Source organism: Apteryx rowi, unplaced genomic scaffold (assembly GCF_003343035.1).
Source record: "Apteryx rowi isolate R43461 unplaced genomic scaffold, aptRow1 scaffold_466, whole genome shotgun sequence".
Classification (NCBI taxonomy): Eukaryota; Metazoa; Chordata; class Aves; order Apterygiformes; family Apterygidae; genus Apteryx; species Apteryx rowi.
Window position 1 is genome coordinate 375,216 of NW_020450723.1, and position 72,089 is coordinate 447,304.

A 72,089-nucleotide genomic window follows, 5' to 3' on the forward strand; every position below is an offset into this window, starting at 1 on the left:
TACACAACATGCAAGACTGCCCTCATGGGAAATTCCCCTATAGCTTTAGAGACAAGTACTGACCATGCCTAATAACTGCTAACACGTCCTTCTAAAAATAAGGCAGCCCTTGAGACTGAGCTGTTTTCCTGCGTGCTCCCAAGGCAGTTTCCCAGAAACTCAGTCTGCAAGCATCTAAATCCAATATTTAGGCCACAGTTGGACCATAAAGCTCTAACCAAATCCCATATGTACCTAAAATAGTGTTACTCTTCAGAAGTGTCTATAAAATTGTTTGCTCTTGTAATTCATCAGTCACACTAAAGAATTGTCTTCCATGTGAGCAGCGGAGCAAAGCTGTGTACAGCTAAATGCATCTGAACAAGGGAGACAGGTAAACTGTTAATTCAGATGATGGGATATTTACTGTACTAGCTTTTAAAAGGCAGATAATACCTTAAGGTAGCAGATATAATCAAAATGAGACAATGAAGGGAGATGGCTAAGGAAGAAATGCAGATTGATTGGATTCCAATATCATTTTCATAATCATAGTTCCATTATTCAGCGTTGTAACTATGTATATGCTTGTAATAAAGGCAATTATTTCATTGCCTGAAACGAACCATGGGGTATGAAACATAGAATATTCCTGGGAGAAAGATATAGACAAATTACATAAAATATACAATTGTCCAAAATTTCATAGCACTCTTTAGAATTACCACATGTGAAAGACTCTTACTGTTAAGGGGCTAAAGTGGAAAGAAAAAGAGAAGTCATTGCAGATTCTCTTAAAACATAAGAAAAATGGTATTGACTGTGACCACACACTCCATACAGGGCACTGTCGGCAAGGTCCTTAACAAACAGTGATTTGTTCTTTAGGGAAAATTCACCAAAGCAAAGTCTAGAGCTTCTCTTCAGAATATTCACTCCACTTCCACAGTGGAAATGGATTCATTTCCTTCATATGATGTATTACAAAAAGCTTTTCCAAGTAAGCCATTCTCTTGTTTGCATTTGCACAGAACTTAGCGCTTTGTGAACACAATATCTATTCATTACAGTCATCGGGCTATTAATAAAGACAATTCATCTGACTCCCTAAATGAAATATATACTCATCATTTGCTGGACAAAAGCCAGTTATTTCAATCTGCTTCTGCAACACCACCCAAAGCAGCAGAACAGAGCTGTCTACTGCTCTCTTACGGATGCCTTTCCCTCCAAGGGCACAGCCAGCCAGGAACTGTGCTCAGGGAAGCACTGACAGCCTAAAACCTTGGCTCTGCACCTACTGGTAGTCTGAAAAGCTGAGCTGATTTTTTAAGAGAAATCTTCTGGGTTTAATACATACTGGGTTACTTTTTTTGGAGTCTGAAGAAAACGGTGTACTGTTAATCTATTGCACAGCTATGTGTCATCAGTGTGCAGGACACTGCAGTTCATAATTTTTCTCTCATCAGACTAAGTCCATTCATCATTATCCAGCAGTAATAAGGAACCATTTATCAGTACAACCACCTGACTGGCAGCTGGAATTGCACAGGGTGGTATGATATCTTCTAAAGACGCTAAGGTCTTATTTCATCACCATGTATAGTAATAAGTTAATCTCACTCTTTTGACAGAATATGTGGCAGAAATAATAGCAGTATCTTTCCTGTGCTACAGCTGCATAAGGGCCTGTGCAAGTCACGGGGTAGGTTATAGCATAACTAATTTCTAATTACAAAACTTGCTATACCAGTGAATATTATGGCTGGCCACACTCCAAACAATTTCACTGGATTTCACATCATGCTTGTATACGGCTGTGCAATTACTGATTTAGACTTATACACACAAGCAGTAGGTTTCTTTCTGGGTCTTTAGTCTTTAGCAATGTTCAACCTTTCATTCTCATCACACCTCCACTGAATTACTACAATGAATATCAGCTCAGTCCTACCTCTCCCTGAGCAATAAGATCCCACACACATGCTCTTTCCACTGTTTCCTTCTACTAGAAACCTGGAAGTAGAGGTGAGGTTTGTAACCTGTCACATTTTGAAGCTACTTCAATAAAATGGGAGGAGAGGAGTCCTTCAGAGAAAAGACCCTTCTGCCATCAACCTCCTTCCTTTTTCCTCCTCTGAGAAAAAAGTTATCATGCCCTCTCTTCAGAGGAGAAAAACAAAAATCAAAGATGGCATTGTGCCACTCTAAGACACTCTATTTACCTGTATAATTCTGTGCTGACCATTTTTAGTTTTCTTTCTGCTGTTCTTTCCTAGAAAGCTTCAGCTTGGCTTTGAGGTTCTGCTTTCAGCTGCTTCATTTCCCATTCCTCTTTCCCCTTTTCCCTCTCCCGTACTGCACAGCTGTCACCAAGAGAACAATTTAATCCAAAATGAGAGTGAATACCTTAGTGCTTGGTACCTCAGCAGAAGTTTTACAACCAGGATACTCCAGTAGTAGGAAAAAATCAGACTTTGATTCATGCCACCTGCCTTTAGAAATCTTCTGTGCAGATGACTACATCTCAGCTAATTATGCAGGATTCCCTTCATAATCAGTGAAAAGAAATAAGCATTTTTTCAAATACCTACTTCAGGATGAGATGGAATACACCCTGCAGTTATTTCTCTTCACTGAATATAAAGTGAATCTGTGGTGACTAGCTCTGACAGAGAAGTATTCACTGTAGATAGCTACATTTCATCAGACGAATCAGTGACTTACGGGGAAAGATATTGATGTAAGATTTCAATGAGTCTTGCTTCTTTTTAATAACATGCATAAAATATTCCAGAAATATAAAATGTTCCTTAGTAATATAAGATATATATTAATTTCAGTACAAATTCCATTTATATTATTTTTATTATTTTATCAGTTCCATCTTACAGTAAGGCTCTGTTGTGCTAATTTCTATGCAGAAAAATGGTAGAAGAACATCTCCCCTCCAAAGTGTTTGTAGTCCAAATGAGAAAGATGGACAAAGAGCAGTGAAGTGACTTCTGCTGACTTTCAGGGAAGTGAGCTTTGCAAGTTCCCACAGTAATAATAGTGAAAAGAGAGAATCTGCTGTTCTTCATTCCCAGCCTAAGCTCTAGTCACTATGCTCTAACCTAACTAAAAGTCTTATGGAAGGGAGATAAATAAACCTCATCAGTTCAACTCATCTGTTTCCCTGCAAGATGATTCTACAAATAAACTCCACTTCCATCCCTTCAAACAGGTTTGTTTATTTGAAATAGGAAAGCAGTGCAGTAATTGTCTACACGCTGCTAATCGCTCAACAAACTAGAACGAAATTATTGCTTAGATCTCCTTCTCCCTCGCCCAAATTCTACTTGCCTTAGAGAAAACTCCTGTAAATCAAATGAGAAGCTGGTCAAAACCTCAAAATTTGATTTCATAGGAAACTCCAAAATTTCAATTTCTTTTTTCTTTTTTTTTCTTGGTTCTGAACTGAACCAAAAAGTGAAAACATTATGAATGCCATATAATGAAAATAAAATATAATCACATCTTATTAGGCATGTCTACATTTTTCATTGTGATATTTCCATTAGGAGAAAAATATTTCCAAATTTCTGCAGAGTGTGGCTAAGTTAAGCAATAATTTTAAATCTTCTTGCCAGCTGGGAGATGGAGACTGAATGCAACATAACATGTCTCTTTTCTGCTCTAAGAATGAGGCCTCCTGGCTGAAGCACATCTCCCAGGATGCAGCATGCAAGGCGGCCACCATCACACAGGTACCAGGTAAGACAGAGACAGGAAAGCAGGGACACATTAAAATGACTGAATGATTTGACACACCACAAATTTCACTTCAGCTGAAAACAATGTATTCCAATGGAAATTGAAATAGGTCAGCAGCATAAATGTTGCCCTTCATTTTCCATCAGTTTGATAGGATGATTAAAGGAGTTTGTAGCATATCTGAAAGGAAGGAAGTGTTTATATGTCTTTCCCCAAAGAAAGTATTTCTAGATTTTAAGGGAAAGGGGAGGATTAGTGATACAAGCTAAATCCTGTATGATGAAATTTGGTCTATGGCAAGGGGTTTTAAAGAGAGTATTGATGCTTTTAATCCAGGGCTTAATTTTAGCATAACAACCTATACTCTCTTTGTGCCGATAGGTCTGCTTTCATTGCCAGACTTTTCTATTAACCATATGTTCAGCTGTTATTTTTTTATCAGCATTTCATACAATATAAAATGTGAAATTAAGCCATTTATGTTAATTAATATATTGACATGTCATCAATATTTGATTGGATTTTTCTGGGTTTTTACGAGTACCTTGACAAATATTATCCACAGAGGCAGCAGGCTGAGAAGACGGCAATGGCTCACCTGTGACAAGGAAGCTTAGAGACATGCAGGCATCCTTAGACCTCCAGGCTACCAGGAAACTAGACTCCAGCACGGTGAAGGTAATTCAGAGACCATGATGCAAAATGCTACCTCTTTCCAGGAGAGCCCAAATAGAAAAAGGATACCTTAACATGCAAGTAATGAGTTCTGGGATTTCTGGCTTTGGAAGTCAATAGAGATTGCTTGGATAATTTAAATGGACCATTAGCATTTTTAATTTTTTATCAATATTCTCTCCTGTTTGTATTTAAATCTCTTATCTCCATTATGAATTCAGCACAAAGACTTCATAGTGAGTCTGTATGATTATTCCAGAAGGTACTATACTTGGAATTAAGAGAAGTCTGTGTTATAAAAGGACGTGTCACAGATTTAAATAAAGAATTCTTCATCTGTTTTCAGTGAGAAGCAAAGACTTGTTACTACACTATTAAGTACATTCTGTTATTATACTATTAAGTACACTGCATTACGTTAAGAAAACTACATTTTAAAAAAAGTATGTTGGATCACAAAATGATGATATGCTAATGGCTAAAATTTTTCCATGATATAACATTTCTGACCTCTGACTTCAGGTTTTTTCACCCAGTTGCTATTACAGAGTACTGCCACTAGATGTCACATTATAAAAAGACTCCATTGTTTCCCACAAATGCTTGACTGGTTAAATGAAGAATGAGGCAAGTATTGCACAGGGTATTATAAGTGAAATGTCTGAAAAGAGGTAACATTATTGATCCTTAGATCTTGGCAGTATGAAATGATGGGTCTTTTATGAAGAATCTACAGTTGTGACCCAAGAATACAGGAAAGATCATGAAACCACCTTCTTTTGTTTTTTTTTACAGTGTTTTTAAAGCATCTTTCAAAATGGATCCTGATTCATAATGGGAGCTCCTAGGCATTACCACAATTATAAATACCACTAAATAAAGATGGAAAATAGAAATGCTGAAAAACCCAATGCAAATTAAAATCACATACAGAAAAAATAAAGGATCAAATCTGGTTCCTTCGATCGTCATAGACTTACCAATATTTTCAATTCCACTGGCTCAATGGCCTTGCCATTCAGCCCTGTGCTCACAGTTAAATTATAGTAACAACAGGGTCTGGTGATGAAATATCATGTTACGATTACATCCGAGCAAGATGGCAAACTGGATACTATAAAGGAAAGAGGACTGGGTATACCCTCTATGCCACCTCAAGGAGTTGGTGAATACTCTGCATAGCAGCTTAAGGGGTCTGGTGCAAAGATCAAGCTCCTGGGTTGGATCCTGGGACCCAGCAGAAGAACCAAGCCTTGGATCCTGAATCCTGCTCCTCTGTCATGGGGTTAACGACTTTCCAGGGCCAGAGCTAGAGAGGGGGAGAGATGGGGAAAAGACAATATTCTGAATAGAAGTACAAAACAAAAAATGTCCCACTTTCATCAGGATACAGGGACAAGCTCTGTATTCTGTGATTTAGCCAATCAAATCTGGTTGTTCTATCTATTTGTTAAATATAATAATATTTAAATTAAAAATGTGTGCTTCAAAGAGTTTCATTCTCCTCTATTACTTTGTGTAAACTGAAATGATGCAAATGAATTTTGACCAGTAAATGAAACTAAAGTACTGTTAAGTCTTTTAATATGAAGAACATAGTGAATGGAGCAAAATTTACAAAAAAAACACTGAAATACATGGTCAGCTCCTGTTCCCCTACCCCCAATTTTCCCTGCTCCCTCATAGCATGTAGTGGCTATGTTTTATTTGCAACTTTTTCGCTTCCCTTCACACTGATTTTTCTCTTACAGCTTAAGAGGATCCAAGCAGCACATATAAATGTGGATGTCCATGCAAGCTCTCTCAACAGCATTTCAACATAACTGGCATCCTAGACATAGAGACTGTGCAATTATACCCAAAAGCGAAAGGGATTCATTATGCAGTGGTAAATTCTTAGTGGATATCTCATGAGCATGCTCAGAAGGCTTCTTTTTCCTTTTGCTTTTGCTTGTATCTTTGTCCCCAGTCTGTATGCTGCATAAACACTGAAATTCAGTGCAGACTGTGTCTGAGAATTTTGTTCCAGTATTGTCAAAAAATTGAGGCTATATTTCCTTTAACAACTGGAAAAAAATATTCTTTCTTCCCGCTCTACATCCTGAGTTGCCAGATGACATCCCCCCCCCCAAAAAAAAAAAAAAAAGAACAGGACATCTCTCATTGACAGACATAGTGAACAAGAAACCCTGCAGAATCCTTTTTTTCTGGGGCCTAATACATTTGGGAAGAGTCTTAAAAATCAGTCCTAAACCCCAAGACTTTCACTATTGTATCAGGAGGTTGAAATAAATCAATGAGGACTGCATTGATTTTATGGGAACACTTGACATTGCCGCGTAGCACTCAGAAATGACTAGAAGTTGCCAATCATGGAAAAAGTAACTGAAATTGCTGAGAAACACCATCAGATTCCGATTGCTTTTGAAAAACAAATCAGTTACAGAACCTTATACTAATTACAAGTAGAAGGCCATCACTTTTATAAAACTGTTTTACTCTATTTTTTGAATGCTTAGCCTTGAAGAACTACACAAAACCATAGAAGCCACACTAACATATTTCTTATCATTATAGGATAGCAAAGCACACTTCCAACCTGAGTCATGAAGAGGTGGGCATGGCAGTAGAGATAGGAGTAATCTGGCCCTGTTGAACTTCATCAGAACAAGCACGGGAGAAGCAGATATTATGATATTGTTTAAGATTGGAGGTAACTATCTAAGCCATAAGAAACCACAGGTGATATCAGACTTATCCCTTCCTAGCTCTAGAAGGAAAGCCCTGGGACAGAATGCATAAAACACTGAAATCATGAGTCAATTACTGAGAATGACAAAGGGGCTTCAAATTGCATTAGAACCACACTGCAACGTTATTTTATGACACTGCACAGCCTTATACCTTCAGCTTGTAAGTGAACATGAATCATTGTGTTTGTGCTACTGGGGATATGACCTATTTTTCTAAAGGTGGTGTTGCCTGAAAGGGAGGGAAGGAAGGCCCTTCCTTATCTTGGTAATTTAGGTTTGCCTGCCAGAGCCCCCTGTTTGAGGACTTTCACTGAGTCAGTTTCACAAAGCAAAAAGAATAAGATTTTATTAAAGCAACAGATACAACAGGTTTGGAATTGCCACTGATAAATGCACTTGCTGCTACAAATTTTCTTTCTGTGAGCTCAAACTAACAATTAAGCGCTTTCAATAATAATATATTTCCCCAGGTAACGTCCGACGTTGCCGGAGGTGCAAAACTTGCCAAAGAGGTGTCCTTGTTTGGGGGAGGAAAGAAGGAGCCTTGCTCGTCAGCAATCTCCAGTGAACAGTTCGGGGGTTCAGTTTTCTTCCCTTCCAAAAACTTTAGTGGGCTGTCCTCTCTTTTATAGTTGCTGAAGGTGGGATGTGGAAGCGTGGCAGTCATACTTCATGGCTAGATTGCCATTTGTGTGGTTGTTGTGGGGTACGCCCCCCCCCCATTTACATATTCTTATGCAGTGAAGGGCATGTTTTTTAATATGATAATCAGGGATAGTGAGGCTGGGGGCACTACAGGTCAACATTTAGTCTGTGATCAGCAAATTTTTTGGTATGCAACCCTATGCAATCAGGGGCGGACCGTGATACCTTCATATTGCTCCCTCCTCTGCCATGCAACCGGATAAAACTTTCTGGCCTTCACCAGCTAGTTTGTTACTCATGTTGCAAAAGGGTGGTATGTTTTGTCTGCCAGGTACTGTTTCTCCTTTGTGCCCCCTTACCTTTCTCCCTGAATTCTCTCCTGGTTCCACATCAGGTGGTGTTCAGTCCCCTTCTGAAAAGTATCTAAGTAAGCCCTTTGTCATGGGGTCCTTCAGTCCCTGTTCACAGCCACAGTTCTGAAAAGGAACTTTCTCACACCAGTCTGCTTCCGAGGTTGATGCTATCCCTGCTTTCCTTCCCAGAAAGAATATCCTTGGTATTTGTATGGGCTATGGTTTCTGAAACCTAATTTTTTTTTCTTTCTTCTGCTTTTATTTGCTATATCATGGTGACATCCCTTTAACAGCCCATGTGGGACTGTGGCACACACTTTTGCCCCGGTGAAGGATTAGGAGGGGACACTCATTTTGACAATGCAGAGAAGTGGACCATGGGAACACATGGTACATGGAAATAGCGTATAAATTCTGAAGATTCAAGGATTGCCTGTGAAACAATCCTTGAAATCAACATCCAGAAATCAGCCCTTTCCTGAGGTGCATGGGGAGAAACAGCATAACAATGAGGGATATCAGAACAGTTTAAAACATGGAAGTGTGAAATGTGAAATCCTCCATTAGGGGGTAAATTTGAGTTTAATTTGGAAAGTACATACTACATAAACAGACTGATAAGCCATAAACCCAAGCAAACTCATTGAAACAAATATGAAAAACAAAGGATCTACTTTTGCTCTTTCAAAATTGGACTAACTCAGCAGCTTCTGAAAGTGCTACTTCTGACCTATCCTTGTATAATGAGAGGTGGAAGTATACAGTTTGGTCTATAGTATTGTCTATGACAATAACTTAATAAAATAGCACAGGTTTTTTTACTGGCCACTAAGGATCACCACATATGTACAACCTCTTTGCATTGCTTATTTTTGTGCCTTTGCTAAGGAGACACTGGATACAATAACAATTTCCCTGTTGTGTGATATGAGGCTGTATGATGATAATGTGACTGATGGCTGGTTTCATGCTAAGCCTGTGCTAAGAGCTTTGCTGGATCACAGCTAGAATGCTTATCAGCTTGTAGTGTTGAGGAGAAAAATCCTGAAATATCTGTGGGACTTACTGGCTCTTTATCTGTACTAGTAAACTAAGCAGTGTCAGAGAACTGATAATCTGTACCGTTAAATTATTAACTTGGTCCCTGGCATAGTTTTGTCCCATACAAACTAGCATTTGGATATGACTCAGGAGTCAGCACAGTTCAGGGACCATTCTCAAGGAGCAGTCAGCATGTGGCTGCCTTGTTTGGAAAGATAAGACAGTGTAAGAGCTTGGATGCTGGCTATCCCAGGCCACTTGGCCTCAGTGCCAGAGAATGGTTCCAGGCCTATTTACTTTACTGGTACAGAGACAGTGTTTGCTCTTCACACTTTGATGTCTTGCCACGCTCTTGTGGGTAAATGTGACATGCCTGGCCCTGTTTTCTTGTTTATACCATCAGCTTTAGTTCCCACCTGATAGGTCTTACATAATCTTTTCCCCTTCAGGTTGGCATGTGGTAGCATGTCCAGTTTTCAGTAACCCTTCTTCTTAGGACTTGCAGGGAAAACAAATGTGACCCTTAGTTAGAAGTCAGAGGTCCAACCTACAGACCCCAATACAAAAGCCTTTTTTCCTGGTATTCCCTTGCTTCATACCTAGCTTTTTTGAAAGCATACCCTCACATTAATTTCAGTCACATTTGACTGGATTAACTGAACAGTGTCACTGAAACCTATTGCCATGGGAGGCCCTGTTCAGTGGCTGCTAGCCACCCCCTCTTTATAAACCCCTTCTCTGTAAGGTAGATTTAAGACTAACGTCTTCTATCACTGTGTCACTTCTAACTCTTGGACTTTAGTCAAAACAACAACCCATCAAAGCTGTCCAAGACATTTGACAAGCCTCTGTCTATAAACCTGTCTGACAAGTCTCATGTTCTTTGAAGCCCTAGACTATCTTTTTCCTAGTCTAGCCCAGAGACTCAGCTTTCACCTGTCTAATTCCAGCATCCATATAGATTGTTCCATCTATAGGCTCCATTTAGGAGACTAGTCCCATTTTATTTCTCCAGGCGTTCAGTTTACCAGATAGATCCAAATGCAGTCATAGATAACTGACTCAAGTGAAAGCGCTCCCAAGACCACAAACATCACCACTTGCACAAGTTGCCACTCTCTCCTCTACGTTTCTGGAAATGTTCACTGAATTGGGTTTTCTGAGATAGTTTGTCACTGGGGAAAATTTTCCAAAAATCTATGTTAACTTACAATCCTGACCCATGAATTCGGTCATGTTCTGGGCCTTGGCCACTCCACCGATCCATCTGCTTTTATGTATCCTGCTTACAAATACCGGTCTCCATCTGGATTTCATCTACCAAAGGGCAATGTGAAAAGGACCCAGGCACTGTATGGTATTGTCTATATATCTCTTAATGAACAAGCTATGAATGAAATGAAAAGAATTGCAGGCAGTTTCTGACCTGGTTAGATTAACAGTTATTAATCTAACAGGTGTTAACCTAACAGGGAGTTAACAGATGTCATGTTTGACGTACATCATTTTTTACTAATATAGTAATGAATACATCAGCCTTCTCCTTTTAGATATTAATAGAAAAACCTACTACTAAAAACTGTTGAAAAAATTTTCTTCTCTGGATATGGCATCCCAGGGTTCCTTTTCTTCCAGGACACTAAAAAAGAACTATCTGATAAGAGGGTCAGGTGAATACATGCAATTCCAACACTGCTAATTTCATTTAAGAACCAAATGGTAAGCAGTAGCAGACCTTTCCATTTCTCTAAATACCATTTCTGTGGCTGAGAAACTGATATATGGCTTCTATCTGTTCTTGTATTCACTGCCCTGGTGTACACACCAGGAACAATGTCTTCCTAGTGCTTAGGAACACATATGCACACTTCTACTTCTTTCATAGCTTAACTTTTTCATTCTTTGACCACCTTACACAGACAACGCTCTATGCTCTGTTCAGACAGGGCATAAAGAAAAGTCAGCGAAAGATGATGTGAATGAGGAACAGAAGAGAAAATGGCAAACATATTTTGGCCAGAGCATGCACTGAGGGAAACATGGCTAGGGGCACAGAAGCAGAGAGAACTTGACAGTCAGTATTCATGCACAGACAGAAACACTGTAACATTTCGCCTTAGAAAAGGAAATATATTTTACTGTTTGCTGGACAAGAATGAAGAATGATGCCATCTTCATCATGCCTTAACTCACTGAAGCAGATGAAGCTATGACTCTGTTTAAAAAGGCCAAAATTACTTGTCCTAGAAGTACAATAGCACTAGGTAGCTACTGCAGCTATGAAGTTGCAGTAGCACCCTGACACTCTATTAATTTGGTTTGGGGTGGAGAGGAAGGGAGGGAAACTACCAAGAATGAGTAAATAAGCTGAAAACTTTAGAAATTTAAACAAAAGGCAGAAGGCATAAAGTGTAAGGTGTAAGGCACAAGGTCTAGTCTACCAATCTAAGCTTCAATGGAGAAACAGATACCTCTTCAGGGCATTTCATTCCACACACTTTATATACCTACTTGCCCTCTGCCTGTCTCCCTCCAGAGTCTGTAGAACAAACCCTGACAAATAGCTCAGATAGATGTTTGACTGTTAGGTAGCTGAAATTAGGTGAGATGAACCTGGTCTTGCTCATATATAGTAGTTTTCAGCCTTGCAATAAAAAAAATGTGGTGTTCCAGGTCATAGGAAATCAGGACTGGGGAAACCCCAATTGCTGCAGCACCCTACCAAGCCATCAAACCCAGGCTGCTGTGATCCTAGCACCTCTTTCAGTGCTGTTACTGTGCTGGGAAAAGAAATTATCTTCTTCAGAGACAGGTAAGGTTTACACTCTGCCATCCAGTGTTAATATCTGTGACAGTCCTGACTCAAGAAAAGTTTCTAAAAGAGAGTTTCACCTTGGGATAGTTGAACTCTGAGTTTCTTTGTTGTCAACAAGCTTTTTGTAGAGACAAAAGCTGTGTGTTTTCTTAAGACCTTGTTATCCAGCTGTGATAGAGGAGATGAACACTTTTTTCACCAAAACAGGTATAAATCATGACTTTGCTAAAGTCAGTCATAAATTCCTTTAGATCAGGGAAGAGACTTTGCTTGCACACGGTTACTATGTCTTGACTAAAAATTGTATCTATCTGAGCCTATGGCATATGAACCATGAGACAGGTGAGCATTCCTCATTATAAGGAGTCCTTTGAAAGCAAGCCCACAGTTTCACTTGGTCTAGTTATCTGCACAGCAGACACTTCACAGGCTACGGAGGATGAGGACCAATGCACTCCCTTTCTGCCTGAAGTAAGTTATCACTTAGAAGAAAGGTGCTGCAAATTATTGCTTGGATCTATTTCAGCCCAAGTTTACAGTGGAGTTGGTCAAACCCCAGTTCCTCTTCTGAGCTGTGACTTTTCCCTCTCTGCTGCCCTGACACTTTGGCTAGTGCAAAACCAGGGACTGAATGGAACCAGGAATCTGTTCTGCGAAAAATTCTCAAGTTCCTTCAGATAACAGTAGAACAGAAGTCTGCTCAAAGTGTGGTTATCACTGTGCCCCTTGGGCTTTCCATACTTAAAGCAGTCAGTATATTAGTACCATTTTAGAGCAACAGCCCACTGAAATCCTAGATACTTCAGGTTCTGAGCAATTTAGACAGCGTGACACAGAGCCATGAACTGTGCAAGGCACAATTCACCACAGCCTATCGTGAGTCGGCAGGGAGTTAGGCAGGATTTCATTGGACTTGTGCCTTAACAGCAGCTTGCCAAAAGTAATGGTTGTCAGCACAATGTTCTTGTTTTGAGGAATTGTCATGTTGCCATGAAATCCTATTTTGGAAAACAAGGAAACTTCATAAAATAAAATGTGATTTAATATTACTTTTCATTTCATCTTTTTATAAAGGAACTGAAAAATGTCCCAGATTTCATAAAATGTTTTCTGTATCGTTTGTGGCCTGTGAGTCATCTCCTAGAACTGTGGCAGGAAGACTTTGAAAAAATAATTCTGGTTGTTGCTATCACCCAGTTTCTCATACCGGGGCTAATAGAGGAGTTACTTCCTGTGAAAAGTGCCTGACAAACCAGAAGTAACATGACTGTTGCTAGACTAATGCATTAATCACTGCTGGGAATAATCTCCTGATATAGGTATAACTGATACGACCAGATCAAACAAAAATAATAGGACTGATATATTGAGGTTGCTGGTTTGTGGTACATAAGATAGCATTTCAAATGGAGCCTGAAACCTAAGGTAACATCTACAGCAGCAAATAAAATATTCTGGAGACCATTTTCTGACACTGAGGCCAACATGCACGTAGCAGTTCGTGCTTACACTGCTAACCTGTCTTATCCTCCAAAACAGGGTTGCTACAGCCACCTGGTTATTGGGAATGATCCCTGATCCATGACAAGTACTGAATAGGGCCTGGGAATTATTTGGAGGGTTGGCCCAAAACAAAACCTTCAATCTAACAGTACCCAGGATTGAGTTCTGTTCTTGGCATCACAACATTTACTAATACTAGATATAGCTTGAGCATCCATCTGTCTCTCTCAAACTCCTTTGAACACCAAAACCACAGTTGCCAGTTTAGTAGCTTCCACTGAGGCTCACAAGGCAAAGTACCTTCTCCTGTTTTCTTTCTTCTCACCTAGCCTTCTTTCTTTTAGCATGTTCTTATTTAATTTTATGCATGGAAGTCACACAAGAGAATTTAGATGACTTCAACAAGAATCTGAATCAGAGCGGCAGCTGCTGCAATCATTTCACAAGAGGCAAAATAACAGTTGCTCACATGAAGCCACAAGACCACAAAAAAAGGGAAGAACTTATAAAGGGGGATATCTTTTGGAGAATGCTACTGCTTACTCAAACAGAAGTGAAACACATACATCTAGTGGTAGGATGAACAGACACAAGATTACTCTGAAGATCTGGCCCAGAAAGATTGCACAGGATCTTTTTATACACACACATGAACATATGCATGTATGTATGTGTACATATACACACACACACACACACACATACATTTTTTTATATATGCATATTTTTATGTATATATGCTTTTACATATAAATGCAAATAGGGGTGTGTGTGTATATATATATATATATATATATATGCCTGCAAACAAGTGCTGGACACAATGTGTTACTAGAACCACAACAATATGTTTAAGGGTGACCCAGCTGTATTGCCGAGGTGCTCTGTGTGTGGTAGCTGCACACTGGCAAGCTACATACTAGGCAAATCTGTAGCTGATTGATAGGTGCCACACAGGCAAGCATGGGACTCAGGATGGTGCAGCCCATGGAAGAGGGGTTTGCTCTGGGGTGCTCCCCAAGAGTTAAGGAACCCCGGGTACACCACGGCCAGAGTCACCCCACCGTGGGGTTACTGTAGCCTTCCAATGACCCCGCGATTGCTGAGCGAACCTAGTCAGCAAAGGAGAAGTGACACCGCAGACTCACACCGTAACCACCTCTGCACTGTGGAATTTTACAGGGGGTTATCTGTTGAACATCCATACTGTTATCTGTTGACTATGCATACTGTTATCTGGTAACCATACCGTTGAGCATCCTGGTGAGCATCCTGTTGGGATCCATACCGTTATCAACTGAGGCCATCTGTTCTATAGTATAACTGTGGTCTGACACTGATCGACTGGATAATGAACTAAGCCCGGGAAGGATAAAAGAAAGTAAGCCACATACCTCTGTGTGCACTTGGACTCACCGTCAGCTGGCCTGCAGACCCGACAACCCACCCATCAGCGGGGAGGCCCCTGATGCCAACAGCCAGGGAGAACAAGAACCATCTTGATGCAGCTCAAGTGTGATGAAAATAATCCGGGGAAAACTACACCGGAGGCATGGCCAATAAGGACAAGGAGAGGTCAAGAGTGGTCGTTGTACCGTGCATCCGTGGCTTAACCATAGAGCTCTGATATGTGTATTCTATTTTTAGTTCTGTTAGATTTCTAGTTCTTTACTATCCCTTTTAGCTTTGTTATACTGGTAGATTGTCTGGTGTTAATTGTTTAGTGTTGTCCAGTGTCCATCATATGTGTAGAACGGCTTAGTTCTAATAAATTCTTATGTTTGACAAATGATGATCTCTTGAGTTCAGTGCAACTAACCCCAGAATCCGAAAGGCTCCCGGACGCCCCTCTAGTGGCGCGTCACATATTTGGCGTCGGAATTGGGATTCCGAGACGTTAGTCATGCTGTCCTCCCAAGATCATAATGCACAAGAAGCCTGGGAACAGCTTGCTGAGCACTCCCAGAGAGAGGGGTGGAAAAAACAGAAGTGGGACTCGCAGTGGGTAGAGAACCATTGCAGGGATCCAGATGCAATTTGGAATGAGTACGATAAGTGGAGAAATATAAATAAATTAAAGAAAGGAAGAGGCAAATATGCCATATACTGGCTACTAGGTAGCTGCCTTAGAGCAGCCTTGGAAAAATTAGAGGAGGCTAAAAACATCCTAGAAGAAGCCCACAGTGGCAGGAGGGAAGCCAAAATGGAGAAAATGTTTTGGGAAAAAAAGTTGGCCAAGCAGGGCCACCACATTAAGCATTTAGAAAAGAAATTACAGCCTTTAATCATCACACAGGCGGAAAACAAATATGAGACATTAAAAAAGACTAATAAAACCTGAAAAGAACTAGTGCGGGTGTCCCAGCACCAGGAAACGCTGTCAAAGGACCCCGCTGTTGGCCATGCCATCTGGGGGCAGGGTAGGCAGTGTGTGGCTCATGGGCAGCAAGTACAAGGCAAAGCCTGGGATCCTGGACCATGGGACCATCAGTCATGAACAAAGCAAAGGGGTCCCCTGGGCAGCCTCAGCGCAGGATGTCTGTGTGAGATTGCACCCAAGGAGAACTGCAAACCATTGCTGAAGCTTACTGGCAAAAACTAGGGCAATGGCTAATGTGGGAAAGTGAGTGTGTGAAAAAAATCAAATAGGGCAAAAGCCCTAATCCTATTAAGTAGTCCCCCCAGCAGGAGAGTGTGTGAGTGTGTGTGTCAGGCGCTGCATTGTAACACTGATAACCATTACACCTTTGGGCAGCAAGCACACGAGTCTACCAACTAGTCGGGGTCCATCAGAGCCTCACCAGAATTCTTGTGTGTGCATGAACGTAACCATTACGCTTGAACCTCACATTACAACTGGGTCCGACCCCTAGCCAACCTGTAAACCAGCTTGAACCTAACCAAGGTGTTTAAATGAAAGGGCAGCAGTGGGCTGCAAGGGGAAGGGGATTCCCTGGGTCCTGCAGTCTGTCCCACTTGCCGCTCCCTGACAGCGCAGCTGAGAGCGTCCCTGAGACTGCGGGGACAGAGCTCAGTGTGAGAGCATGAGGGAGTCATGCTTTTGCAAATGTACCTAAAATGTTACAACAGATGAGCAAACTGTATAACTCGCTTAAGGAATATATTCGGGAACACCCCAACTATTGAACCAGCCAACTGTATTGGCCACAGAGCAAGCAAAGGCCCAAAAAAATAGGCTAAGGCCAAACCCCCTGTACTCTGCTCACTAGAAATTGGATAAACAGTTACATAAGAAATAAAAATTGCAGAAGGAATGCCTTGTCCCATATAGGTTAACTTTTCCTTCTAATTGAGGAAATCAAAACTCCCAGTTGTGTTGAAAACCATGCCTTTGGGAGGAAAAAGGTACAAAGCTTAATTCTATAACCCTATGAAAGAAGGTAGCATGAGTGCAGAAAAAAAATGCAATGATAAAGAGTTGCTTACTGGAATGGAGAGCAGAGATGGAAGAGTTAAATGTTTGAGGGTAGAGTCAAAGCTCCTGGAGAGGTGACAGCTGTTGCATGCCGTGCTGCTGCAGAGGCTAATCACAAGGATGTGAGAAACAGATAAAAGCCCTAGGAGCACAGTTACGAAACAAAAAAAGACCTATAAGGTGAAAGCCAGCATTTTTAATTACACAAGAAACCAGAAGAGGCTGGAAAATGCCCCAAGATGTAGCAAAAGTTTCTGATCACAAAGAAAAGTCAATGCAAAGAAACTGTTAATAGATGGATGTAACTGAGTAATCTTAAGATAAATGGTTTCAACAGTCACAGTTGAAGCCAAACTATAACAATTTTATGGCCTTGGTAGGCCTTTTGTTTGTTTGTTTGTTTGGGTTTTACAGAGTGATCCTCTGAGGAACAACAACTTGAAAAGAAACAGCCAGAAGTAGTGATAGAATTGTTGGGCTGAGTAATGGGGGGGGGGGGGGGGGGGGGGTTCTTACCTGTGTAAGTAACACAATGAATCTAGGAACCAGAACAGAAATAATATCAAAGGAAGATGGCATATGTAAGTATGAGAGGATACTCATACAAGGCTGATAACCAAACTTAACGACTATATTCTAGTGTTTACAAAAATTCATGATCCTAAGTAAGGTGCTAACACCTTCCCTCAATAAAAGGAAAAGAAAGAAAAAGAAGATGGTAAAATCTATGCATATGTGTAACAATTGCTGATTACAGTTAAAGTTGACTGTTTATTATAGAGAAGACAGGGAGATATGGAAGAATTGAAAAAAAAAAAAAGGTGACCAACTATACCAACTATATTTGAAGTTTCTATGAAGGGAAATATTTCAGCCTGGAGAAGAAAGATAACTATTAATAACAATCTTTTATCTCTTATCTTCAATAAGTAACACAGGAAACTGAGTATCACATTCTAATCTTATAGATAACTGATATATGTATGTTATGTCCATGCATATCTGTGTACTTATAAGTATCACTATGTATTTTACAAAAGAAGCTGAACAATGTTAAGAGAGAGAAATTACTGACAAACTCACATAACCTCTCTCCCCTCCCCCTCTCTAAAATCTAAGCCTAACTACAAGGGCTGAATAACCCTAAAACTCAACTGCAAGGGTTATATAAACCCAGAAACAAAGTTTGGATTATCAGGGAGGTGGATCCTCTCATGGTCATTAAACTGATATGCCACTAACCTTTTTGGCTTGAACACCTGTCCAACACCTGTGTTCTTTCTTTTTTTTCCCCCTTCTAGACTCATGAATCGCATGTGGACTGAGCCTCAGGACTACACCGAACTGGAGTAGACACAAGGAGTGATTATTTCTTATCACTGTGGTTTCATTGTTCTTTCTTTTTATGATTGTTTGCAAACCAAGGTTTTAAGGTCACTAGGAGGTGACACCTAACAAGATCAATAGTGTTCCAAAATTCATTTTTGGGATGCTGTGTTCCCTGTTATCTCTATGTCAGTATAATCTTTGTACTCCAATTGAAAATAGCATATGGGTTGTGGTCCCATAATGCTGCTATACAAACCATGCAAGCAGCTGCCAAACAGTTCAGTCATTCTGATTGCTGGATCTGTGTCCAAGGCCCTAACTATCTCTCACAAGGACTTCCTTGGTTGGGGATTCCCCTGCCTTATAACACCTCTTGGGTAGGCCTGTGGACAAATACCATCTTTAATTTGACTTTCCATACTTCCTCTAACCCCTTGCCTTGCCCCATCGTGACACCTAAAGGAGGAGAGTACACCAAGCGTGTATCCCAAAGCAGGAAAGGCAGCAATCCCAGTAAGAATTACACAGTCTTTGTTGGAAATTATACCAAATGCAATACCACCATGAATGGGGTCTCCAGGACCATATTCTAGTTCCCCATGGCCCGTTCCTCAGGGCCAAGGTTGGTTCTGGTTGTGTAATACCACTGCATATAAGGCACTCCCTGAGGGATGGTGGGGCACCTGCACCCTGGGGGCCATAATACCTGCTGTCACTGTCTAATCCAGGATGGGCAGGGACAATCCACTGATTGCAACCCTTATGCATAATCACTATCCGCTCCGACATAAACGTTCTTCGAAGCCACTCGTGGAACGACCTACTACCTTTCACACATTTACGCGAGCCTTCATTCCCTGGCAGAGAGTAGCTGAACTAGAAAAAGCAATTGTGAATCTCTCTGTAACCACAGAAGCAACAGAACACAGAACCATCGCTGCCTTAACACTTTTAAATCGAGATGTACATAATATTGGTCAAATTGCTGTACAAAATCGTTTCGCACTCAATTATTTGCTAGCCTTTCAAGGAGGAGTGTGTGCCTTAAGTCATGAAAGTTGCTGTTTTTATGTGGATCATTCCCAACAAACCACTACTGATATATACCGTATAGCCAACCTCACTAAAGTTTTGCATACCATGGGGGAGGAACATCCTCTACCTTCCCTGACATTGCTTCAGGATTTCATGATGCATGGAACTGGCTGACATCCTTGACACCGAATTTCAAAGGACTAAATGAATCTTGTTGCTATTAGGATTAGGATTATTAATTTTAACAGTTGTTTACATGTTACTACAAATAAGGATGCTTTGCTTTCAACGTCCATTGACAACAGTGCGCGGTCCCCAGTACACTGTGCTTACAAGAAAGCCTTCTGCTGCACATCAAGCGCAAGTCACTGGCTCTGAAAATAAAAATGTGTGTGTCTGACCATGTCAAGGGGTGAAGTGATAGGTGCCACACAGGCAAGCATGGGACTCAGGATGGTGCAGCCCATGGAAGAGGGGTTTGCTCTGGGGTGCTCCCCAAGAGTTAAGGAACCCCGGGTACACCACGGCCAGAGTCACCCCACCGTGGGGTTACTGTAGCCTTCCAATGACCCCGCGATTGCTGAGCGAACCTAGTCAGCAAAGGAGAAGTGACACCGCAGACTCACACCGTAACCACCTCTGCACTGTGGAATTTTACAGGGGGTTATCTGTTGAACATCCATACTGTTATCTGTTGACTATGCATACTGTTATCTGGTAACCATACCGTTGAGCATCCTGGTGAGCATCCTGTTGGGATCCATACCGTTATCAACTGAGGCCATCTGTTCTATAGTATAACTGTGGTCTGACACTGATCGACTGGATAATGAACTAAGCCCGGGAAGGATAAAAGAAAGTAAGCCACATACCTCTGTGTGCACTTGGACTCACCGTCAGCTGGCCTGCAGACCCGACAACCCACCCATCAGCGGGGAGGCCCCTGATGCCAACAGCCAGGGAGAACAAGAACCATCTTGATGCAGCTCAAGTGTGATGAAAATAATCCGGGGAAAACTACACCGGAGGCATGGCCAATAAGGACAAGGAGAGGTCAAGAGTGGTCGTTGTACCGTGCATCCGTGGCTTAACCATAGAGCTCTGATATGTGTATTCTATTTTTAGTTCTGTTAGATTTCTAGTTCTTTACTATCCCTTTTAGCTTTGTTATACTGGTAGATTGTCTGGTGTTAATTGTTTAGTGTTGTCCAGTGTCCATCATATGTGTAGAACGGCTTAGTTCTAATAAATTCTTATGTTTGACAAATGATGATCTCTTGAGTTCAGTGCAACTAACCCCAGAATCCGAAAGGCTCCCGGACGCCCCTCTAGTGGTGTGTCGCGGTAGCCCTCTTCTGTTCCTTCTCCTCCCACTCCACCCAGACTTCATCTTGGTGTGCATGGGTTTGCTATGACCAAGGCTACAGTCTTGGTAGTGACAAATATACTGAGGATTCTCTGTGGAATCCTCTCTATGGATTCTCTATAGGGTAAATCCTGTTTTCTGTCATCAGGAAGGCCTTACAAAATCAGTCCTTCACATATGACTCCATGAATCTACTTGCATCACATGTTCAGATTCAAGCATGGAAGAGGATGCTTTCTGGACCTGAACCTTGTGCTGCCCCAGGTTATCTATGATTAAGAGCCTTGGCCTAGACTGTTCTAGCAGCAGATGGTGTAGAACAGAGAGGACATTAGAAGGTGACATCCATTTCACCTAACCATTAGATATGTATTATATACGCGATTACATGAAAGTTAATCATCTACACCTTAATGCCAGCACTTTTGGGGAGTCAGTCATTTCTTTCTAAAGCAGATAGTTAAAATTAGGACAGATGAAGCCATCCTTGATGTCAAAACTTCCTTATGACAGTATGACAAAAAGATAATCTACATTAGTGTCTGCCTTATTGCTAGTCCAGTGGTGCAACTCTGACAGGCTTCTTGAACAAGGCCATTACAAACAAGCCTCTAGCAGGCAGAACTACAGAGCAACCTAGATACAAGCTACCAACCTTCCCAAACCTCCCTTGGCTAAAATAAACTTAAGAAATACAAGGGACTAAGCTCATGTAAAGGTTGATGCTGCTTATGAAGTTGTTGAGAGGAGTGTGGCTTATTTTTTCAAAGATCAGTCGTTTCTGAAAAAACTGAGTAAAATTGTATAGGAGCAAAAAAGCTTTCAAGCCTACCAGCCTCTTGAAAGATGAGCACAATTGTCCATAGCTTAGATCATGCGTTTGGGTTGCTAGAATACCTGAAGAACAGATCCAGCACTGAAAGTAGGAATCTCTAGAGCTAAACTGTCAATTCAATGTCTTCTTGTGTGTATCAGCTAGAGATGGAGAAAGATCTGACAGTAAAGGTTATATTTAGCAATCACAACAGGAAATTAAAGCAAATCCTTCCTTATTTTAGGTTACTGTTTATCCATATTAGCTAAGAACTTTTGTCCACRCTTAGCTAATTTATAGCAATATACTAAAGTTTCCTAAACTGTTACTGGAAGAGTTATATTTGAGCTAGAACTTTGTGTCTTGCACAGAAGCTTTGTCTCTCTCTAGCAACATTATTCCTGCAGAGGAGAACTTACTGCAGATGAGAGGATTACTGAAGAATGGCTTTTTAAGGAAGAAATCATTTGTGAGAGTATTTACATATAAAAGGGACTATTCTGTCATTTCATTTAGCCTGGGGAATTCCTCCACAAAATTCCTATATAGAATTCCTCCAGTAGTTTCTATTTTCAACCCAAGAAGCTTTACCACTGAGTATATGTTTTATATATGGGTTCAATGGGTCCAATGGATCCAAGGGGTCCAATCTTTATCTAAAGACATCAAGTGACAGAGAATTTCCTAATTCTTTATATTAGATGCTTTAGTATTTGAACTATTCTCTATTAATTTTCATAGAAAAGTAAAACTTCTTTAATCAAATCCAAGGCCATTTGGGGCTTTAGATATTATCAGTCAGATCCTAGGGCTATATAAGAGCACCAGTGCAGACTGCACTGGTCACACAAGATATCATTCCACCAGTTGGATCATATAGCAGTTTTATTTTCACTTCTGCTGAACCGTAGCAGTCATGCCATTTTTCTTCAAGTTCAGATTCAAGAATTGTATATGTAACTCCATTTCTGGGAAAGTGACAATTTTTGTATAATGCCTTTCCCTTTTTTCAGGTCTTCATTAGTGAGTGACTCAAATGCAGGACCCACCTTGCACCATGTCTGACTTCGGGTTTTCAAGAAAAATGCAGTTCATTGATGCAATAGTCTACCTAAAGGATGAAAAAGAGACACTCTTCTTTGTGGGAGATGAATATTACAGGTGCATTCACTACTGTCTGACACTTTTGGACTCTGGGTTCTATGGGAAAACAAATATCTTATTCTCCACTACAGAAACACAGACAAAATAAAAAACGCTAGAAGAGTAGGATACATCTGACAAAATGTAGATGTCTGCAATGTATATGTCCACATCTGAATTGTTCATGCAAGGCTCCCATTATAATCAGTCTTGATCTGTGACTTCCTCTGACTTCAGAATAATAATGATGTGAAGTGTGCCTCCACTGAGCAGAGCTAAAGCCAAATAGAGATTGTTCTGCCATCTGCCAGGCTTCCCCAGGGCTACCAATTTCAGAAGCAGAGTGAGATACACTCAGATGTCACAGCTAAACACAAAGCAAAGGACAGATGGGAGCTACCTGATTCATCAGATCTTGGTTCCTCCAGTTTCAGGCAACTATGGGTTGATGTTAAGAAGAATCCACAAAATACTTATTCCACACACCTCCAAGTAGTTCAAGGCACCAAACAGTGCTGTAATAAACTATTCAGGTTAAGATCTTTCATAAAAATCAAACTGCAACAGAGGAAGATGGCAAGAGACTTCATAAGGATCTCCTAAGTCCTAGGTCCTAAACAGCTAAGAATTTGTTAGATTCATACAGTAGATTCCTTAACATGAGCTTCTCTTCCTCCCTCATACTGCTTGTTCTCTCTCTAGGAAGATGCTGGGGAGTAATGTGAACAGCCTAGAAGCCAGTCTGATCAAACCTGAGCTTAACATAGTATCAATCATCCTTAAAATTGTCTGGCCTTGTTTTAGTAGAAATGAATTTGAAATGCTCATAGTTAAGGAAATGAATAATAAAAATGTCTTAAAACTGGTAAAATGATAAGAGAATCCCAGTAGGAAGACAATGAAATATTTTCAGATGTCATTGCCTTTCTAAACAATTTTTATTATTTATTTCTTTTATCTAATGAATCGAGATCTTTCTCATCTGTCTAAATAATTTAATTTGTTTTCTCTTCCTGTTTCCTAATATAATGGTGGGGAAATGGTAACTGAAAACTGAATAAAGAGGTAGATACTCAAAAAAAGTCAATAAAAAATCCACAACATTTCCAAGACAAGTTTCCTGGAAAATTCTGACCCATCTATCTTAAAATCAGTTCACACTTAGTAAGCATATAAAATAAGGAGACAGAGTGAATGCAATATTGTTACAGCTGCTCAAACCACTAAGCAAACACATTGATTCATTCTAAAGAAACCACATATGGAAAAGCTGTAAAATCCTCATAGGAGGTATTAAAGTCATTTGACTTGACAAATAAAGAGCATATGTATTTTCCGGCACAGACATGGGTAATAAAATAAATAAGGATGGAACCAAATCAAATGTCTATGCTACTGCAGCTAGTACTTACTAAACTTATTCATTCTGTGAAGTGCATTTGACTTTCCATGAAGACTAATATTAAAAGTAACACTAAAGCTTTTAACCTGATTTTCTATTTTATTGACTTGACATCTGTTTTATTGACTTGACGTCAACTCAGTGTCCATTTCCTTAAGATTAGTGGATACTAGTCCACCGATCTTGGAGAAATGGACACTGAGTTGATTTTGATGAGTCTTTTCTACCTGTCCTTGAAATTTCCATTGTCCTAAAGCTAATGATGTTTCTTACTTAAGATTTCTACAACTCTTTTGATCAAGCAGTTTCTTATGACTTCCTGTAGATTTTCTACTCACCGTGTAACCTAAATCTTCAAATATTTCCTCTTCTGGCCTATGCAGTCCGTTTGTGTAAGGTACTAGAATGTCTCACTGCATTCATACAGACTATATGGATACATACAACCCAATCCAAGTAAGACTCTCTTAATCCAGTTGCATGGATGAGGAGTAAAGGCTCCCATATGTTAGTCAGGCAACCATATTAGGCCTACAGGGAGTGCATAAGTGTGAGGGTTGCATGCTATCCTGGGGGCAAGTCAGCAAGCAGAGGCCGGAGGAGGTTATTTAGCAGCCCTATTCCTCCTCATTCACCAGCAAAAGACAGAAAAGAGCTGCTCATGCCCACTTGCTGATATCCCATATCCAAAGCTCTGTATCAAAAGCACTGTTTAGATCTCATTTAACAGTTGTCTCTTCTTCCAAAGCTATAATGACACAAGAAAGATGGGAAAAGACTGTCCAAAGCATATTGGTGAAGAATTTGTAGGAATCAGCAGCAAAATAGATGCTGCAGTAGAGGTGAATGGTGAATATTTAACTACACAGCAAACAGGCCTGACCCTGCCAGTTAATCCCTTGTGAAAGCAAGGAATGTAATATAAACACAATGTCTGTTTCTAAAAATAACATCTTTATTGCTTGATTTTTGTGAAGAAGTTGAAGTAGACTTCCCATATAGCTGTTTTAACAGAGACTCTGGAATATATCAGTTTCAGATCTGTGCTATTAAGTTATCATATGATTTCACTGCATTTAATTTTACATTTGTCTCCATTTTAGTTGTAAACTGCTGAGGAAAACTTAATATTCTCTCTCTTCAGTTTTCTGCTGAAAGGGTACAGCGTGCAAAAACTATCAGGTTCCAATTAGGAAAAAGTAGTATACATTTTTATTGTATGATTGGAAATTTTGCCTTTTTTGAACAAGAGAACCTTGAAAATGACTTGAAAATCTCATGCACATATAGCTCCAGCAGGGAAGCTTCTAATCACAAATATCAGACTTTACATTTTTCTTGGTGTAAGAGTTACTATAACAAACAAAGAAGTGGCTGGTCAACACTGAACCCCCACAGATGTTAATAAGAAGTTGTTCATTTTGAGTGTTACCAGCATTTTATAATCAAAAGGGTTGATTGACAATGAATGTATCTGTGCTACTGGTAGTGCAGCCTGGGAAACCAAGCCTGTGCTACCTGTGACCGCTACCTGTCAACAGCCCAGCTATTAATAAAACTGTGGTTGGGCATCACAGATTTGAATGATGGCTAGCTGTCTAACTTCAGTCTCTGAGGCAAGGTAGTTAGGTGATGGCCACCACTGCAGTGAAGGAGTAGTCAAGGATCTCCCAGATTGAAAGTCTATAAAATGAACAACCCTTAGCCAAAAGAAAGAGTTTAGCTAAGAGCAGATAATTTTTTTAAATCTATATATTAATGACTTTGTGGTTGTACAGAGCATGAAAATGCTGAAGAGATAAAAGACTGGAGACTATCAGTCAGAGCCAAGGGAACATAGTTTTTCCTGTGGCAGGTAGCAATAGTTGTTCATGTGCATCCAACACATAAAATACTCTTCAGATGTTTACAGGTATCAATCAGTCAACATCAGTTGGTGCTCACCAAGGTTCACACCTCAAACTCTCCAATGGGCCACAGCAGGAACTGCTTCTGGGAGCTCTGTCTAGCGGTGATTGTGAAACCCTTCTCAATAACTCAACAGCAAATACATACATGTGGTTTTGCCAACAGATGTTTTAGCCTGCAGATAGCAGTGGGAGCATTGTGTGAGTAAGGATGGGATGTGGCAAGAATGGGATTTGATCCCAGAAATTCTTCGCTAAGATTCTTCTTCATGACAGCAATTTAAAGATGCATGAGAGAGAAATTGTCTGTCCTTCCCCAAACATATCATTGGCATTCAAACTACGTTTAGATGAAGCACCTCAGGAACAGCCTAGATTTGCAGCAGCACTGAACTCAGCACAACCTGCAAGGCATGCTAGAGGAACAGGGTAAATCTTAAGCTACACTGAGCTCCAAACTACTGTTTTACATGTTTAATGGTACCCTGGCAATTCAGTTTAAAGCCGACTTGGCTGTCTTTGAGCTACACTGCAACCAGAGTAGACTACAGAGCTACATTAAACCAGGTCAGACCCTGGTTTGATTATGAGTATTACGTTCAGCCTGTCTAACTTTAGGAATTCAAGGTCTGAGGATATCCAAAAAACCCATATGGGGCTGGCAGATATGAGACAGGACATATGGTAAGCCCATGCCTTCTAGACAGGCACCTGAAGGCCAGGTAATTTCCCCCAGGGCCTTTCAAGTAGCACTTGATGCTTGTGTTTGGGCAACTGAATCAAACATTCTCTATTTAGAAGTCAAACACCTGGGGCAGGATTTAGTTGCCTACACCTGGGTGCGCAGTGCCATGTACTTAATGCCAAAGTACCCAGGTCTGCTGGCACCCAAAACATCCATGCAGAACAGGGAAACATGACAAAATATACAGGAGGCCCATGTCCTTATGGCGAAGCTCCCAGAAGTCAATTGAGATACTGCACCTCAGATGTCCTTACGTACCTATGTGTGGACAACTGAACCTCATCCCTAAGCTGGTTTGGAGCTCCAGCTTCAAATACTTGATTTGATGTCTAAACCTAATATAGGTGTCCACAGGGAGATCTAATCAATGAGAGCCTAGAGAGCTGATCAAATGTGGGTGTCCTTCTCTTTACCTAGCATCTGATGCCACAGTCCTCAATTCCGCCTGAGCTCCTGAACCAAACTTCCCCAGTCATGAAAGTTTTTGCTGGGCAGATAGAAGCTTACATCTAGAAATCAAGACCTCATTTCCTGTACCTGCAGCCCCAAATTCAAGAACCCTCTATTAGACCCTGATATAGCAAAACAAAAAAATTGCATGGGTATGAACTTCTGCCTGAACTTGAGTCCCCAAACTTAGCATCCCCAGACCTAAAAAATATCACTAGCCATTTAGCATAATACTCTAATTCACTGTTTTTTAAAACTCCATGAGGATCTTACAGCTCCATAATGTAAAAAGCTGTTAGAAAGCAAGCCTGGGAATATAGACTTGTGCTGAGCCACTCAGATTTTTTGACCAGTATGTAATATGCATATGTAGCTGCAAACTATTGCAACAGAGCCCTTACAGTGAGCTAGTTTCTATAATCAGCATTTCCTTTTCTCCTTTTTAGGGATTTATTTACTTCTTTTCTGCCCTAAAACCTATAAATATGACAGAAAGAGGAAAATGTGGTTAATATTGTGAAACTCAGTTCCTGGACTGGTTGCTAAAACAGTCTTCAGTAGATCATCAAACGCAAGTATAAGAAACTGAAAACTGGACCATGAGGACCAGAGACAAGGTTAATCCTTTTCTGATCTTTTCCTTTTATGTTAATACAGAGCAGGAGGAATGCTACAACTCAGCCCAGCAATGTAAAACTATTCTGATAAATATATCATTGTAGGCATTTCAAAGAGATTCGGTCTCACCTTAGAAACTCCTAGCCCAGATTTTTGTTACTTTTCTCCTACCTAAAGAAACCTAAAGAAATTCTATGAGAAATTCTTTCTGACCACTTCTTAAAGACCTGCATTTCCAGTAAACAGGATGACATATTGGGAAACCATTGCAGAAGCCGTGACTAACCAGATCCTTTCCTGATGGTACCAGCAAAAATCTTCCAGAAAGAAAAGCTATGGAGGAAGAACCAGCCTTGTGGTTTAAGCAGTTCTGTCCAAGACAGGTGAGCAGTATTCATGCCGATCCAGTGTCTAATTATAAGAACTCAGTCTGCAGCCTCTTCAGTCTGATATATCATCAGCACAACCCGTTTTCTTCAAAGAAAAGACAATAACAGAGAGGAAGCTAGTCTCCACTTCTCCATTTTAGTTTGAAAATAACTTACTGTGTGATATCTTATGAGTGAGGCTTGACACAGTGACTACACAATTATTCAGTTGAAAACAATAGGAGATTTTTCATATCACATTCATTGAAACACTGGAGAAACACAGTAAAAAGTATGGATACGTACAGAGTCTGGTACTATCTGTTGTCACAGTCGTTTGCATTAAACCAAAGAAAACCTGTATTTAAACATATGTACCTTTCACATTCCTTCCTTTCTTTGTGCCTTTGTATGCCAATCACAAATTTTCTCTATCAGCCTCTATTCTGGAGTCCTATTCTGTACATAGGTTATTGAATAAAAGCATTTTAAAACATTGATATAAAAAATATCAGGTAATATAGGATATAGGTAATATATAAGTGCCGAGAAGATGGTTTTCAAATAACACTGCTATTACAGTGGAAAACATCTTTATTTGCTGAATTATAAGTAACCATACTTATGGTTAGTTCATATCTATAGGGTAGTTCATATCTATAATTCCTGTATACACATCAATAAAGTTGTGAGTTAACTGGATATTCCTACATTTTGACTAAATCCAGCAAGACACTGTAGAAAGATGTTTCATCACTTACAACACTGGTAATTTTCTAATTAAAAATGAAATAAGATATTAAAAGCTATTTGTTCTTTGCTAAGCAATTTTTCTTATGGAGCTTTTCAGTGTAATTTTTCTGAAAATTTTAGCATGCTCTAGTACATCTGAACTGTCCAGATTCAATACCCATTACTAGACCAGTTATTTTCATGTCTTTCAAAACTTTTGATTCAAAGAAAATATTGCCAAAGGCAGAATTCCGATTCAAACTTGTACAGTGGGATGTGGGAGTAGGTCTTTTCCCAATGTCGAGCTTTGTGACTACATGCCGAGGGTGTTTTCTTTAAAATTCTGTGACTTAATGAAATTAACAACAAGCTTAAATTATGTCAGTGAAAATCTTTTGAAATTTCAGCAAAGCTGGCTATAAAAATGAATCTGCTTCAGTTTTAATTTGAAAAAAGATCCCTTCCACCACCACGAAGTACTTTTGGCAAAGTAAGATGTAATTTTGCTTATTAAAACAAATATTTGAGTTGTTCTTAATTTTCTCTTTAAAAAGACATACTGTGGTCTGCTTTTCAGCTTATCCTCATTTCTGTAAAGTTAGAAAAGAAACCATGACAGTCTACTTCACTATCATTTTTTCTTACTGAAGCCTGATGCACAGACAGGTTATACTGATGATGAACAGATCTGAGGGGAAATGCTGGCCTTATTGAAATCAGTGAGTTTTGTCACTGATTTCAAGGGATCAAAGATTTCATCCTGAGGCTTAAGATAGCATGAGACGCCCAGATTTTTGAAAGCCAGAATCCCACAGCCTAGCTCCACAGTATAATTCATAATAATTTGAAATGTGATATACCACAAAATATATCACTTGTGTAACCAAAAGACTTCATAATAAATCCAGTATGTACATATCTTTCTCACTTAAAAAATTCTCATATGATGTGGTTTATAATAATGGCTCTTATGTTGTATGTGTGTGGTACAAAGAAATATAACTCAGAGAAAATTAAGAAAGCACTGAGCAATTTAGCTCAGCTTAGGTATCTCAGAACTGCACTGCACTGTGCCCAAATGGTCATATACTTGGTATTAGTGCTACCTTAAATGCTTGATCTCTTTCTAGAGTGCCAGCTGCTTGTTATTGCAGCACAGCAAGCTCCTATTTAGAAAGCTAAGACACATCTGGTCACAGAGTTCATATTGCCACGTATCAGGCATTGCAAAACTGAGGAGTTTGATATAGACATATCCATTACTATTCTCATCTCCAGTTTTTGGAGATGTGCAATGTTAATATCTGAGGACAAATACTGAAAGCAAACAATTTCTAGTGTAATCAGAGCATACCCAGCAGGGAAAAACAGTTCATTTGAGACAAAGGATGAGGCTCTCCCATGCAAGTAAGACCTGGAGAAGGAGTTTTTATCAGGAAAAATTCCTTCACAGAGGTCCTTCAAAGTATTCTTACGGAGTGTCTGTTAGGGAGAGCAGCTTTCTCATGGAAAGACCTGTCCCAAATCTGTGTGTTTATCGAGGTCAGAGTCCTCCTGTCACTTCATGTGGACTCTGGACCTTGCTAACCTTCTGGGTCTCTGCCTGAACAGCCTGAGTGGAAAGAGGGTGTTGTTGGGAACAGCTGTGGATCCCTGGGGCAAAAGGAACAGAAATTATTGAATTCTTAGGTACCTAACTTGGGTCAGCCTCTCAGGAGGCCTACTTCTATCCAGAAAGGGGCTTGGAGCCTAGAGGACTGTCTTTTAGATGAAACCCTGCTTTAGTGTACCTCATATTTTTATTTGTATTCATATTTTATAGCTTAAAGATGAACTACAGGAATATTCACAGTTTCACCTCTGCTTTGCCTGTCCTTACCACTGATACTACTTCTTTATAACGTCCTGTTTTAATGACACAGCTGGTCCCTTCCACCCTGAAACTGGCCTTATAGTGGCTTAAATCCACTGCTTTGGTGCAAACCAAATGCAAAGTGGCTCTAAAATGGTGATCAGTTAAACATATAGAACCAGGCTGTGAAACACACTCTGGTTCACTGAGTCCAGAGCTGTCATCTCAGGCAAACACATTGCATAGTCCCTTTCATAAACTCACCAAGCTCTACTTTGAAGCCAGTTCAATTCTTCCTCTTCTCACTAGAAAGCCATTTCACAACTAATCTGATCATTAGATACCTATCTATTTCTTTTCTAAATTTTCCATATGATTTTCTATATCCTTTAACTTCAATTGTCTTCATCCTACGTTAGTTTTAATCTCCAAGATGTATTTTAAGAGAGTAGTCATGTCTCATCTTCGTTGCAACAATGCAAATCATTGTTGTTGTGAGATTGTGAGGCTAGCGTCGGATCTCCAATACTGTACTCTTCCATTACACAGATGTACAGAATTGCTTCAGAGAAGAAAGCAAAAAGCCTGTTCTATTAAAATTCAGAAGATCTAGCCCAGATGACACCAGTAAGGATTACACTAAACAGAAGTCCAGTGGAACTCATAGAAGCTTAGTTTGTAAGGAGCATTTGTGGAATTAGACCATAGGTATGTTAAAAACACACAGTTATAAATTAGTTTGCAACACATTTTAGATGAATCATCCTTAATTGCCAACAAACTTGGAGCTACAAAAACACCTGAAGGCTACATTTCTTTTAAATTATAGGAATGTGCATCTTAGCTACTACTATTATCAGCACCATGTTGTTTTCCAGCCAACACAACTTTTTTCTCACTTCTTCCTTTTATCTTCTAAGCTTCTAGACTTCTTTTTCTTATCAGAATGTCCTTTATTTTTTACAGAATATCAATGTATATACTGTATATCACCTCATTTCCTCTGCTTTAAAAGTCTTGAGTGATATTATCCCACTGATATTTCTCCTACCCAGTGCTGGGAAGGCTGCTACAGTGATAAGTTTTGGAAGGAAAGGAAATTCAAAGGTATTTAAGGGAAGTTCATACTTTTGTCCCAGCTCTGCAAACTTAATTTTACATTTGGTAGGTCCTAAGCACATACTACACATAACTCAGTGACAGAGTACTCTGCTGATTCAAAGGCATAGTCAGCACTTGGTATAAATGAAAGAGTGTTTTTCTAAATATCTTTTTAGCTCATGGAGAGTCCTATTTTTTCTGATGTTCAGGGAGGTACCTGGCTCATGCTGTTGAACCTGGACCTGGAGTAGATGTACTCTGTGATGGGGATGAAAAACTGAGTTCTTCTGGTGTGTAGTGTGAAAACAATAAAACAGGGGAAGAACTGCACTTCTGTGCTCAAGGCTGGTTAGAACAAACCATGATCACATTTTGCCGAAAGAGGTGTCCTATCTCAAAACAAAAATTCCCCTGCCGTTACTTCATGTTTCTTCCTGACTGTAGCTATGGTCCAGTTCCTTGTGACATATTGTTACTTCAGCTTTTGAAGCTGCTCTTTCTGCTCTATATTAATTGCATTTTCTTTCACAGGTGTTAACTTGCACTTTGTTGCTGCTCATGAGTTTAACCACTTACTGTGACTCCCCCACTCAAAAAAACCAAACATCTCTGATGTACCCACATATCTAAAACACAGCACTCCTGGATAACTGCTTTTCCTTGAGGATGTGCATATGTTGCAAACGCTGAATGCTATGAACTATGTTTTACAGTTCTGGACTCAATGCATAAGAGCATGCTTTATGTTACCCAACAGGGCTTGTTGCCAACAGCATTTCCTGGTTTAATACTAAAATACAAAGATGAGTTAAGATGTGGAAGGGACACTAATCCAAAGCAATGTTTGTGAACCCACAGATTTCATTCTGAAAGCAAACATCACGTGAAGTTTGAGAAAACCATAAGGGTGCCAAACTCAGCAAATCCTTCTTGATATGGATCTCTTTACATCTGCATCTGCAAGTAAGAGTGTCCTTTGTTAGATCCCAATTCTGGAAACACTCATACACAGGGAAAAGTGTTTCCTCAGAGCAGTCTTGCTCTTATCACTGAAAATACATAAGTGCTTGAAGCTAAGCAAGGATATAGGAAAGTGAAGAACATGGATATTCTTTGAAAAATCTGTCTTGATTCTTCTTTTGCTTATGGTGCTGTAAATCTCATGCAGTGCCATTGAAGCTGAAATAAAACAGGTGGAAATGAGCAGAATAAAATCCACCACAGGAAAGAAAATAACCTCTAATAGACACAAATGCAAATTTGGCCCCTACAGTTGCTTCTCAAGTTCCTCACGCCCATAGATCTTCATAAATGAAAACGAGAAATTCTGTGCCTCTGCGCTGCAAGTCAGGCTCCAAACATAACACCTTCTACTTAGCATTAGTAAGATGAGAGATGCCCTCTACCCTTACTGGCTGCTGTGCAAAACCAACAGGAAATGTTTAATAATGAAATCTTTTCCTCCTTACTTGAAAGATTTCATGAGGAACCAAGTCCATCTTGTGTTGAAGTCCTGGCCCTACTGATTTCAATGGCAAAGCTGCTACTGACTTTAATAAAAACATGAGAATGCTTTGCTGGATGATATCCAAGGTCTCCACAAGAGCCAGTGGCAGATGCCTGGAAAAAAAAGTGCAAAGGAGAGCATGTAAATAGTAGGCCTTGCCTCAGCAAAATCCCTTCAGTGTTTGGCCAAATAGGGCATGATTTCATTCATTTTGTATTGGATAAATGACCAGTCCAAATCCTCAGATGCAACTCACCTAACATTTGATGTTGTTAGTAGTTTGGGAGAAATATTATGTTCTTCAGAAATGGGTACAGTAAATATGGTATTATATTTATTCTGAGAAACAGGGAGAACACAATTTGTAATTCAAGCAGAAATAGGCTTTCTGACTGGCAGTTACCAGCAGTGAAGAAGTATCATCAATGTCTAGAAAAGATTTTTCTTCCAGAACAAATCATTATCCTTGAATGTTAGAGTTAAAATAGCAAGAAAAGGCAGACTATGGCCAAAACAACAGAAGAAGAATGGAAAATATAAAAACAGATGTAGTTCACACATATTTAGGGAAAAATATGACTCCTGTTGTTAGAAAAGCCATTTAATGCATGTAATATTAACAGTACTCTTCAACATTTAAAATATTTCTTTCATCTCTCAAGAAATATGGGAATGAGGCAGATATATCACTTGCACAAGAAGGTCTTATCAGAAGCTTCTTGCTACAGATTAAATCAAATATTACTGTCCTTTATAGTCTTCTCACATACAACATTGCATATTTTACAGGATAAACTTATTCCTTACTTTTATTCAATCCTTTAGCATTCCAAAATGGTGTATATAATCACACATATCTAAAAGATATTTAATCACCTGGTATTGTAGGTGTTATTACAATGACTGAAGCAATATTACTCGATATTTTCTTCTAGCTGAATACCTATTTTTAAAAGTAAAGAGTCCAGAAAATTCTGCTGTTTAGTTGTCAATGTATAGCTTAACTAAGCACAACTCTGACTGAAGACTTCGTGGTGCAACAGTTCTCCAGCCTTGCTGTGGGGGGATGCTCCCAGCTTCCCCCCCCCACACACACACATTTGGTGCCAGTTACAAGTAGCCTGATTTCCTGTGTTTTACACTCCAAAAGGGAGGATGTCAAGACTTTGAGATAAGGCCTGCTTGGGCCCCAGGACCTTGAGAAACAAAAGCTTCCAAAGAATGTATTTTATGGCGAGGGTGGAAGGAAGCTTACAGTTTCCTTTTAATCAGTGTAAATAAGTGGCTTCAATATGCAAATGCAGTCCTGCTCATAAATTACAAAGTGGGACAAAATATTCTGAAGTGTTATATTCTCTAAAGGCCCTGTGTTAGAAGCAGAAATACAGAATGGCACTGGAACTATTCACTGTGCCTTTGCAACAGGTTACACACCAACTGGACAACAGCATATATACAGTAATGGAAACTTTGCAAGCTCAGTGGGTTGCGGAAAGACCTTGCACTTGCAGAAGGAGCTGGAATACCCCCAACTAAAACATAGCTCTCCTAAATAAAACAGCATGTGTGGTGTACTCACTACAATGATTACCTGACTGTCTCCTCCTCATCAGGACCCTGAGAGATAACACCTGCTTTCACTGCTGGGGCCCCCTTGCGGACTGGAATTAACTCCTTCTTACCCCAGCTATGGGATCCCTCCTTGGGACCCCCACTGCAAGAGTAAAGCAGTCATTGGCAGTCACTCAGACTCCTCTCTTCAGTGCTGAAGGGTGCACGAGGCAGCTAGCCTGGCATTAGGGGTGTTCAGCCACCCCCCACCCCCACCCCATGACTGTGGGTGCGATGGTCATAACGACAGAGGAGAGTTGAACCCTGCAGCAGCCAAGAGCCAGGGACTGCGCCTGCCTCAAGAGAACTGTAACTGGCCTCGCGACTCCACCTCCACCTTCCCCCGAAGGGTATAAACAGGTTGGCCCCGGAGGCCGTCTTTAGCTCTTCGCGGGTGACAGCGGGTCTGCCAACTTGCGGAGCCCCTCGGGACGGGGATGCCCTCCCACAGTTACTTCCCTGGGACTGAGTGTACGTTGGCCGCTGAGGCAACGTGTGGGTAAGATCGATCAGAATTGGTTTGCCTAGTTCATTCGTTTGGGTAGTTACAGTTAGTATAAATTAGCTATCTTTTTCTGTTTACTAAGTAGTTACCGTTAGCATAACTTTTAGTGTAATTAGAAATAACTATTCTAGTTGAGCTGAGTTTCTGTTAACAAGAATTGTTGCTTCGTACCATTGCAGCTTCTGTAGTAAATTTTGGTCTTTGAAACAAGTTGTGGAGTCATGCAGTAAACCTCCTTCTCCCCCTCCTCCTCTCCCTTGCGCCACACGAAACCCACACGGTCCGGGACTGTAAGGTAGTCAGATGTCCCACGACACTTGCTTTGGACCTGGGACATATCCATGCAAGTGCCTTTCACTGGGACTGGAAGATCCTCCAGACTATGGCATCCAGGACTTTTCCCAGGATGGAGCAATACTCTGTAACTGGTGACAGCCTCTTGGTACTGAAGCTGCCCCATTGACTGTGAGGAATTCAGTTTGTTCAGAGATCAGGTGCAATCTCTACTAGCATGAATAACCGAAGTAGCGTGTCTTCTGCTTCCCTCATCTAGAACATGTTCTGATTTTTTTAGGATCCAGATCCTGAGCCATAAGAAATCTAAACTCCCTCTACTATTCACACAGTAGGATTTCTAAACAGCATTTCACCTACCAAGGCTGCATTACACCTTAAAGAAGCAGAGAGAGCCCTTCTCTTTGCAGAAAACCACTGGCACCAAGAAAAAGAAATGTGCTCCACAAGTAATTTCTAAAGGTCAGATATTCACCTCTCTTCTGCAAACAAACAAAAAGGATTGGGGCAAGGAAATGTTCATTCTATGGCATTAGCTGTCATCCTGATTTCTTCCTGTGTTAATGGTGAGTAAAAATAGCTAATATAGACTGCAGTGGAACTATTGGAATAAAGCAGCTGTGATCAGCTTCTCTGCTTCACTGACAGTCACTACAGACGTAAATCCGGGTCCCTTCCAGAATAACAGGCCCTGCTTTACTGACTGCTCTACTCTGTATCATTGTAAGCAAGAGCATTAAATGAGCACGCTGACTTCTGCAGAAATTCTGCTAAACCCTGCTAAGGACTGATTACGTTCCCACCAAATATTATAAGAAAGCAAATCACACTTAGGTGAGGCAAACTCCATACTTATTTTACCTGTGTGAATATTAGGAAATCAAACCAAACTCATTATCTAGTCACCCTCTGAATTCAAAGGAAAAAGACGAGTACACTGTTCTGTATTTAATTACTATGCACTTTTTTTCCCTCTGGAAGAATGGGTCTAGTTTCAGTCCAGCCAGTCCCCTAATCTATAAATCATCAGGATCTTTCAATGTGTCATAAAAGGGCATAGAAGCCATATATGTCTGTTCTTTCCTGTCAAGGAGTCTTACCATGCCACAAAAAGCCTGGAAATGCACGAACCAAAATGTTTATGGCAAGATATAACCTTACAGATCTTGAAATACACATTCACTGGAAAGGTCTGAAAGCTACCTTCATCTCTAGTGGAATCACAACACTAGTCACCAGCTCGGCTGAGCTGATCACCCACCCGCTCACTGAAATCGTCAGTTGAGTGATACCTGATGTATTTATTGTTGTTTGTTTCCACTGAGAACCCTTGTTGTGGTTTGTGTTTGCTCTTCAGTTGTGGTGAATGACAACTCACAGTATGCACAAGGATTCTCCCAAAAATTTTGCATGTGCATTCTCAGGGGTAAGAGGCAAAGCGGATGCATTATTTGAAACATAGTATATGAAACCTATCATTTCAAAAATAGATAGAATTTTGGCAACTATAAATTACATTGAATAATATTCTCCTTCATCTTGCTATGTTTCATCCATAAAAACTGTAACTTGTCAAAACTAAAAATCTATTGAATTCTACAGAATCACAGAAAGGTTGAAGTTGGAAGGGACCTCTGGAGATAAAAGTCCAAACCCCCTGCTCAGACAAAGTCACCTGGAGCACATTGCCAAGGGCTGTGTCCAGACAGCTTTAGAACAGGGAAGGAGACTCACAACCTCTCCGGGCAACCTGTTTCAGTGCTCTGTCACCCTCACAGTAAGGAAATTTTTCCTCATGTCCAGACAGAACTTCCTGTGTTTCAGTTTGTGCCCGTTGCCTCTCGTCCTGTCACAGGGCACCACTGAAAACAGTCTGGTTCTGTCCTCTTTACAGCCCCCCCTCAGATACTTAGACACAGTGATAAGATCCTCCCTGAGCCTTCTCTTCTCCAGGCTGACCGTTCCCAGCTCTCAGCCTCTCCTCGTATTAGAGATGCTCCAATCCCTTAGCCATCTTTGTGGCCCTTCACTGGACTCACTCCAGTAGCTCCACATCTCTCTTGTACTGGGGAGCCCAGAACTGGACACAGTACTCCAGATGTGGCCTCACCAGGGCTGAAGAGAGGGGGAGGATCACCTCCCTCGACCTGCTGGCAACGCTTTGTCTAATGCAGCCCAGGAGGCTGTTGATCGTCTTTGGCAGAAGGGCACGTTGCTGGTTCATGTTCAGCTTGTTTTCCACCAGGGCTTCCAGGTCCTTTTCTGCAGAGCTGCTTTCCAGCAAGTCAGCCTCCAGTCTGTCCTGGTGCATGGGGTTATTCCTGTCCAGGTGCAGGGCCCTTCACTTCCCTTTATTAAACTTCAAGAGGTTCCTCTCTGTCCATCTCTCCAGTCTGTCGAGGTCCCTTTGAACCGCAACCATCTGGTGTGTCAGCCACTCATCCTGGTTTTGTTTTACAGCTACACAGCAACAATCAAACCAAACCAAATTTTGTTTGTTATTACAGCTGCAGAAATATAGGGCAATGACAAATGTGTTAATAATAAAACTCCATTGTTCATCCCTATTCAGCAGACATTTACTTACTGCATTCTCTGTCTTCCTCAGAAAGGTACAGAAATATCAAGACAAATAGTAGATCAGCTGTCTTATTAAAAGCTTACTGGATAAGCTGGGAGATGGAGCTACTTCTACTTTTTCTTTAAAATGGACACACACAAAAACCCCAAAGGCTTTCAATTTCTAATTTAATGTGATATTAAAACACAAACTTTTGCAAAAGACAAACTCTAAAGGGTGTGAAATCAAATCTTCACCCCATACACTGTATTCCAGTTGGACAAGTCCTTTCCTTTGTTCTTTGTCCGACAGCTTCCCTGGGCTGCAACAAACTGCACAGCTCTCTAGACTCGTAGAAAATGCTTCATTCTCTCAGTCACGTGGGAGCCTGGCTGTCCATCTGGCTTTGTTCCTCTCAGGCTTCCTTTTGCCTCTGTCCCTATCACTCTCTGCCTGCTCGCCAAAAGTTGCTCCTGCCTGAACATGCTTTATGGGAGAAGTGATTTCCTCCTCCTCTCTTGAATTTTCCCATGAACCCAGAATGCTACAGACAGGGAAGGCTACATGAAGCCTTTGCAACTGTAAGTAATGTGCAATTAACTGACACCAACACAGCAGGTTTTTGACAAACTGCAAAAACAAGCAAGATCAAAAGTTTTTCAACAGACTTAACTTTCAAGAAAAAAACTTCAAGTTGCTGTAGGTTTACAAACAATGTAAGCTGACTTCTCTTTCAAAACAAGTTTTCTGCCCTTCATTATTGGCTCCAAAATCTAACAAGTATGACTACAGATCCCACGCTGTTGTGGAAATGCTGGCTGCAGGTAACTATCTGCAGCATGATAGCAGCATCTAAAAAGCTGCCTCTTCAGGAGACATATGAAGATTGTTTTTCCCTCATTTTTAGAGCTTTCTGTATCTGATGAAGATGTAAGAATGAAAACAAATAACTTTTCCTCACTCTGAGCTGGGCAGGCAGATAGGAGGTGCTTTTCTCTTCCATTCACATAGGACACTCAATAGTTATTTTAAATTGGGCATCTACGGTGTACATGTCTAAAGTTAAGTAAAACATACACCCCAAGTAAAGTCTGGCTTTTGAATATATCCATAAGCATCTCAGTGTTGTCTGTGTCCAACAGTTAGGTGCCTCTCCCATGCTCTAGCTCCAGAAGGTCTCCCAATTAAGCATTTCTCTGGCTAGCTCTTCTAGGTCTCTTCCCACCTACCACGTGAAGTAATGTCTAGGCTGCACATTTGTGCCCAGCTTGTCCTCCTTCCCCTCTCAAAGTGTAGTTTTAATAGTAGGAAATGAAAGGTGTCTCACTCTTGGAAAACATTCTGAGGTATGGATCAGAAATCCAGGAAATAATCACCATTCTGGAGAAAGGCATGACCCATGACTTTTCTACAGCCAGTTTTCTACTGGCTGTCAGGTGACTGAAGCATCTTCTATTGCCTGTTTTAGGATGGGGTAAATCATTTCCTAGTGGTGTTTGTTTCTCATCCTTGACAACGGAGAGAGCACACATGACATGGCTTACACTAGAGGAGTCCTTTGCTCATAAACTTGTAGGTACTGGTATAGCAATCAGGCAGCAGCGAAGTTCCCCATCTAACTGACTCCTGCTCATCTGCCCACCCCTCCTCTGGTGGGTCTACAAAGGGAAAAAGATCCATGAAGACACATAAACTTAATTGGCATAGTGTTGAATGGCTGGGTTCAGAGTGTAAGGAATATATTTTGAAGAATAAAAACAGAGGAACACTACAAGAGCCAACAGAAGTGTTGGAACCACTGGGAAAATTTAAATATAACTAGCAATATCTCAGTCTATATCTTGTCAGGGGTCTCTGACTGTCCATAAACAGCCAAAATAAGGTCTGTGAGAAGATAGTGAAGGTGAGGTGCTACGAGTAAACTATGCAACATCAAGGGATTTTTCTGAGCTGCTCATTTCACTGTATAATATGAAAGCATGGAAAGAGAGACACTTCCACATTTCTTTGTCAGCAGGCTCAACAAGAACACAAAGAGTTTGAAGATTTGTGACCCTGCAGATTTGTGCTGCAGGCACATTAATTTAAATACATTGCCCATTTTTGCTGATGAGTATAATCTGAGGTCTAAGCCAGATGTTGCTACTGACTGGAACAGAGCTGTCCTTTGGAAAATACCCAGCAGAACTCTACACTGATTGTCATAAATGAGCAACTACATGCTGAAGGCAGGAATGGTCATTTCCAGTCCATTGCTATATATATGTCAAAAGCTATAGATTTTTAATTATAATTAGTATTCCTAAATGGCTGCTTGATTCATCCATAGGAGCTATTCATATGCAAATCACTGAGTACCCAATGACTATATAATTGATGTTTGTTGTGAGAAAGATTACCTGAATTCACATGCAAAAAAGCTTGCAGATCTGAAGAACAAACTAATAAAATGTGATTTATTATGAAATGTTCTGTGAAGGAGAGAATGCAAAAGAATAACTGCTTTAAGGTAGCAGTTCGGTAAAGTTTTCATCATACACTGTACATAATTCTTGTGCATCTTTTAACACAAAACACAACATAATTTGATCACTTTCTCATTCAAAAGTTGCAATAACTAAGTCAGGAAGCATAGCTCCTGTACTGTGAGCAATGTGGCAAGTCACACTTGACAAACTGAAATTAGTAAAGAGTTTGGAAACAAACCCTAGTTTGGAACTGTGTCTTCAATAGGTCTGTGAAGAATGAATGCATTCATTAGCAATCTAATGGTCCCATTTAGGTCCACTGCAAGTCTGTAAGCAAATTATTTCCATATCAAGGTCATTTAGAACTCTTTAGTCTGGGAGTATTTGTGCAACTCTTGGCAAATTTGCAGTTGAGGAACTGGGCTGGAAAATTTGAATTGAGAATGTGACTAAGATATGCAGTGGGAAATTCAGCAAAGAAACCTACTATTTAAACTGCAGAAGGCTACAGTCCTTCCTAAATATTGGTTAAATTAAGAATGCTCGAGAGTTCTCAAGAGGAAATTGGTGTTTTGCATGACTAGGCCATAATTCGAGGAAGTGTTTGCTTTACTGGTTGATATAGCACAGCTTTACATCCATTGAATTTTCTGGACTTTAATGAACAGTTCATTTTCATAGAATTTTTCTTTTGTTTCCTCCTTGCTGGGTGTTTAGGGAGGGTAGAAGAAGAGAGATTTGTTATCATTCTGTCGTCTAATTTTTCTGTTAAAATCCACAAAGCTGATGTGTCCTAATTTCTTTAGATTACTTTTTTTTGGAAACAGTCCAGAATCTAGAGAATAATATTATTCTGGGTCTACTGAGTACAGGGTGTATTCAAAGAAAAGCACTTAGTTTACTGTGAAAAGCATTCAGCTGCAGTAATTTCAGCCAACACAACTGGTAAATGCAAATATTTTAGCAGAAATTGCTACACAAGAAAAAGTGGGTCAGTACTTCAGCTGTGCTGAACTGTAGAGACTAGAAATTAGGGCCTAGTGTCCAGATACAACTTCAGTCTGTCCCTTTGTGTGGTTTTAGTTTGGTGTGTGCTATCCTTGCTGCACTGGTTTAAGTCAGTGCTGGAAGTACCTTAATGAGGTATCAGCCTGTAAGGCCACAAGGAGTTAAACATTCAGTAAGACATATGTTGGCATAGCCTCTTAAAGTTTTGACGTACATCTTACCTCATTTCAAAGCTAAGGAACTGGTTATACAAATCTCAGGTTTCCCAAACAAAACATCCAAAGGACCAAGACCTTTTTCCCAGTCATATCACTTTAGAAAACTGAGTTATTTTCTTTTTTCAAAGCATAAAGAACATATTTGAAGGTGCAACTTGCTTCCAGGAAAAAAGGCCAAATATCTAAGAATCAAATCCTACAAATACTTAGTATCAGGAGAGTTGCATTAGTGGTAAGATTACTGCATAAGCTGATAAGCACTACATGTTTGGAGCAATATACCTCACCTGAAGTCTTTCTGTTACACAAATTTATATTTGGACATCAGGTTATGAATAAACTGGTTTGCTTCAACACCTGAATCAGGCAAAAAATTTGGAAACAGTCCTGTTGTTTCAATCAAACAAACAATTTTGTCTGACCTGAAATGTTTCATTTACTTTTTTTTTTCTTTTACCTTTAAAAATAACTTTAGGTAAATGAAGCTGTGAACCATCATTTTGTAATAAAGGATAAAACTGTTTTATCTAAAAGTTGTCAGAAAACACACTTTGGGGAAGAATTGAAATTATTTAGTGAATTCAATCTGAGTTCACAAATTGTTTTGGCCAATGTGAAACAGCATTATTTTGCCAGATGAATCATTTCCCTGGAAGATGTTCATTCAACTCTACCTCTGACTAAGAACTGTAGCTATTTAAAAGGTATTAGCAAAATGCACCTTTCTTTGTTTCTTTCTGTGCACCTTTTCACAAGGTGTATTTATATGTCATCAGGTTTTAGTGGTAACAGGTAAAAGAAGGAAATCTCAATGGATAAAATCATTGTTTGGAGTCAATCATTGCCCATTATGTGTAAGTGCTTTGTTCATCAGCCTTAAAGCATATTCACAACAACATTCATCCTAAAATATTTGATCCATCTATTGCCAGCTAGCATCTCCATAATAATCTTGGGCTCAGGAGTAGATTCCAGTTTATATAAAATATAAGTAGGTATATGTCACTTCAGAAAGATCAAATTACCTCCATGAAGTCCAAGAGAGGCAGTTGGGGGAAACCAGTTGTGAGAAGGAAGTTCTGTTATATGAAGTTCAGTTGGTCAGTTTTCTTCATTTTGTTAAACACTGGATTGTGCTTTTGCTTAGCCATGCAGTATGAACCTGAAGGAATAATTCATCATGATTTCCCCCTGGCCAAGGTAGGTACAAATCACTTAACAGCCTGAGAGGCACTCAGGTTTACGAGGCAGGACCCCTGATCACTACAAGTGTGATGTTGCTGTGCAGCCTCTGAAGATGGCTGCAGACCTTGTGGGCCAAATTCTGGTCTCATTACCCTGACTACGCTGCAGGACTCTGCAAATAGCCCTAGTCGAGTTAAGGAGAAACAGTGGAGTAAGAAGCTGTTTGTCATCAAAAGAGTTGATAATAACCGTGAAGCAAAGCCAGTAGTCCTTACTCAGACAAATCAGATGGAAAGAGAATTTGCTTGAAGGAGATGGAAGGGCCTGCACTAGCTCCCAGCATTTAATTTGACTCTGGTGTGTTATTTTGGTCGACTACGAAGGCAGATGAAGCCTGTATAAGCCAAAGCCTGTGGTGGGATTACAGAAATGAAAAGTGGAACAAGTAACAAGTGCATCAGGTTCAGACTGAACCACCAAGTCAGTATGATGAACGTTTCTGGTTATTCTTTTAAATGTCATGGTTTGATTTTGGAATAAACATTGATAAACATCACTTAAATGTTTTTGATTTTCAGGATGAATCTTAGATATTGTAGTAGTATATAAACAGCAGGGCCTTACTAACACAGTTTAGAGGCAGGATTTCCACTTAACCTCTACTGGACTTGCTTCTGACTATTCTGAGATAAAGACATGCCTCCCTCGGGCCAGACTGTGCCCTGCCCGTTTGCTCCTGTGCTTGTGCTCTCCCTGCTTCCCTACAGTGTTCATATTGAGTCATGACTCACATCAAGAAATGGTGTTGTGTGTTTCAACAAGATTGCCTGAGATGTTAGATTGAAGCGGTGAATGCCATCAAGTATGAGGCTGAGTGCAAGGGTTTCCTCTCTTCTCTAACCTGTGTTAACAGGGATTTCCTGCGTGGTACATTCCTTACTTGCTTTACCTCAGTCAGTGCCACTGTAAAATAGAAATAACAAAGTATATATATTTGCATCTGAAGTGAGAGGATTTCTTTATTAGCACTTATAAAGCATTTAATTTCTTTTTTTTTTTTTGTCTAAAGTATTAATATTCTTAGGTTTTCTTTTAGATGATAGATACATTAACTCTTGTTTTGACTATATTGATCCTCATGTGAACAACCTCTGAACCCGTCACTTTCATACAGATATATCTGCTGCAGTTTTATAACATGGACCACAGTTCTTCAGGGAGAACAAACAGGTATATTTAATATGTCAGTAAGAGGATTAAGGAAATGCAAATTTTCTTTGGACTTCACATCCCTGGGAAGTTGGATGTTCAAACAGTGACAATGATGAATGACCTCGATATGAAATCCCTGATGTGAAGAAATAGCAGTTCTATGAAAACACACCTAAATGGAAGAAGAAAACAATAATTTATCAGTGCATGCTCTGTAACAGGGAGCTCTCTCTTTTGGGTTTCATATGACAATGAGGGCTTGCTGTTTGTCATCCTAACACGCTTGCTGCAGAACTAATACTGAGTCCTTTGGTTTAGAGATGTAGAATGGTAGCAGAAAGGTATCCTCTTTTCAGATAGTATCTAAAATATTTCATTCCAAAAGAAAATTAATTTAAAAAATAGAAAATCTATTCAGTAAATTGAATATGGAAGGCTTCAAACTTCTCTACAGTTTCTGTGACTGTTATAATCATATTTGCATAACCTCACACTTTCAAAACTTTATAAAAACATTATGTTCAAAATATGCTTGTACATTAATAAATCAAAGGGGAAAAAAAGAATATCTACAGTGTGCAGACAAGCTCTGTGTAGTCTGTATCTGTTCTAGCATGACTATAATTTGAAGCTATATTGCCACCTCAGTATAGCCCTCTGTTTGGGCCTCTGTCATTCACCAGTGCATTTGCTTCTGCTTGAACTATCATTGCTTCCTGGTACTGCATTGTGAAGACACATTTTCCGTTTAATGCATAATATTTGAATATATGTTCTGACTTTCAGAAGTACTAGTCAGAAGAGAAAGTATGATGCTCTAGCAATGTATCTGTGTACTTTGTCACTGTAGAAACACAATATGATAACACCATTCAAAAGATCCATAAAGTGAAAGAAGTTACAGCTGGAGTTTTTTGCAGAATGGACTGAAGAATAAAATAGCACTGAATGTAACTCAAAAGCAACAACCTTTGACTCTGTTAGTTGGCACATTGCTATTATTCTCATCCAAAGAAAGTGTATGAAATGTATTTGATTGAGTATTTTGCTTTTAGAGATATAATAGTAAGAGATACACATGCTCAGCATTTTTAGAAAAGAAAAAAAAAAAAGCAGGCAATTTCTGACAACTCCAACTTAAAAAATATTTCCTGAAGCCACACAGTGAGTTAATATGCTTCCTGGGTCAACCTCAGTTGACCAGAGTAATTTGACCATTAGGCAATGCTATTTTAAAATAGTTCATTTCATGATTGCTCCAGAACAGAAGAGGTTTCAAAGCATGTGGCCAAAAATGCTATTTTTCACCTCTGTCTATTAAGCAGAGTATAAACTTTTCTCTTTGATGTGGATAGACTTGGAGCAGTGGTCTCTGCCTTTGTCACTTTGATTTTAGGGTGAAATGTATCATTATCTTGAGTCTTCAATTAATTCATGTTAAAGTAAAAGAGAAGACATTTAGTGTCATTCTATTTAAACAATACCTAAAAGCAGATTACAATGACTCTTCAGGATCTGCTGAAGAAGAGATAATACTTGCAAGTCCTACACCCACATTATGTCTGCAGAGACTTCCCCAAAAGAAAGGGAATTTCCAGTGTCGGTCTCTAGCTGGTTTGGATGTACTTAATACTACCTGTATGAAGTTATAAACAAGAAAGAACTTGTTTGATCAGAGAATAAAGCCTTGAAGTGTTACAAATTTGAATATTTGTGTATTAATAATAATAATATTTCCTGAACTTTCCTTACTTGCAGGATACAGAATTAGACCAGGAAGAGGTGAACCAAGTAGGCAAAACATCTCTATGAAACTCAGGTGATGTCATACCTCTGAATTTTGTTCAACTGCAGAAAGGAGATGCTGAAATCAAGATAACCTTTGCTTCTAAAGGTGTTTGCTTTTCCTGTGTGTTTTTGCAAATCACATGTCCAAAAGACATTCTGAAGTGACAGGTTTCCTTCTAAGAAAAGTAATAGTAATCTTCATGCTATGTCACCTTCTTATGCAAGCACTGTTAAATAAGGAAGAGTTGTTTCACTCATTCAGGGCATGATCCCCAAAAGAACTTCAGTGCTACCTGAGGCAAATACTGAAACCCAAATATAAGTGATCTAAGAAAAAGCTGTGCATGAAAGTTCTTAATCATAAACTGTCTGTTACAGTCACTCAGGTACCAAAAGGCGCCTAACATTCAGCATGAATTTTATCCTGTGAGTCTTTGATGCACAGCCTTTAAATCAGATAGTTCCCACTCCCAAAGCAGTGCCCATAGCATGCCAGCCTGAATCCTACCTTTGTTCTCCCTCTATCTGCTATTCTCCTTCCTGTTGCATTCTGCAGAGCACACAGTTCTGCAGAACCAGGGAGGGGATGCTCTGCCCTCAAATACTTCAGGTACACAGGTTAGCTTCCACCAAATACAGGGGGAAGAGTGTGGCTGGAGCCAAAGAACGGCTTGGTCTTTAAATGATACCATGAGTTTAAAAGCTTTCTGAATTGATCTCAGTAGGCGTCTACCATGAGAGAAAGGAATCCTCATAAAAAGAAATAGTTTAATGGGAAGTCAATTGAATTTGTTATCTAAATCTTGGAACTCACACAAATTGTTTTCAGTATTTAGAAATACATATGTGCAATATATGTGAAAGAAAACTTTTTAAAGGGTGAAACTATTACCCAATCTCAGTCATGTGATAAATATAGTCATCTCACTCAGGTTTAGTCATGTAAAAGTTTGGTGTCCAGTCTAGACTCCCTAAATGGCCAGTAGTGAGAGAAAGAGAGAGATTAAGTGGGTCCTTCCTCCCACCTATTTTGGTACTTATTGTGGAATGGGATAATTTGCCTTTTGGAAGTGATTGACTATTTCTATTTCACAGAATCACAGAATCACAGAATAATTGGGGTTGGAAGGGACCTCTGGAGATCATCTAGTCCAACCCCCCTACTCAACCAGGGTCACCTAGAGTACATTGCCCAGAACTGTGTCCAGTTGGGTTTTGAATATCTCCAAGGATGGAGACTTCACAACCTCTCCAGGCAACCTGCTCCAGTACTCTGTCACCCTCACAGTGAAGAAGTATTTTCTTATGATCAGATGGAATTTCCTGTCTTTCAGTTTGTGCCCGTTGCCTCGCGTCCTGTCACAGGGCACCACTGAAAACAGTCTGGCTCTGTCCTCTTTACAGCCCCACTTCAGATACTTAGACGCAGTGATAAAATCCTCCCTGAGCCTTCTCTTGTCCAGGCTGACCACTTCCAGCTCTCAGCCTTTCCTCTGATGCTCCAGTCCCTTCATCGTTTTAGTAGCCCTTCACTCGACTCACTCCAGTGGGTCCATGTCTCTCTTGTACTGGAGAGCCCAGAACTGGACACAGTACTCCAGGTGTGGCCTCACCAGGGCTGAGGAGAGGGGAAAGATCACCTCCCTCAATCTGCTGGCAATGCTCTGCCTAATGCAGTCTAGGACACCATTGGCTGCCTTTGCCACATTGCTGGCTCATGTTCAGCTTGTTTTCCACCAGGATCTCACACTCTTCTCTGCAAAGCTGTTTTCCAGCTTGTGGATCCCCCACCTGTCCTGCTGCATGGGGTTACTCCTCCCCAGGTGCAGGACCCTGCACTTGCCTTTGTTGAACTTCATGAGGTTCCTCCCTGCTCATTTCTCCAGCCTATTGAGGTCCCTTTGAACAGCAGCACAACCATCTGGTGTATCAATTACCCCTTCCAGTTTTGTATCACTGCAAATGTGCTGAGAATGCACTCCATCCTGCCGTCCAGGTCATTAATAAAGATGTTAAACAGTATTGTCCCCAGTATCAACCTCCAGAGGACACCACTAGTGATTCGTCTCTTTCTGGACTTCATGCCACTGATCACAACCCCCTGAGTCTGGCAGTTCAGCCAGTTCTCAGTCCACCTCACTGTCCACTTATCTAGCCTGTGCTTTGTCAGCTTGTCTATGAGAATGGTACTGGAGGCAGTGTCAAAGCCTTATTAAAGTCAAGGTAAACAACATTCACTTCTCTCCCCTGGTCCATCAAGCCATTCCTCTCCTCATAGAAGGCTATTAGGCTGGTTAAGCATGATTTCCCCTTCATAAATCTATGCTGATCCAATCATCTTCTTGACTTTCATGTGCCTGGAAATGGGTTCCAGTATTAGTTGCTCCATCACTTTCCCAGTGATCAAGGTGAGACCGACTGGTCTATACAGAAACAGTACAGAGAATCTGATGACTGAGATTTAGACAACTAGTTTTCAGATGGCTAAAGTCAGATGACCAAAATACTGAAATTAGATGATTCTGGCTCTTCTTTTCTGAGATGTTCCTTCTATTGAATCAATTGTGTTATTTCAAATGGCACAAGGCAATCAAAATGTGCATTAAGAAAAAAATCAGAGGATATCAACTTTGTAAATACAACAGGGCATAATGGGGCAAGTTGGAATGAGGGAAGGAGAGAGTATGAGCAGGTGAAATCATGACAGTTTCTTGTAGTATTGGCTAGGAGACAGACACCTTAGGAGAATCAGTTTATCACTGCCCTCAGAAATTAACACCTGGCAACTCTCTATTCTGGAGAAAAACAGTCTTTACTCAGCCTGTATTCTTTTATAAATGTTGCTCATAGCACAGCTGGGAATATAGGAGCTTAACACATACCAGAGATTTGAAATAAAGCCAATTTAACACGGAAAGAAAATGCAAATGTTATTATCCTCTGTGTTCAAATTACAGTAGTTTCTGGTTGAGCTGATTGCCTGATTCCAAGAACTGCCAGCTAAATCCATGCTGTGTGCACTTTGCCACAACATGGAAACTTTTTCACATTTGATGGGCCTCGTGTTGTAAAGGGTCACACACACAGATGTAAAGAAGGAGGAGAAATAGGAGGTGGCATTCACCTAGATGAAGAGGAATTTGGGGCAATGGGATATGTCCCACAAGCTAAGCAGTGCAGTTGATGGAACAGTTTGGTTTGTTTTCTCAAGGTGCTGTAGAACAACAAGACATAGCTACAGATTACTACAGAAATGTAATTTACTTTGATGACCCTATTTTTACTTTCACCAAAAGAATAAATACCACACAAATACAAGCCCAATTTGACAGAAAAAGTAGACTCAAGTTAGGCTCTTCAGTCCACATTGAGGTCTTTAAATAAACGGACCAATTTGTAGAAGGGCTGAGATACCTATTAAAATTAACATATATTTGGCACACAACCCACTGTGAACATGAAGCAATTTTCCTGTAGAAAAGGTAGGACACTCCAACTACCAGTCAATACACAATGAATCTTTGATCTGACTGAACCTTACAGCATGTGAAAGGAATGGAAGATATCTCGTTTTCAGAGTTATCCACTGAGGGAAGGACTGATCCAAAGAACTCTGAAGACACTTGAGGTAGGGTTCAGTTCAAGATTAATCCACCAGAACGTATCTGCATGTGAGGTAGGTATTTAAGTTCCCATTATAGTCAACAGAAATCTAGGATTTGTTTCAGTTGCCCCTAAATGGACATAGATTTAGATGTTTAGTACTATTTGAAACTCCCTTGCCTCCAGCCTGGTCTGGCCTGCAATCAGGGCTCCAGCACAGCCAGGTTTTCCAATGCTCTGGAGTCGTATCCACCAGCCCTGCACGGGTGCCTCAGACTGCAGGACATCCCCGGTGGCATTAGACATCTATCTGTCTGCAGGCAACTGAATCAATCCCCTAATCAATATAGTCACTGGATCTTAGAGTGGGTTTGATTCAGTCATCTGCCTCCTACCAGTGAAATCCTTCCACTGATTTCCGTGAGCTTTGGATCCTGCCCAGGATGATGATGTGGCAAACAAGGAAATGTGAAAATCCAAAAATACCTGCATGCTAACAATCATGTCATTCAGCAGGCATATTCAGGTTGACCTTCAGTCAGAACTGTTTTTTTTTTTAACCAAAGATTTTGTATTGTGATACATGCCAAAGGACTGAAGAATAATCAGCTTATAAGAATTCTTTTAGAAAGGATTTTTTATTGCTTCCTTTCATTTCCTAGCTAAGGCCAGGAACAGGTTTATCTAGATGGAAGGTTTCAGGTTATTACACATATTCTCAGTAGCAGTTATTCATCAGCCATAGCAGCCATTCATCAGCCCCTCTCAGATCACCATCCACATTGCTGCTGCATCTGACCAAGATACATATATTTCTTTTAAGTATTCGCCGCAGACACATATCCCTCCTCTCAATTCCTTTTCCAGATGTGTTCATTATTTCAGGCCAAATTTGGCTTTTACCAAGGAAATAACTTCAAGGCTGGTACCCCAGAAAAATGCAGACAAAAATGTAACAGAATTCAATGACAGAAGTTAAAGACTGATTTATTTCAAAGCTGATATTGTCTTTCGGGGTTTTTTTGATGATCCACCATTAGTTATGCAGGAGGATTCTCTGTCATGTGAACATTTCAAATCAGAATGGTGGAACTTCTAAATTAACTCTGTAAAACCTAGTAAAAACTCTTTTGCTATGAAGAAAATCAAATTAGTTGATCACAACTGTACATTCTGGTCTTAAAATCTGAGGTCTCTGTATGTTTGGCTTATTACAATATATCATCAAAGACACAAATTAATCATCTGCCAAACAGTAAACTATAAGTTTCTCATGAAACCTGAACTATACTTTCAAATCTGATGCTGAATCTATTGGATTTTTTGTTGTTGTTGTTAGGATATGACTTGTTCAGTGGGGTAGCTGATGAATTTGGCCATTCTCTTGGGCGGGGGCACTCCAAAGATCCAAATTCTCTCATGTTCCCAATAAATAAATTGTTCAGCTCAGGGGAATTCTACCTTCCCCATGATGATCTGAGAGGAGTACAGTCCTTGTATGGCAAGTTGCACTGAAATGGTTCCCAGGTGAATGGTAAGGCTTCAGTCCTCCCCTGGAATATGTCATAGCATAATAACATTCATTCTAGTCTAAAATTTGATGAACAATTAACTGAGGGCTGGAAAGAATGGTATAATTATAGGTAATTAGAATATATGAGTGTCCTTTAGGTGTATTAGTTCTCATTTTCAAAAAGAGCATAGAAGTAAGTTTAAATAGTCAGACAAAACACACATGTTCTCTGGAAAATTAGCTCAAGAAGACCACCTTTCATTGCATAAGATTCTGGAACAAATCCAAACATTTGGGGACCATTTCAGAATTTAGAATAGTGACTTGCCCTGCAATGCAGTGATTGTAAATATATGCAGATGTTCAAGTGTTCATTTGTGGGGTTTTGTCATTGGAAGTGAATATCTGGTCTCAGAGAAAACAAAAGAAACAATAAATTTAAACTGTGTGTATTAAACACAAAATAGTTTTGTTTGCAATGGCAATGGTGGCAGGAGCAAGAGAGGCAAGAGTGGTTTAATATTCATCTAGCTGCATCATTCAGATTAGTAATTTCCAGAACTGTGAGGGTCCATTGAATGATACTACATACAGATTTACTACTCTTGGAAACTTTTGAGGGATCAAAAGGAGAAGGAGAGAGACAGATTTATTCAATGCAGTGTAGTTTTTCTTTATGTGGGCTCTGCAGGCAAAGGTAGTCCTTAGAGGCAAAGGTAGTCCTTAGGGAATACAGCTCTAGAAGGTGAGAAAATATAGTCCAAAAACTGTCTCCAGGTAAAAAGGCTGATGAAAAAAGCCCTAAACCTGTCACTCCTGAGTGACATAAAATTTATTTATTTGAAAATTATAGTTTATTTCAAATTCTTTGTTTTAAAAAAGTATGTATCTGTGTTTTTGTTGAGAGGTGCTCGAAAGAAAAAAGCAGAGAAATGTGACTACTGCCTAACTTTTGATGCAGTGACAAGTTTTGGAAATGATCTGTTTTTCATCAACATGCATAAAAGTTCACTATCATGTACACAACAGTTCGTTAACTAACACCTTATTGCATGTCTCAGATTGTCACTTAAATGTTTCAAGAGCATGTTCTTTGCTAACTTACTTATTCATTAGCCAATTATTAAACTGCAGACCCAAGTAAACAACCACTTTAAGTTCCTAGACCATTGTCAAGCTGCAGCAAGTCTGTGGCTGTCAGCATTCTTGAGTACCTTTCAGTGGTGAACACATTAATTGAGTCATGGGTGACTAGATTCTTTTAATGCTCAGTACTTTTTTAAACCTTATACAAACAAATTAGGCCTGAATTTAGCAAACCATTCAGAAATCAAATTTAGGAATAGAAGCAACCCTGCCATCATTCAACAAAGCACTTAAATAGCATTAACTTCAGTGAAACTTAAATGTGTTCCTATATTCAACAAATGAGTAGAAAATGCACAGGTCAATTAGTACAGCACAAATCTCAAGCAAAGAGATCCTACCTTCTGGCAGAGCTTCTTAACTAAGGATTGGCAATCAGATCCTGTTTCTAAATGATCTATATCTTTCAGGCAAAATAAGCTTGTTTCTTCCTGAAAATAATATAGCAACATAAATATAATGGTAAATATTCCAGTGTAACTTCTGAGTATTATTCTTAATAGTGGTGGGTGAATTACAGCAGGAAGAACAGTTTAAAATGAGCTAGATGGTTGTTCAGGGAAATTTTACGCATGCTTTTTTTCTTTAGTTATATATGATTCAGAAAGTACCAAATAACAGTATGGAGAGTTTCCTTCAAAATTACCTTACACAGATTCAAGCCAAAGTTGATGCAGCTTATGCAACTACCAAAAGAAAGAAAGTATATCTTTTGCAGGTAAAAATCACACTTACCTGTATTGATGATATCTACATCACCATAAACATCCAAAGGGAATGAAAAACAGATCTCTTATTCCCACAGATGTATAGATACTTTCCCGCTGCTGGTTTTTCAATAGTTTTTTCAACCCCACCTTCTTATTTTCAGAAGTTTTGAGTTTACTCCTATCTGAATTTTTGCAGCAGCAAGAGACATTACTTTGCTTCTAATCACTGTAGTTTAAAGGTTAGTTTGAATTACGTGAACAAAAATCACATTTAAATCAACTAACTTGTTTATTCCTGTTCCCTTTGCTATATTTCTTAGCCTGTCAGGTTTTCTGCATTTAGTTACATGCCACACGGATAGAGGACCTGGGGTTTTTCAAAGCAACTAGCACTGGCCTGTTTCTGCTAAAGTCGATGCTAAAATACTCCTTGCTCACACAGGGACAAGTGGTCACCTTTGAGCACTTTTGAAAATCCTACCTAAGATAAGACACCCCAAAAACTGCCATTCGAATTGTATTACAAAAAGTAGTAAGACCACCTCTGCTGTAACATTTTTTCTCATTATATGGTTTCCATGTACTAAATATTGGATAGTTAATACTTTGACCATGGAAATGTCAGCATAGTCCATATATGAGCATGGATTTCCCACCACTGTGGCTCATGTTTATCCTGCAGCATGCAGGAAGGGGATCGAAAAGACCTTGCTCTTTGTGAGACGTAAATACTGGAGGTACTGTACTCTGCTCTTAAATACTTTTCAGTATAATTGGCAACATAACTGCAAAGTGTGGAGGCAGTGCTGTGGCATCAGGTTGCCAAGCCAGGAGGAGGCACATACTAGGTTATAAAGATAGAGGTATTTAGAGAGAGCCTTGGTGGCTGGATGAATAAGGTTTTCCATTTCACCAGAAACTATGTCAGCCATACCATCACACAGTTCATAACAAAAAAAATAGTAACTTGGCCAAATCTCCATGCTTTCCTGTAGTGATTACACAGCAGTTCATACCTGGATCAAATTTAGTATCAGCATACAACATTTTTTTTCTGTGAAGGAGTTAGTACTCTTTAGATATATGTTACATATTGCACAACAATCCAGAACACAGAAGAATGTGGATTTATATATAGCAATTTCTGCTCCTGCCAGAAAATATATTTTCCTGTTATTGACTATTGACTTATTGACTATATTGACTATTATTATCCTGACTACTTGCACAGTGACCTTACTGATATCCTTTCATCTGGGTTCATATTTGCCTTCCTCCTACCTTCCTTTTAGGTAAGGTTGTTTATTATTTACTGATGGGAAGGGATACTTTGGAAAAATGGATGATAGGCACCATGTCATCTTTACAGGTTAAAAGTCCTGAAATTTAACAGGATATAAAAGAAAAATCAATATTCAGAGTTTGGTCCAAGTTCTCAAACAGTGACCCATGCTTGCAAAAAGGTGTAAGCTCTGGTCTGTTCCTTTCTAAAGACAGATTGGTGTTTTTGTGAGTGGGTTTTCATCCCTGTTTCAAAGTTTTTCATGCCTTTGAGGCCAAACTCTGCAGGTCACCTGTGCACAGATCTTTCCTTCAAGCCCTCAGCACTTCTGCATACAGTGAGACAGACTTTCTTTACCACTGCAGGAATGTTCCCTGCAATGTATGAATCAAGATTCCAGACTAAAGAGTGTATTTTGCTCTTTGCAATTTTAGACATAGTTTTAAGACAAACATGAAGAAAATAATGTTGTTACCTTTGTTTATTTGCTAATAAATAATAGTATGGGAATAGCTACAGACTGCTTAGTAGAATCAGCTGTTTTCATATGATTCTGATCTAGCTCTTGCTAGATTAATTAAAAATACACATTTCATTCAGTTTTGATGAAATTCACAAAGTGATGGAACCAGGGTGCCATTAAGAAATCCAAGAAGTTTGGCCAGGGATTAAAAGTGATGTAAATGAAGCACTGAATTGGGAGGTGGGTGGCAAATGTAAAGTTAGGCCAAAGCAAAAAGTTTAAATGTAGCATTTGCTTACATGTGCACTTCACTTTGCAGTAGATACTAATTGATTCCATCAGTTAGGCTACATGTATCAATCCTGCCTGTAAATTACTTTCATTATACTTGAAACTAAATCATGGTTATTTTACAATGGTTGTAGGGTCATAAAATGGCAAGCAGAGCCTGCTGAGACTACTGGCATGCAGTAAACCTTACTACAGAGCACAGAGAAGAAAAAAAGATGTTCTTCAGCCTTTTGCTTTGTCATCATATTGGTTTGTGGTCCAGAAAATCAATCCTGGCCATGGTCCAGCGTACCCAACATTCTCCTAAGCTCAGCAAACTTTGGAGTCTAATACATAGTTCATAGGAATTATGAGCAAGTAAAACTAAATTAATATTTTTTTTTAGATTTCATTTACCTTTTTGCTGGTTCTCAAGAATATGCAAGGAACTATAAAGTGAAAAAGTCCTGTTTTCCATATAGGCTAATGCATGGTTTGGATGTTAATGTTCAGTCTATCATCAGAAGTATCAAAAGGATACGGTCCGCCTGCAGATGTTGAACTGAATACTGAGCACATGCATGGAACTTTGAGCATATATATATATATATATATATATATTTTTTTTTTTTTTGTAGGGTCTTTCTGTGTACTAGTACTTACAGCACTGCAAAAACTGATATATGTGAGGTATATCTTTCAAACAAAATAGCACTGGGAAAATCCCTCTCTTGCCATCATATCTTAGATCTAAAACTCAGACACTTGAAATTCTGGCAATCCTGCTCTTGACTTCTTAAACCTCAACATGGCACTCGGAAATGCAGCTCCAATTCTACTCCAAGGAGAGTATTACATAAATGACTGGGGTTTTTTAACCTGTTATTTTTAAAAGTTTTCTGTAATGGAGGTTCTGAACTCCCACTATTGCAATGCTCAGTCATCCTCACGTCAGAACATTTTTCCTAACTGCCAAAGCTAAATCTTCCTTGTTACAATAAAAGCCCATTTTTCTTCTCCTATCTGCAGCAGACACTGAAAACTCTTCCTTCCTTCCTTCCTTCCTTCCTTCCTTCCTTCCTTCCTTCCTCTTTGCTGCTACTGCTTATGTAGATGTGGGGTAACATCACGTCTTTCTTTGCCCTCTCCTCTCTAGACTTAGCAGCCCCACTGTCTTGAAACTTTCCACGTAGTTCCTGTCTTTAATAACTTTCTCATTGCTCACCTCTGTGCTCTCTTCAGTTGGTCTCTCCCCTTCTAGATGCAAAAGGCGTTCTCAGCGCCTTTTGGAGCAGAAAGATGATTTCATTTGTTTGACTTCCAGGATGATGTCTGCCTTTTTCGTAAGAGCATAACATCTTTCAACTCCCGTTCAGCTTGTGATCAACTATTAGCAGTTCCTCATCCTGTATGTTAATGTGCAATATTTAACCACAAGCACAGCACATGATTTTCACTCCTTTTCAAACTGCACCCTGTTTTGCTGGGTCTTGGAGGTCAAATTACATGTTTCCAACCTAAATGTGTATCACAGTCTACTTTAACCTGTACCTGCAAATTCCAAAGGCTTCACCACTTCTATTCATAATGTGCTTAAATTAAATGTTTGATTCAGAAATAATGGGTCTAATTGATTTTGTTTCCTAACTCCACTATTTAAAATCATCATTTTGAATGGTTATGCCTGTAAATCCTTTTTTCTAGTATTAATCATTTACATAGCCCACTAGAAGCTGATGTTCCTTTTGTTTATTCCAAATATGGACATATAAACAATAACTTACTAGGCAAAGCCTCAACCAGACAGTTACTGCCCTCAGTGTTTTTCAGGCTCCCTTGGGTTTCTGGCATGTCTATGCAGAATATCAACATGAAAACCCTGTTCTCAGCCCAGTATGGGAGAATAAGCTGTGGAACTCAAGTTTGTTTCTAAGAAAATAAAACAAATCACTTTCAATGAGATACTAATATAAATCATCCCAATTTTTATAACATGGCCAGGATGGACTTGGCTAGGTCTGTTTTGTTAAAATTTGATAGCCTAGATAGGTCTAATATCAAACCTGCTCATTTTCTTTATAACTCTCACAACAAGACCTGTTATCAGATAAAAGAAGCAGTTACATTTACAGCTCCAATCTAAGCCAAAGCACTGAGGGAGGGAAAGACTCTACACTAATTTCTTAACAATAACTCAGTTTAGTTAATGGTCTCTAGAGAAAAAGTAATGTACATTTGCTGGTGAAAGACAATGCCTATTCATGCAAATTCTTTCATACAGGGCACCTGTAGGTGGTATCTTTTGCTGGATCCTAAACAGAATTATTGCACTGGGCCAAAATTTACCCCTTCTGGAGCTGGACTTAACAAGCCTTAGCAAAACCTGTAATGAACTCAGCTTATTTTCTTTTCAGGCTTGAAAGTTTCTAGGGATTCTCTTCGCTCTGGTCAGCCGAAGGCAATGTAGAATGCATTTATGGAGATGTATTCATCTCCTTTAAAGCCCAGGAGGAGCTAACAGCACACATGTAGCAATTAGTAGCTGCAGGAGCAGCTACTACTAAATCAGACTTTTGAGAAGCTCTCCGCAAGACCAGACTCAGGTCTGGGGAAAGAGTAAATTTGCAAGTGCAGCACTGAGTGCTACTACATAGCTGAGCACAAGCTGCCTGTGGGCAGTCTGTCCATGGTCTCTTCACCAGCTTGCTGTAGAGTCAAATCCAGCTCTGAGAACCTAACAGGGTTGAGCTTGTAAAAGATGATGTGATCCCCACAAAGGATGTGAATGATGCAAGTTTTTATTAGGCATTTTTAGGTTCCGCCAACCTCTGTCTCAAGGTCATATTGCCACATTGCATATTAACTAGATTACTCCATTTGCTAAAATTGGTGCTCTCAACATATAAGAAACAAATATGGTTGTTTTGTGATCTCTTCCTTCAATATACACAGTTGACACAGTTGTACTTTTACCAAACTTCCATACACCTCATACGACTCCAGCAACTCTTGCTAAGGACAAATTTGCTATAGCATATGTCTGTTATTTTACTCTCACTGACTGCAATGATCATAGACTCATTTATTGCTATAATTTCAGTTTTAATAGTATTTGATCTTATCATGCATCTCAGAAGCACTGGACTAGGTGAATATATATTACGCCTTCTACTTCTGTGGATGCCCTTTTAGATGGATTGAGTCCACCTTCATCTGTGTAAGTTTAGCTACCTCCCAACTGAGACCGCTCAGCAGTAATCACCTAATCAGGAAACTACAAAACCCAGCAAGTAGGCCAGACAGTGCAGAAGCTAAAAGATAAGATTAAAAAAAAAAAAGATTGAAGAATCAGGTTGCTGTAACAGGACTTTCAGTCAAGTGATTAGTAGGGTGAGAACAAATAAAATCCTGTAGAAGAACTTTGTTAGGAACGGGATTATTGATCTGCTGTGCTGTTGGGAGAAGGCAAGGCTGAAGTCCTAACCCAGATTTCAGTGTGCTGTCTAGATCTGTTGCAATCCTGAGTTGGGTTAGGTGGGTTATGGGAGAGGGTGGGTGTAATAGTACCACCAATCTTCCAATATGGAAGATTAAAACTGATCAGTCTTCCACACTTAGTGTTCTTGGGCTCAGAGACGATCAGGAGAAGTACCAGAAGCCAATATCCCTTGTTCTGGAAAAAGCCTGGGGATACAGGGAAGGGCTAAGAGTGAGAATATCTTAGGCAAAGTTAGAGTTTGGGTTATACATGTACATATGCTTTTCTCAGTCCCTGCTCTCTTTCTTTCCTGCTTTCTGCTGCACTCTCCCTTCCACTTGTTATAAAATTTTGGTGTGCCACTTCTGCCATAACAGTAATAGTTTGAGATGCTGTTTCTGTGTCACAGTGGTTTTATAACAGCTATCTGCTATTACAGGATTCTCTTTTCTCTGTTCCACAGGGATGTACTCCATAATCATTAGAAGTTGATGTAATTTAAATGGGTTATTGTGTCACATGAAAGAAATACAGCTATAAAGAAAAGGGGCTGGAAGTTGTAAACTAGTCATTAAAGTTCTAGTCTTGCAACACACAATCTGTAAGTACATCACAGTGTGCAGATTTAGCAAATCTAGCCCTGCTGAACTGTGTGGATTGCTTGTCCGTCTTCATTCACTCTCGAGCACACTGTGATGCTATAACTGTACTCTGCCTACAAAGTAGCTATAGTGTGAGAATAAACTGGCTGTATATTTTTAGCATGTTGCATTTTTCCATGAAAATTCAGAATTTTGGCAGAATGTACCAGCTTTGGTTCTGCCTTACCTCAAGACAGTGATTTTACTCCTTGTCAAATTAGAGTGGATATGCAGTTTTGAGCAGCAGGTCTCTCATATCCTGCTTCTTAAGTAAGTCGGAGGCTTTTTCTCAATATTCAGCTATCTCAGTCACTGCAAGAGCAGATTAAGCTATCTGAGAAATTCATCTGCTAGATTCTTACCTTAGTCCGAAACCTCTCCCATCCTGCAACTGTAATGGTGAAATGAAAGTTTAATTATATTTTGTCTGGTAATATTCAAAAGAGTTAGTGGCAGCAATGTAGCTTTGGTTAGCATATATAAAATAAGCAAACTTCTCCTCCCCCTAAGAAGATATGCTGTAGTCTCATGCTTGGATATTGGCTAGACAACTGCTGAAAAGGAAACATTCATATTCAAGTGGGTTGGCTTGTTAGTTCATTGAGGAAGCGGGGATAATTTCCTGATCTCTGCAAGGACGCTTAAATCACATGATAGCTAAACCGAGTGGGGCCTTTATGCAGTTCAGTTTGTGGAGTCACTACACGCAAGTCAGTAAGGTTTCATGAAGCTGCACCCTGAAAACGGAAACTGGTATGTTTCAAAGCAGATTCATCAGGGCAGAAGTTTTTCTTTACATAATTAATCATGATATTTTGCCATTAACTGTAGGCATGTTTAAGTCATTGCCTCAACAATATGTTCTTATGTCTTTTCAACCATTAAAGTCTCACTATCCTTGTAGCTTAATGTTCTTTCAGCTGCCTAGTGTATTTGTTTACTTTTTGTTCGCCACATGCATTGCCATCTGGAGGTATATTCATGACACACTTTCTGTTCCACTCATAGTGTTATTCTTTATCCATTTTACTTACCCATACACATACATTTTACAGAGTCCCTAATGGTAGAACACCTTTATGTGTTTCCATTATACTTACTTTGCAAGCTAATGTTATACTACTGTAAACATTACAAGAGCTACCCTGCTAGCATGTATTATTCTGGGAAAAAAAAAAAAAGGAAATGAGTAAAATCTCTTCTGATTTTACATTTGTTTTCTCTTCACTTTAAATTGCCATTACAAGACAAAGATGCAAAGAAATAAGGCCCCACAGGAGTTCATGAAGGTTACAGTAAAAGAATTCTGGGAAATGTCTTACGGTAATGGAGTCTGAATTCTGTAGGGGTATAAAAGACACTAAGCTGTATATGATGGGCCACCTATCCATTGGGTCCAAGAGAGAAAATTGTCAACCATAATAGAAACAGTTGATCAAACACTGATCCAAATTATTGCATCGTAAAGACCTCTAGAATGAGCATGTGAACTTTGCTTTCATACAACAGCACCTACAAATTTGGCTTAGTGGGCAAATATAGACCTGTTCTATGATCTGCTGCTGTTTTCATCCTGGTATATATGGCCTGTTTTGGGTTTTTTTAGACCTTTGGATTGGTACGACAAATCAGGGCAGAGTTTCCCAGAAGCTAACTCCTGCCCATGTATTCTTGTAATTAATTTAACTGACCTCAGTGGTTTAGGTCAGACATACCAAATGAAAGTGGAATAATATGAAGATTTTATTTCTTCTCAGGAAACTATGTTAATGACTAAGGCAAGGAATGATACTATTTAATGAAGATTTTAATAATTCTACAAATACTGGGGTCATGAAGAATATGATGCATTTGTCCTTTTAATGACAAATTGTCATGGCAATATTGTCTATATTAACCACAAGAAGAGCCTTTCTTGCTTGCAAAGAACATTTACGTTATTTAAGTGACTTTTTTTTTCTCAGTAGTTGGGAAGCCATCATAACCCACAGTGCAACACCTGTGACAGCCAATACAGTCTAACACCCTTCTGCTGTGAACTAGATAGAAAGCCCAAAATCATTCCTCGTACTTCACCTCTGGTTTCACGGTACACCGGCAATGAATTTAAACTAATTGTAAATTACAGAAAAACTACTGCATTAGCATTGTACAAAACATATGGGGGCTGATCTTTTTTCTCTTTGTTGTGGTATGGTCACTGACAACTGCAAAAGAGATCTGTTACCACTGCTACAGAGTCAAATTCCTTCTACCCTTTACACAGCAATAAATGACAACTACATGCAGGGCAAGCCAGAATAACATCAGGGTGAGGGGGATCATGTTCAGACAGGGAGAAAACAGATTAATTTTAACTGGAAAAGGTAGTATATTTGTAGCAAAATATTGCATAGTTTTGTATTCATCAGTCAGGTTAATTAGATTAGTTTCCTCCTCCACTTAGGTTATACAAAAATGTAAACTTGCCTTAGGTAAAAATGCAAACTATGAGGCTACTGTAAAGTTTTGGAACACTGAGACAGGACTAGAAAGAGTCTTCCTTTAATGTGTAATCCTCTTTTGTTGCACATTAATATAAAGACTCATAAAGGATTAAAGTGCACAAAAGCGTATTGTTCCTGACCTGTGGTCAGCCATCAATTAGTCAACTATTATAACTGTTTTCAGAGAAAATGCAATGACATCAAGTTGATTTTGAAGGGCCGGGACATTGGGTGTGCCTCTGTTAGCGTTCCACTTCAGATCAGGAGCGCGCTTTTGAAACTAGTCTCCCGACCATTCCCACTTGTCCTACTTTGGTTCACACTGGGGAGCAGTCTGAGTGTGAGCAAAGCCAGAACTAAGTCTGGTCCGGTACTAAGCCAGAAAGTGCACCTACCCACTGATGGACATTCAGCCCACTGGACCAGACATTGAGCTGTCCGGAGTAACCCTGAAAAGCGTACTGGATGGATGTCCGGGCCTCAGCACCCACTGGTTCATCCTCCAGATCCACTCCCATTGCATCACTTAGGTAGACTTCTGGCAACCCAAAATTGTGACACAAAATTCCCCCTTCCCTTTTTTTGGCCTGAAAGATCTCTAAAACCCACCTACATCCTGTTTCAGATGCCTTACATGCTTCCTAGTTCTGGCCAGTAGCGTTCTCAGGGAGGGCTAAAACAAAGAAAAAAATTGTTTCTTAGAACAGAGAAAAATGAAAAGAAAGAGAGAGGAACAAGGTCAGTGCTTCATTTGAGTAATGCCTTGTCTGAAATGGAGTTATTGCCTTATAAAAGGCTGGAGGTTGTATTTACAAGAAATCAAGAAATGCCATTTAAACATTAATTTTTAGATGAAAACCACAGTACCTGCCAAGTGTGTAGATTAATGTACTTATTTAGCTTTTAACAAATTAGACACTGTCAAATTCCTGCTAAAGTCAATCGCAACAGCAGAAGGTCCCTAATTATTATATACATTTCATATAGTATTGTAACATACTCATTTCTTAAATATTTTGGAGGCAGAAGTAGCTCTGAAGCATTGGTAAATTGTTAAATAATTTTGAGAGGAGACCTTTGGAGGAAAAAAATAAACTGAAATGTAGAGAAGTAGGAAGTTGGAAGGATGGAAGACCTAAACTAGACAACAGAAAAGAAATCACAAAGAAAATTCCAATAGAAAGGTGAAAGGGTATTCCAGTGCTCTACAAATAACCTTGATACAACAGTGCAAGAACCGTTATATGCTTTGTTTTCATAAAGAAAATTCTTTTTTAACAGCAAATTAAAGATCAGAACTGCTTTTAAATTATATAACCATCATAACAGACTGAAGAGAAATGTTAACAGGTCTTGTGGCTATATCAGTTTATATTTCTTCTCTGAATTTTGAGGAAAAATCTAGGATAAATGCATCACAGATGGAGTCAGGAGCACTTTATTAAAACCTGCTGAAATGACAAGAATTTTTTTTACAACTAAGAATGATGACAATCAGCTAACTAATCAGCTAAATGTTCTTTATAGCAGATAGAGATTAATAGGCTGGTACATGTCACAACTAACCCAGCCTATTTTAGGAATTTAGTTAGAAGTGTTATACCTCAGTTTCAAAGAAACAGAGAGAACATTTTTCTAACAAATAGGGCAAAAGTAATAAAACTTACTGGGAAATGGTTTTCATGTCCCCTGAAATTTTTCAATGTCAAAGTCAAAATCTCAAATTGTTTTGAAACAATAATCTGAAAAAGATTTTTAAATTAGGTTAACTGAAATAGTTTGCTTCAGCTTTTATAATGCTCTATATTTCTTTTTGTCATGAGCGAGCAAATTCTGAAGCAAGTAGTTGTTTTAAACTGGAAAAAGTAATCTTTTTATTTGGTAATGTCAAAATTGATTATTTTGGCAACTTCAAAAGATATTTTGCCACACGGCCTCTGGCCTCCAGGACCTGGGAAACATGAGAGCATGTCTTACCAGTAAAAAGAGAGAAACTTTTCATGTCCTTAGTCACCAGACTTTCTGTCCCACTGAGTGGTGCAACCACAGTTTCCTTAGTCTTCCTTTTGCTGCCAATGTACTTATTGCCCTTCACTAGTTTCAACTCCAGCTGAGTTTTGGCTTTCCTAAATCCACCCCAGTGTGCTTATACAAAATGTTTAAATAGCCCAGCCCCATGTCTATCCTCTGAGGGCTTTCTTTTTTACATTTGAGATCACTCAGGAGTTTCCCACTCAACCATGCTGGCCTTCTTCCAAGCCTGCTTGAACTTTCACACATCAGAGTGGAGTCCCATGGATAAGTCCAATCTGACTCAATGGATTCAGACATAAACAAACTTCAAATTGAACTCAAACCTCAGGGTTACTCTCCCCTCACAGGTATGGGCCTTTGATGCTGCTGCATAACAGACAGTTTGTGTAAAACACAGCAGAAGGATATGCCCTCCCAAGAAATAAGACTATTCTTGAAGAGAATCAGAATAGTATTTTTCTTATAATGCTAAGCCATCTCAGCACTTTTTATTAGTATGTGATTGAATGGACTTCCCTGATTTTCTAAAATTTCCTCTCTGCCCTTTCCATGTGTTTGTGATTTGCTTAGTCACTTGGAGTCCGGTTGAGCAACCACTCAGGCTGGTGAGCAGTTACATGAACAACTGTTCCACTGAAGTTTAGCGAGACTGTTTGACTCACTCTTTACCACTTGACAGCAAGCAGTCCTTTTTTGGTTGTGCAGTCTTTCAATGGTGCCAAAATCAAAATGCACCACTCTGCAAAACTCAGCATAATTTGCTTTTTGTGAAATGAGGTTGCAGCTTCTGGTCTAGGAAGGAAATTCTTGGTAAAAGAATATTTTAGTGGTATAACTAAGTTTACCAACAAGCAGGTGTTACTGTCTGCATACTTGATTACTGGAAAAAAGAAGAAAAAAAGAAAAAAAAAGAAAAAAAAGAAAGTAGAAGTAGAACTATTAAGTCCTGCCTGGGAACAGAGAACATTTGATCTTTTTTCAGAAAAAGAATTTGGTTGAGATAGATAGATAGATAGATAGAATTACTGGCCAAAACTACACAGAGCCAGTCCAGAATAGCATGCTTCTTTGAGATATGGGGGAACCTCATTTAGTTCATTGATTTTTGCACAAAGCAGAGTTATTTTAGCAGAGGAATGAGGAGCTAAGGTGACGGATCCTTTAGTGCAGGCACTTAGAGCCTCACTTAGAGACCCAGGATCAGCTCCCTCCCTCACATACAAGAAGGAGCCATCCCACACCTAGAGGAGCTGCCTGACCAACAGGCTATCAACTTTCCATCTATGAATCAGTGCCTATCTATGAAAAGAGCTGAAGCACCTTAGATTTGTTCTGTAGTGATTTTTTCAAAAAGCACAGCTCCTTTTTTTTTTTTTTTGGCCAGCCATAATTCTAGATAGAAGGAATCATACAAACAGAGACAATCATACCTGTCAACTTCTAGGGGAAAAGATTGTGTGAAAAAAAATTGACCTATCCATTCACATAAAGCCTGATTTTATTTTTTTTCTGTATCCTCTTAGCAGAGTTTCAGCTTTCTTTAATAAACATGGAGCAAATCAAGTTTCTGCACCATTCTTATGCTGACTGTGTTCAAATTCAATCTCACAACTTTCATACTACAGAATAAACTGAAATGGTATGTCTGTAATTCCTCCAGAATTACTTTAGTATGAGTCAGATCAGAATGAAGTCTATCATCTCTTTGGTGTTTGGGGGAGCTGCTTACTTTTTTGCTAGAAACAGGATTTTGCAAATCATTCTAAATGAACAATTTTGAGTTAATTTTATTTATGTTCCTAACACTTTTACTAAAGACCTATGCAAGTCAATAAGGCTTAGCATAGGTAAAGACACAAGAACATAAAGTCTTGCTGTCTCTACCCTGTCTTTCAAAGTTTGGCCTCAGTCATCACCCAAGCCCAAGCTCACTGTGCTGTCCCAGTCAGATATGGATGTGTGCAGATCCTCAGGAAAAACATCAGACATTGACTGCTCCTTAGTTTGGGTTCCAGTAAATCTTTACGTTTACTGTGGACAGGCTGAGTGTAGTATGCCTCTCCATACTACCACAATATACTCTGTCTCCCCTTGAAACACCATTAGATGTCCAGTCTCAGTCTGTTTTGCATGGGACTCTGCTTACCACAGAGATTTGCTGTGAGACTTGAAAGCCCTCTGAGGTTGCCTTAGTCCAGGTACTAAGCAAAAGGTTTTCTACATGAAGGGATACGGTTTTTACAGGACAAGACATCCACAGAGCTTTGGATTGCATCTCGACCCCATCCTTCAAAGGAAGTGTTGAGCCAGATTTGAATGAATGTGGACAACCAGCTACAGAAAGGTTGTTCACACATGAAAGCTAACTATATGAGGTTATGGCACTGCTCCTGTCCCTGGCTAGATTTGGCTCTATACTGCAGTGAAATGGCTGACCAACCTTCTACCCTTCTCCCTTCCCTCCAACCTGTGTCTTGGCTTCTGGAGGAAGGAAGGAGTGCATACACCCAAAGGTTGTATCTTATGACTTCAATTTAAATCGAATAAAGAAAATTACTTATACAGAAAATTCTGAGACATCCATATGTGTCTGTCACCTGGAGGAAAGAGAGAATCCTGATCCATGCCATTGATCAAGAAACTAGACAAATTCAAACACAGAGGATGTTAGACCTAGCACAGGTAAGCAACATTTACAGGAATGCAATTTCCCTAGTGGCTTACTGCTCAAGATGATTATTGTAAAAACTTATCTCTATATTTATGTTGTTTTCCCAAGCAATTTCCCAATTAAACTATTCTAGATACAAATTTGTTAATGAAATGTAACTGTAGACACCATAAGAGGATGGTTAAACCCACAGGTTGAGTTATGTTAAGCCTGACTGCTTAATTATTAGCAACTGAAGTGTGTTAGTTCTTATCACACTGTTTGCGCTGAGCCTAAACGTCTAATCCCTTCCTCAGGCTTTTTCTCCCATAAAATGCAATAAAGATAAAGATAAAAAATAAAGATGCAATAAAGCTCTGGGGCATGAGGTGCACCCTGCTGGGAAATGGCTCAGCACACCTGGATGCAGCCACACAGGAGGGAGGAGCTGGACTGCTGCTCTGCAGGGATGGGCTGATGGCTGGCCCGCATCTGGCCTCAGAGCCACAGCAGATGCCCCAGGCTGAAAAATTGGAGTTTTCCTCCCTCAGGCAGTCTATGAAAGGGATACATAGCCCAGAATTCAATAGGGATTTGGAGCCCCTGCCTCCTTTGAAGAGAACTCCCAGAGGGGTGTAATCTAGGGAAATGGCACACACAAACGGTGGAGATGTGCCTCCATCTACTGCCTAGGTACCAGCCAAGAAAAATGGCCAGTAATAACCATCAGAGGACTCCAGATATGTGTTGCTCAGAGGTGGCTTTGCATGCAAGAGGAGCACACTGCATGGAGCTGAGACAAGAAGAATGAAGGCTCATTCTCTGCAAAAATACCAGAAACTTCAGGTTCTAAAGCAGGTTGTGCCTCACTGGGTCTAGCCTCAAGCAATTGCCATGTAAAAGATTTCAATCTGCAGAAATATTTTCCGTGTTCAAAATTTTTTTCAATCAAGTTAAATATCCGGATAATAAAACAAAAGAGATTGGATGTCCTAGAGACAATAAGAAGACAGAACCACCTGGTTTAGTAGGTGCTTAAATACAATATTGCATAATTCACAGATGACCCAAACAAAACACTTCCCAGGAATTCTGGCCATTCCTTTTGCTTGTTATTCACAAAGACATTTGAGCAACTCTTGACCTCAATTAAAAGGCTAACTCTCCTGTTGGCTTCATTCAGATTGGCCAGAAACCAGCTAAGCCTCCTGTCCGAGTCAAATGACCAGCAAACAATGATCATTCACCACTGAATCATTCAGTTCTACTTCACTTTTTCATTCTGTCGCAGAGCACAAAGTTGCTCATGTCCAAAAGAGGCTCAGGTTTTAGTTTCTATGCCCATGTGTAGCTTTCGCTGGACCATAAAGGCTTTGAGATCCTCACAGGACAGTTTGATTAAGCATCCTTATTCACAGCAGGATTACTCACCACAGAAAATGTCAAGCTGTAAACATTTCAGTGGCAATATTGTGAATCTTCTTCACAGACTTTTACAGCATGGAGCACTTTTATTTTCACTGTGTGGCTATGGCAACCCCTATTATTAAATATCTGTAACAGCTTTTTTTCTGACCTTTCTTGAGCTTTCTCTACACTTTTTCTACACAGACCATATTGTTTCGCATAGGGACAGGTTCTCTGCTGAAGATGAATGATGCAACTATGATGTTAGGGCTATAAATTATTTTCCTGAGCTACAACAGCATTTGTCATTCCAGGTCAAGACAAAAAAAATAAAGCCTGGAAAATTCACACACATAAGAAATCTGAAAATTAATATCCATTTCATTTTGATATTGATCTTATTAGAATTATTGATTTCCATTGATTTTGAACCCAAAGAAATGAAATTTCTTTTCAAGGAAAGATTTTGGTTTAATATCTTCTTAATGTTCATTGAAACGATCTCTTTTCTGCAAAAAAGGAGGGGAGCTGACAAATTCCCAGCAAAAAATAAAATGGAACATGATGTCCTTTCTTTCTCAGCAAGCTTTAGTGCTTACATGGAGTTCTCCTTTCCAGCTTTGCTCACAGCCCAGTTAAAGAAACTAAATTGCCCAATATTCATCAGCTGGAATGGAGCTCTGGTGGCTTTCAAATTCCTCTGATACATGTGAAGAAACAATCAGTACTACACTTACTCTAGAGTCACAGAATTCAAAGTGATTTAAATGAATCCTCATCTCACCTGCTGCCCAGCCTCTGGTCCAAATACTACTTTACTATCACAGCCAGATATCAAGTTCATTGTTGAGGAGTAACCCGCATCTAAGAATAGAAAAGCTTCTTTTATCAAGTTTTAAAATTTGGAAAACGATAGATTTCCTGTAGGCCTATCAAAAAAATATAAAAATGATCACATTAGGGGTATCTGGGCTGCTTTTGATATGAAGACAAAGCCCCATACCTTTAACAACTGTATAATATATTACTGTGTGGCATACTTCTGTTCTGCATGATTAGCAGCATTATGGTATAAATCATGTTTGAAATCAAAAGTCTTTCCCTTCACATCAAATAGGAGTAGACTGGACTTAAACCAGTAATCCCAAAACTCTTCTACACATGCTCAACTATACCCATATGAGCTATCCTAATGTGAGAAACAATGACAGTCTATTCTCAGTTATATACTCTTTCCTTTCAGGGTAATATTGTCACAAAACTGCACATCCTGAAAGAAATCACAAGCCAAGCTTTGGACTGATGTTTCCAATCCTCAAAAACTATCACTTTCAGTGGTGTTTGGTGGGGTGCAGCTGAACTTGAGTCAAAACAACAGAACTTGAGTCAAAAATTTAGGTAGACAGTCTTACGCAGGCTCCCTAAGAAATGCCAGTTGTTTCAATGACATAACACCCCCATCTGTCTCATCTCGGCCTCTGCATAAACCAATACAGGCAGACTGTCTGGTCAAACAGATGTTTTAAAATGTCTTTGTGTATAAGGAACTTTGGAGGAAGTGCAATAAGAATAGACTATACGGTAACTGTATTGATGAAGTTACAGAAAGTGAACTTTCCTGTACACCTGTGGTTTCACTGCTGGAATAATAAGAAAAGAGTGAGCCAAAGCTGGCTGCTAGCTGTGACATGACATCAACAGGGAAGTCAACAGAAAGATTTGTTTAACATGCCTTTATTTACCTCTTAGAATAATGATGCCATTACAGTATCACCACCAAAAAATGAGTCATGTACATGATTGCCACATGCAGCTCTCAGGATCTATATAAGCATTACAGCTGTGGTCTTGGGAGACAGCAGATTGAACACTTTTGGCTTCAGCAAGGCTCCTTTGCAAGGCTGAGCACTATGCAATACCTCTTACTTTTTGCTGCCCTCTTCCTACCTCAGGGTCTTGCTTTTCCGACACAACTTAAACCACAACCATGGAGCTCGACAGACTTGGAGAATGTAAAGGTATGTTACCAGTGGGACAATGTAGCTGTATTGTGAATAATCTGGGTTTTTTTAGGTGTTTGACCTAACTATTACATTCCTTTCATGTTTGTTTATATTATCTTATCTTACACTAACACAACACTTACAGATACATTCACAAACTTTGCAGAAGTGACAGAAAATAATTTAAAGTTGCTGACTGGCTTAGATTCCCTAAATCTAATTTGCAAAAGAGGTCAAGTTCCAAACTAGTAAATTAAGAGAGGTATGTCATTTTTAAAACATCTCAAAAACATTATATGTACTACCTTGGAAGGCTGTGGATATGAATGCTCAGTAAATTGTATTTATTTAAAAGGATTGCTTTCTTTAAATACCTTGATGTTATTGCAGTTCCTTGTATACATGCTACTCTATAATACAGAGAGACAGCATTTGGTAAATTGAAATGGGAAGAAAAAATACAGCTAAAATTAGCAATGATTGCAGGACAATGAAACAATACAATCAAATATAAAATGCAATTACTAAAAGATCACAGACATACATACTAATTTTTATTTTCCTTTTCTTCTTTCAGATATATCTTGATAAGTTCTTTCCACTTCTTGGAAGAACAGATAGCCTAAACTTAGAAGAAAGGATTAAAACAATGCAGAAGTTTTTCCACCTGACTGTAACTGGAACATTAAATGCAGAAACAAAGGAAATAATGAACCAGCCCAGATGTGGAGTCCCTGACATAGCAGATTACAAAACTTTCCCTGGAAGTCCAAGATGGAGAAGCAAGTACTTGACTTACAGGTCAGTGATGTTTCAGGTTTTATAGGGAAAGGTGTTGTTTAGGACCTAACTATGAGGGGTTCCTTCATGCCTAAATGCCTAAATGGCATTAATCTGTTTCTTTTTGCTGCCAGGATTGTTAATTATACACCTGATTTACGCAAAGCAAAGGTGGATGAAGCAATAAGAAAAGCTTTCATGGTATGGAGTGATGTGACTCCACTGCAGTTCAAAAGAGTTTTTTGGGGACATGCAGACATTATGATTGGATTTGCACGTCGTGGTGAGACTACTTCTGTCATTTTTAAAATACAATGGTCCATATTTGACTTACAGCATGCATTTTTATAACCAGAACTTTTAAGAAATATCAAAGATTTTAGAATTATTCTGAAGTTTCCATAGAGTTTATCTTCTCTTTATCATGCCGTCAAATTTATCAGTCAATTTTATTTATTTATTTATTATTTTATTTAGTTATTTATTAATCAATTTATCATCAAATTTAATTTATTATATATTATGAAGTAGTTTTACCCCCATGAAACCATTAGACAATCCCTTGGGAGTTATATCTGTGAAATGGAATTCAGCTCTGGAATGAGACACCTAAATCTAGATATTCAGGGCTATGTCTGCCTTGACAATTAGTGCAAACTAATGGGAACTGATCTGTAGAACAAAATAGCTGGTGCTGAAGACCCAGCATCCACAGGATGCATATTTCAGTCAGGTTTCCTTCCATCTAGCTCTGGTTCTGTCTGGTTCCCTGGACTGAACAATCTTTGGCAGCTGGGGTGCATTACGTTTGGAATTGGAGAGCATCTTCTGACTGAATTTCTTCTAGTAGGAATCGCACCGGTGCATTCCAAGATTGCACCAAGGTGCAAGAGAAAGCATGGTAAATGCAGATGATCACCAGAGTCACTTCAAAAGCTCACTTGTGATCCAAAGTAATACACAAATGTAGACATACCTTTCACTTGTGCCTGGCATCTAAGCTAACTGAATTTGGCCAAGCTAAAAGCCTATGGACTCAAAAAGTCAGCTCAGCTGACTTATTCTCTAGTTCCATTAACTATATTTACTAGATCTCCATTGATTATAAGGGAAAATCAGACACCTTGCTCACATGCAGACAACTGCAAGAAAACACCAAAATATTCTGAGTCCCTGCTTCACTCATTGGAAGCATATTATGTTGCCATGAAAAGTCTACTAGTGTGCCAGTCAAAGTGAAAAAGGATCCTGCAAGCTGGAATGGGCTTTAATCCTTCTTGTCATGCACTGGGACAAGATCTCTTCTGCCTGTGTTAACCTGTCCCAAGGGGTTGTCATGCCCACTGGTCCATCCATGTGGTCTGGGGTAAAGACACAAAATGGCATTCAAGCCCTCAAATATACCTGAATTGAATCAGCCAGGACAGTCTCCTAAAGGGGAAAGGGAAT

General features: G+C 39.5%; 1 protein-coding gene and 1 pseudogene across 1 annotated transcript in view; both read left to right on the plus strand.

The window, feature by feature from the left end:
* The first annotated feature begins 3,641 nt into the window (after nt 1-3,641).
* Nucleotides 3,642-27,693, plus strand: LOC112971949 (annotated as a pseudogene).
* Nucleotides 27,694-69,767: 42,074 nt separating this feature from the next.
* Nucleotides 69,768-72,089, plus strand: part of MMP7 (matrix metallopeptidase 7) — a 5,748-nt gene continuing 3,426 nt past the window's right edge. The window contains exons 1-3 of the mRNA XM_026077891.1: nt 69,768-69,875; nt 70,438-70,661; nt 70,775-70,923. Coding sequence (XP_025933676.1) covers nt 69,768-69,875; nt 70,438-70,661; nt 70,775-70,923 — 481 coding nt within the window. The remainder of the gene's footprint in view (nt 69,876-70,437; nt 70,662-70,774; nt 70,924-72,089) is intronic.